This window comes from Suricata suricatta, chromosome X (assembly GCF_006229205.1).
Source record: "Suricata suricatta isolate VVHF042 chromosome X, meerkat_22Aug2017_6uvM2_HiC, whole genome shotgun sequence".
NCBI classification, from domain to species: domain Eukaryota; kingdom Metazoa; phylum Chordata; class Mammalia; order Carnivora; family Herpestidae; genus Suricata; species Suricata suricatta.
Window position 1 is genome coordinate 35,213,983 of NC_043717.1, and position 72,089 is coordinate 35,286,071.

At 41.5% G+C, this 72,089-nt stretch overlaps 1 pseudogene; it reads left to right on the forward strand.

Moving 5' to 3' along the window:
- Window positions 1–30,298: 30,298 nt before the first annotated feature.
- Window positions 30,299–53,426, forward strand: LOC115283382 (annotated as a pseudogene).
- The last annotated feature ends 18,663 nt before the right edge of the window (window positions 53,427–72,089 follow it).

Genomic DNA, 72,089 nt, shown 5'->3' on the forward strand with positions numbered 1-72,089 from the left:
CTTCATGGAGCGCATAACTCTGCATCTGATGGTGCATGTGTTAGCACACGCCGCCATGGCAAAATACCACAAACTGGGGCGCTTAAACAACAGAAATTTATTTCTCACCGTTCTGGAGACTGGAAGTTCAAGATCAAGGTATTAGCAGTTTGGTTTCTCCTGAGGTCTCCTTGGCCTGAGATGGTAACATTGGCTCGGTGTCCTCAAGTTGGTCTTTACTGCATGTGTGTGCACATTCTTGGTGTCTCTTCCCCTTGTAATAAAGATAGCAGTCCTATTCGATTAGGGCCCTACCCTTGTAACTTCATGTAACCTTAATTACCTCTTTAAAGGGCCTGTCTCCAAATACAGTCACATTGAGGGTCAGAGATTCAACATCTGAACTTTGACAGGACACAGTTCAGTCCATAATAGCACATTCCCCACTTTGCATACCATATCTCATTTAATCCTCTCAGGAACTCTAGGAAGTAGGTGGGTTCTCTTAGCATCACCATTTTACATAGGTGGAAACTGAGATTTACTTTGCATAAGCGGAAATCTTTACTTTTAGGTGCTTTTAGGCCTGAATTCCACGTCTGAGTGAAAGCACAGCTCATTCCCCTAATCCCTCTTGTAGACATCTTATCAAAAGTTACTTAACTCTTTTGTAGGATATATGTCAGGTTATTCTAATTCTACTATACAGTAGAGTCTTCTACTAATACTCTAATATGGGTCTTTTTCTCCACTGGCTGTGAGCTCTTTAGTGACTTCCAGAGCTATCTGGGGCCCACAATGATCTGTTCAGGTGTAAGGTCTGTACTGCCTCTGGTTGGTTGTGCAAGCTGGGAGACAGTGGGCATCAGTCCAATACAAGGGTGGAAATCATTGGGCTGTAGTTCATGCCAGGCTCTGCTGTCTGGTCTTACAGCATTCTGGGAGGACAGGTTGACAAGTCTCCATGAGTTGAAGTGAAAGTGAAAAAGTGTATGCATGCACCTCATTCTATTCAATTTCATCATATGCCAAGGTTTGTGTAGGCTCCCCCACAGTCAACACTATGAGCAAATAGTTCCATCAACATGAGGACACTTCACGTTCTCCTTTATATCCAGCTCCTTCCCTATCCCAAACCCTTGGCAAAAACTAATCTGACCTCCATTTTAAAATTCTGCTGTTACAAAAATGCTACATTAATGAAACCATGCATTATATAGCCTTTCAAGATTGCCTTTTTCACTTGGCGTCATTCTGGACATTCATTCAAATTATGGTATGTATCAACAGTTCATTCCTTTCTATTGCTGAGTGGTATTACATATATATATATATATATATATCACAGTCATTTTACCATTCTGTTGAAGGATATCTAGGTTGATTCCAGTCTTTGCCTATCAAGAATTAAAACTACTATTGGGGCTCCTGGGTGGCTCAGTTGGTTAAGCACCTGACTCGGTTTCAGATCAGGTCATGATCTGACAATTCGAGGGTTCTTGCCCCACAAGCTCCACACTGGCAGTGCAGAACGTGCTTGGGATTCTCTTTCTCTCTCCTTTCTCTTCCCCTCTCCCACCCACTCCCCCTCCCCATAAATAAACACACTTACAAAAACACCGTTGACATTTGTGTATAGGTTGTCATGTGAATATTTCTCTAGAATAAATGCCCGGGAGTGCAATTGCAGGCAGGGTCCTTCTGGGTGAGGGAAGAGAGTTTCAGGTCCAGGGGGACAAAGAAGCTTCCTGGATGGGGCCTCTGAGTTCCCTTTTGCTGTTTCTACCCATCTGCCCCAGTTACCTCTTGGCAGGGTAGGGGCATCTAAGGCACGACCTAGATGGAGAGCACTTCTATGGAATCTTGTCTGGAATTGGAAGTCTCAGCTGATTTTTAAGATAAGCAAAGAGGTGGCCATTTTAAATAAAAATTGCAGCCATAGGTAATGGCTGGTTTTTACTGTCATTTGTTATCTATTCAGAGCAATGCTACACAGTGGCCGCTCTAACCTTGACTGGTTGCAGCCTTTTTCATGTAAGACTTCCCCTAGTTTTCGCATATCTGAGCAGATTGCCATCCTCCCATCTTTTATTATGGGGTAAGAGTGGAGTGGGTGGATGGAAGTAGCAAGTTTCACCCTCATTCATCGTGGGCATTTGTTTCAAAGGATTCATGCCCCTTTTATAATTTCTTCTGGGGCAGAGATGATTGTCTATTGTGAAATTCAATGCATACTCCGTAGCCTTATTGAGGTGGATCAGTGGGCAGGCAGGTTCTTCCCTGTTCTTTAGAACCGACGTTGAACATCAAGCTGGCAGGAACTTTAGACAAAGACACCTGCCAGAGACTCAGCATTATATGTTCCATTTGTTCCAACAGCGTGAAATTTATCTTTCTGAGAAAGGAGCACTTCGAATTTTGTTGGACTAATTTAAGAAGAGCTAATAGACACGATATTTTATTTCCATCTTTTTCTTGTGAGACAGAAGACTAATAAATCCATGACAGGGGTCAGGGGCTTTAAGCTTCTGAAGTAGAATTTGCCCAAGAATCTCCTGAACAATGCCCATAAGAATCCTGTAAGAAAGGTATTATTTTCTCCATTTTATAGATGATGAAGGTCCATCTAGACAAGGGTTAGTAACTTAACCCCTGTCTAATGAGGGACAGGAGAATCCACCCAGCTTTGAATCCTAGTCATGACTCAAAAGCCCAAGTTGTTCCCTTAATTTAGTTAAACTTTTATTAAGTGTCAAGCTTTGTGTTAAGCTCTGTACACATCAAATGCTGTCTTAGCCTAGAAATGTTCTATTATAAATTTTTAAATTCTGTGAAATTGCTCTCCTTGGTTTTCCTTTAGGTGAAAGCTATGTGGACACAGGAGCAAGGTACAAATGTAATGGCCAACAAGGGACATGATCCATTTCCCAGACTACAACTGTAAGGAATCTGTGTGTCCTTTATGTCCGATGTCTTAACGATGATGATATTGATTGTATTCCCATCCAAAACATCAGTAGTACAAGATTTCCTGAATAAAGGATATAATTATTTAATGGGGAGATTTTTCTTAGGTTTATTTGTTTTTGGGAGAGAGAGAGAGAGACTGCATGTGCACAAGGGACAGAGAGAGAAAGGGACGGAGGATCCGAACTGCGCTCCGTGCTGACAGCAGAGAGCCTGATGTGGGGCTCAAACTCATAACTGCGAGATCATGACCTGAGCCAAAATTGAATGCTTAACTGACTGAGTCACTCAGGTGCCCCAATGGGGAGCTTTTATAATAGATTAGATGTTACAATGTTCAACAATGTAAATTTTACTCATATTAAGAAAAAAGCAATTTTTAAATTTTGCATCCTATTTCTCTTACCCTACTATGGTAAATAGTTTCTTTCTTTTAACTTCATTTGGCTGTGGCAACAGGTAGAGAAGGAAGACTACAACTGTAATCTCTTTGTAGCTAGGGGCATCTGATTGGAATTTCGGCTCTACCACTCACTTTCCCTGTGACCTTCGGCAAGAGACTTCAATTCACTGAACGTTAGTGCCTTCATTGAGAAAATGATAGCACCTCCCTCCTATGGCTGCTTAAAAGGTCGAATGTGGTAAAGTACTGGCATATAGGAGGGTCCCCCAAATGCTAGTTCTTTCCCTGTTTCCTCTGTCCATTCTCAGAATGACCTTTGATTAAAAGGATTTACATTAAGTTCTTAGAGAGGAACAAATCCAGTTTCCCACTGAGTTGGAATTCCTGAGTTGAATCCTTTGTTTGGTCAATGACACGTGTAGCAGGATCATCTCTTCAAGCATCCAACTTCAGCTCAGGTTGTGATCTCACAATTCTTGGGCTTGAGCCCCACGTCAGGCTCGCTGCTGTCAGCACAGAGCCTGCTTTAGATCCTCTGTCCCTCTCTGCCCCTTCCCCATTCACACTTGTGATCTGTCTCTCAATCTCTTTCTCAAAAATAAACATTAAAAAAAAGAATGGTCTCTTCCTAATGCTTTGAAAAGTGTGTGTGAGAGTCTCACCCCTACCATAAGCTCAAAAAGGTAGTCTGAGTCTTGGTTTCTGAGTTCAGAACTCTGAGTTTTTGAGGCATGGAAAAAGCCTCCCTACCCAGGTTTTTGTTCTTGAAATTCCAGGCCTCAGAGGCAGAGATGGGCCAACAGGGAGATAGGTATCTGGGAGGACAATTTTCCCCAAGGCCAGAGAGGGTTTATTTTAGAGAAGGAGTTTCTCAGATGTCCCAAGTAGTATCATGGATGTCTATGACCTTTTTATCATGAATTGCCAAGAGGCGCCTAGTGGACTGAAGTTTAAGAGATATGAACTTAAGAGCTCAGTCAGATACAGATCTGTGGGCCACTTTTAGGCTGGGACAATAAGCATCAGCTGAGACTACAGGGCCCTGCCAGCATGTCCTATAAGAACCTCTGTGATGCAGGTTAGGTCAAGTTTACTGTGGAAGCAAGGAACTCTTGAATCTCAGTGACCTCAAACGAAAAAGGTTTATTTCTTGCTCACAGCCTTCATGGTTAACTAGAGACTCTGTTCCACATTGTATTCATGCTCTGGGACCCACTCGGGGAGTAAACACTCTCTGAAAACATTGCCAAGGGTGCAATGGTTCTCGGGAAGCTTCTTCCTAGAGTAGCACACATCATTTCAGCCCCCTTTGCACTGGCCAAGGTGAGTTATATGGCTGCACCTAACTTCACGTGGATAGAAATACAATCCTACCGTGTCCCCGGGAGGAAAGAGAACAGAATATTGTGAACAACCCTAATGCTTTTAACAGTCTGCCTTTCTGGTCATGGAGTGCCTAGTTACTCTCCTTCTCTTATCCAGAAAACATTCAGACTTAATCCAAAGGAGGCAATCCAAAAGTCCCATGTAGTCTTGGCATCAAGTTCAAAGTCAATATCTCTCGGTCATGCATGGTAGTCTCTACCTCTAGGAGTGACATGCGATGATGACTACTTCAGGTCTAGATGGAACTTCTCTTGGTCCAGAGATGTATGGACACTGGAAAGTATCCCCACGTATACAGAATTCACAGTAGAACAGAGGCAAGCGAATGGCAATAACATTTCTATTTTGCAATTGGAAAACTGGAGAACGTTGGTCTGTAGAGGTTCTAGTGGGCAGACATTGGAGAAGTACTCTGTCAAGGGAATGGAGAACACTTAATTATTCAGCTCCAGTTCTATTCCTTAGCTCTTAGTCACTCTCTTGGACCTCATGTACAAGGGCATGGGAAAGCATGGTCTCTTTGTTTTGCTCAGTCACCTAATACCGTCACAGACTTTCTTTATCCAGGCCCATGGTTTGTCAGTACAGCTTCCTCAAAAAATTTGCCTTTTATCTATTTAATTCCACTTATGTGAATATTCCAGTAGCCACACACACACACACACACACACACACACACACACACACAGACACTTATTCTCTAGATATCTTTATTTTGACTTAAAGGAAGGAACTTTATTACTCTTTGGTGGGGAGAGCTATGTTCTCACGTCTATAATAATTATGGAAGGTTTGTTGTTTATGCTATGTTAACACACAAATGCAAAATTACAGTGGCTTAATAAAGCTCTGGTCTCTCGCTAGTGCTTTGAGACCACTGAGGGTCGGCTGAAAGGTCTGCTCTGTCCCCTCACTCTGGTGATCAGGCTGAAAGAAAAGAAAGCATAGTGAATCACATGGTGGCTCTTAGAAGTCCTTTCTTGAAGGTATGCATGATACGCACTCACACTTCCCTAGCCAGTGCAAGCCCAATGGGCAGAGCTAAGCTCAAATGGGAAGAAAGTAAGTCCTGCCAAGTGCACTGGAAGGAGAAAGATCTGGAATATTTATGAATAGCATTAATCACGATCACAAACCTCTTGAACTTCTGCACGGTCTATTGAAGAACCTCCGAAATATGGCTAAGGTACCATTTCCTACCAGCCAGACCCATGAAGCTTTGGGATCGATGATCTAATAGAGACAGAATTGTTATGAGGTGATATTTTACTATTAACTGATATGTTTTCCTTAGAACTTTGCCCCATGGCTCCTCTCTCACCTCATCTCCTCAGGCACCCAGGACTTACTGAATCAGTGAAGGAAGGACACGGCACAGTAAGAGAACGAACTCTCAGCTGGGGTGGAGATCTGTGGGAGATCTCAAAATAGATGGTTCAAGCTCCTAGCAAAACAGTGGGTTGAAAGAATGGGTTATGAATTTCAACAGCCTGTGTTTTGAGTACCAAAAATCAATATTTATGCCATAAACAGTAGATTGGTGATAGATAACACATGCGGAGAAGGTCGGATCTCCTTCCTTAGACTCGGCAAGCATTCTATTGCCGGGGTGGTACGGAGAAGGGACAAGCAGATAAAAGCTGCAGTGATCTGACCCTGTACTCTAAGCTCCCTCCCCAGGTTTTCTTGATCTCTTGTCATTTTTTTTCCCCGTAACCCATTTACAAAAGTAAACCAGGCATGGCTCTCTGTCTCACAGAGCTCAAAACCTTGGGGGAGGGAATAGATATATTAAGAAATAATTATAGAATATTCAGCAAAAATTTAAATAGCAGAAGTGCAATTGTTACGAGAGAAGAGGAAACTGATGTCTCTCTGGGAATCAGGGACAAGAAAACAGCTTCAAATTTCCCACCTCTTCTAGGGAAAAGCAGGGACAGAAGTCATGTAGCATATCTTAAGAACGCTATTATTACTCTTATTCCATTCCTTCTTCATCCTCTGCCACCCGCACCCCCACCTTAAACTGGGTAAGTGTCCAACTCTTGCTCATTGCTCAGACATTTCTGCTTTTTTTTCCAAATTGGCCCTTCCTTGCCATAAAAGCATAAAGTCTTCCATTTATGTATTTATTTATTTATTTCTAATATTTTTTAAAGATTTTTTAAATGTTTTTTTTTATTTTGAGAGAGAGAGAGAGAACACGTGTGTGAGTGGGGGAGGGGCAGAGAGAGAGAGAATCCCAAGCAGGCTCCGCACTGTCAGCTCGATGCAGGGCTCAATCTCATGACGTGTCGTAATTAAGAGTCAGACGCTTAGACCACTACTCCATCCAGGTGCCCTAAATCTTTTTTTTTTTTTTTTAGTTTACTTATTATGAGAGAGAAAGTGCATGCTCTACTCCACAAGAGTGGAGTAGGAAGAGAGAGAGAGAGGGAGAGAAAGAATCCCAAGCACATTCCTCACTGTCAGTGCAGAGGCCGACTCGGGGCTTGAATTCAGAAACCATGAGATCATGACCTGACCTGAAATCAAGAGTCAAATGCTTAACTAACCTAGACATGCAGATGCTCTTCCTCTTATTTATTTTTTAATGTGTATTTATTTTTGAAAGAAAGAGAGAGAGACAGAGAATCCCAAGCAGGTTCCTCACTGTCAGCGCAGAGCCTGGCACCATGCTCGAACTCACAGACTGGTGAGATCTTGTCCTGAGCAGAAATCAGGAGTCTGACCCTTAACTGATTGAACCACCCAGGTGCCCCAAGATCTTCCTTTTAGACCTTCCTCGACACAATCATCATGGCTGCCCTGTGTCAGAGGAAGATTTACCATGAAGCTAATGAGTCTTAAGCTTCAGGGCCCCTCACTTGCCTGGGCCCCTCCCAACACCATGGGAGGGGCCTAAGGGATTAGGGTCATATTGTCATAGGATTTTCTACAATTTACAAAAGTATTTCAACAGCAATCGGTAAGGATGACTGTCTCATTCCCCTCCAACGTCCCCTCTTTTACATTTCCCCTAAATGTGAAGTGGTCATGGAAAAGCTGTGGCCCTATGTGGAGTCTGACAGTAAGGACGTGGAACTAGTAGTCTATATTAGTTCCTTGGGGCTAGTGTAAGAAAGTATCACAAACCCAGTGGCTTAAAATAACAGGAATTTCTGGGCACCTGGCTGGCTCAGTCGGTTAAGCATCCGACTTCAGCTCAGGTCATGATCTCATGGTTCATGAGTCCGAGGCCCACATCAGGCTCTGTGCTGACAGCTCAGAGCCCGGAGCCTGCTTCAAATCCTGTATCTCCCTCTCTCTCTGCCCCTTCCCTGCTCGTGCTCTGTCTTCTTCTCTCTCCCTCTCTCAAAAGTAAACATTAAAATTTTAAAAAACAAAAACAAAAACCCCCAGAATTTTCTTCTCTCATAGTTCTAAAGGCCAGATGTCCAAAATTAAGGTGTCCGCAGGGCTCCCTTGGGGGACGCTGGAAGGCAGTCTGATTTTTGGCCTTGAATCTTGTAGCTGCCGGTGGCTGCCAGAATCCCTTGGTGTTCCTAGGCTTGACCGCCACATCATTCCAATCTCTAACTCTGTCTTCACATCCCCTTCTCCTCTGTGTGTGTAATCTCCCTTTGCCTGTCCCTTATAAGGATACCTGTTGACAGTATTTAGGTTCCACCTGGATATTCCAAAATAATCTCTTAATCCTCGAGATCTTCAAGATTCTTCTTTTTTTAATGTTCATTTATTTTTGAGAGAGAGAAAGTGCAAGCTGGGGATGGGCAAAGAGATAGAGGGAGACAGAATCTGAAGCAGGTTCCAGGCTCCAAGCGGTCAGCACAGAACCCAATGCAGGGCTCGAACCCAGGAACCATGAGATCATAACCTGAGCCAAAGTCGGATGCTTAACCGATAAGCCACCCTGGCGCCTCCAAGATTCTTAATTTTATCCCCAGACTCTCTCTCTCTCTTTTTTTTTTATAAGGTAACAAGTGCATGTTCGGAAGATTAATTTCTGATATCTTTGGGTTGCCATTATTCAACTTACTAGAAATGTAATTGTGTTTAGTGGGAGGGGCACCTGGGTGGCTCAATCGGTTAAGCATACGACTCTTGATTTTGGCTTAGGTCACGATCTCATGTTTTGTAAGTTCGAGCCCCACATCAGGCTCTGCACTGACAACACAGCTTGGGATTCTTTCCCTCCTCTCTTTCTCTGCCCCTCCCCTGCTCATGTGCACTCTGTCAAAATAAGTAAATAAATATTTTTTAAAAAGTTTTAAATGCACATGCTAGTATCCTTAACAGGTTGTAAAGTGGAAAGAAATTTTTCCTCACCTGTCAATAAGAAAAAAAAATTTCCGGGGCGCCTGGGTGGCTCAGTCGGTTGAGGCGTCGGGCTTCAGCTCAGGTTATGATCTCACAGTTCATGTGTTCAAGCCCCACGTCGGGCTGAGTGCTGACAGCTCAGAGTCTGGAGCCTGTCTTAGGATTCTGTGTCTTCCTCTCTCTCTGCTCTGCCCCGCCACGCATGCTCTCTCTTGCTCTCACTCTCAAAAATAAATAAGCATTAAAATTTAAAAAAAAAATAGCTTTTGTACCTGGTTTTGTATTCATCTCCTAAAGTGACTCTCAGAATTGTATAAGATTTCAGTGCAGTAAAATCTAGATGGTCCCCAAACTGAGAGCCCGTCCTCAGCCGGCTGTTAGGGTCAGGCTCGTTCCCGAGTGAGTGAAGCGGGCAGCCTCTCACATGCATAAGGGAAAACTGTCCTAGGAGCTGGTCTTCTCAACACACGGGAAGTTACCCTCATTCTTCCAGCTCACCGAAACGGGCAACACAAAGCAGTTCCTCTCCAGCTTTCTGTCCAGAGCATCAGCCTAAACGCAGTGCTTTTCTCAACCTTGGGTGAAAAAACAAATACTTGAGGGCGGTTGGTTAGTAAGTGATGTGCCTGCATTGATCCATTTCTTTGCGGGCACTGATACGCTCGCCTCGCGTGAGGCAGGCCGTCCGAAATGTGTGTAGATTCCCGCACTGAACTGCTTTTCCTGGATAATTTTTATGTGGTGGCACCAAGGGAAGTGTAAGAACCCGCTCTGTGAAGCTGCTGTCTGTGTTTACTGTAGGGATGCTGTTCAGGAAGTTGTCCATTATGCTCCTGCTTATGAGGACCCCGAGGAGACATTCTGCTCCGGCTCTCCTGAGCATCAGGCCTGATGTTTATCTCAGGGACATTGTAAATCATGTATCTGGTCTTGTCTCTCGCATCCCCGGCTCTTAGTGGAACTATGAGGACTTAGAACATACATTTCAGGGACCAATATTACCCTTGCCTCCACCTTATAAAACTACTTAAATTTTTCCTTTACCCCAATTTTCCTGTTTGCTTCTTATTGTTTTTTTTTAATTGTTTATTTATTTTTGAGAGACAGAGAGACAGAGTGTGAGCCGGGGAGGGGCAGAGAGAGGGAAACACAGAATCTGAAGCAGGCTCCAGGTTCTGAGCTGTCAGCACAGAGCCTGAGGTGGGGCTTGAACTCACAAACTGCGAGATCATGATGAGTCAGAGTCGGATGCTTAACCGACTGAGCCTCCCAGGCGCCCCCTTATTGTTTTTTTTTAATCTTATAATATTAAATGTAGTTACAGGGGCACCTGGGTGGCTCAGTCGGTTAAGCATCCGACTCTTGATTTCGGCCCAGGTCGTCATCTCACAGTTGGTGGGTTCAAGCCCCACATCAGGCTCTGTGCTGACAGAAAGGAACCTGCGTGGTATTTTCTCTCTCTCTCTCGCTTGCTCGCTCTCTCTCTCTCACCCCCATCTCAAAATAAACATTTTTTAAAAATAAAAATGAATGTATTTATGTAAGTCACCCTCAAATCAGACTGCAACAGGACTGTAACTCAGTCCACCTGAGTGGATCAGTTGGTTAATCCACAGACTACTGCTTAGGTCATGATGTTAGTTTGTGGGTTCAAGCTCCGCATCCAGCTCTATGCTGATAGCTCAGAACCTGGAGCCTGCTTTGGATTCTGTGTCTCCCCCTCTCCTTCTGCCCCTCCCCAACTTGTGCTCTGTCTCTGTCTCTCTCTCTCAAAAATAAATAAACATTAAAAAAATTTTTTATATCAGTCTACAACAACATGGGCATAAATAAATAATAACTTAAAAACCACACTCCGTGATTTAAAAAATAACAAAATACCTAAAGCATATTTCCCTTCAAGGCATTATAAATGATATGATATTTCGGCATGCCTTTTCCCAGCAAGTCAGAACCTCATTTAGAGAGAAAGGATCCAAATTTCATTAATGAAACCTTAGACATTCTCAGCTGAGGGAAAAAAAAAATCAGCTTCTTTTCTCTCCTCTCATTTTTTTCCCTTTTCCCTTTCTGCATTGTGATTATTGTTCACTTAAGAGTACAAAGTTTCTCTGAGGCCATCCGTTCTTTCTTCTTCAACTAGGTTTTGTCAAATTATACAGGACAAAGATGACAAAGGCCTTCCTGCTTTTTGCTCCCAAGAGAAATGGCCACGTGTTCTTTCCTTTACCCAAGTCAGCATTTGGCTCCTCCAAAGCTTTGGGGCGGCTGCTTAGAGTTACAAGAAAGAATAAGAACAGAGAGAGAACAACAGCCCATATTTTAAATTTGAAAAGGAACCCGGCTCTTTATTTTTTTTAATTTATTTAAAAATTTTTTTAACATTTATTTATTTTTAAGAGACAGAGGGAGAAGCGGAGAATGAGTTGGGGAGGGGCAGAGAGAGAGGGAAACACAGAATCGGAAGCAGGCTCCAGGCTGTGAGCTGTCAGCACAGAGCCCAGTGTGGAGCTCGAACTCATGAACTGCGAGATCATGACCTGAGCTGAAGTCGGACACTACACCCACTGAGCCACCCAGGCCCGCCAGAACCCTGCTCTTTGAAGGGCTGAACAGTTGTGTTGTTAATTACAGTTCAGAAGAGAGACTGCGGGATTCACTTCACTTAATTGTGACACTAAACTCCAGAGTGAGATCATGCTTTTTAGGCTAAAGAGACACCCAAGATATCCAGCACAGGTTATTTCACCTCCCGGGGGCTGAATCCCCATATTTTCTTGTTCTTCAAAGAAAGGTTCATCTGGTTGGTTGCTGCTTAATGATACAAGCTGGATAAGTCTATATGAATTTTGATAGTCTTTTGGTTTTTTTATATTTTCTCCAAGTCCTGTTAAACCAGCCTTTAGTCAGGGCACCTGGCTGGCTCAGTTGGTTAAGCGTCCGACTTTGACTCAAGTCGTGATCTCATGGTTTGTGAGTTTGAGCCCCATGGTGGGCTCTGAGCTGTCAGCACACTCCCTCTCTCTGCCCTTATCCCACTCCCACTCTGTCTCTCTCTCTCAAAAATAAATAAACATTTAAAAAAAGAAAAAAAAACAGTCTCTAGTCAACTCTTCACATGATTTTTAGACATTTCTAACTAGGATGTAATCTGGTGACTTTTTTAAAAATTAAGATTATTACTAAAATCTCTTGCCACACACCCGTCCCCCCAACATGGGCAATTTTTAACTGTATCTCTAAATTAGATTCCTCTTTACTTTTGACTGATACCCACTTGATCTCAAGTTCAAGTAGTTATGTTTTGTCTCAAAACGTATGAATCCATGTTCTGTTCTTCATCTCCCTGACTGTTAAGGTTATGACCTTGGTATGGCATTCCTTTATTTACTTCTCCCGGCCTTACACTCCATCTCATACATCATCCCCCACCTTACAATTGGCTGTTTCTATGTTCTGTCCACTGGCCATTCCGTAGGAACACTTCCGATTAATGTCTGCCATGTGGCCCTATGCAGACTATACTTCCATTTTCGTGACAATTTCTGTCACTCTGCGCCCATTCACCATGGCTCCTGGTCTGCGTTGTCCCGAGCTGCCTTAGACCTTTGCTGAGGTCACATCCTATTCTGACTGGTAAGGACATGAAATTGAGGCCCCCAAACAAATCATTTAAAGTAAACAAACAGCTCTACCCCAAAACACCCATCAGAGAAGAATGACATTTGTAGAGAAGAAAAGTTATTAAGATGGATTTTGAATGGCTCTCCAGACATGGTTGGGGTGTGTGCGTGTGTGCGTGTGTGTGTATGTGTGTGTATGTAGGTGAGTAGGAGAATATTTGTTGTCTGAAGAGAAATAGAGGCAGGACCTTACAATGTAGAGACTAACCTGGGACTCCTGGTGGCTCAGTTGGCTAAATATCCAACTCTTGACTTCGGCTCAGGTCATGATCTCATGATTTGTGTGTTCGAGCCCCACATTGGGCTCTGTGCTGACGATGCAGAGCCTGCTTGGGATTCTGTCTCCCTCTCTCTGCCCCTCCCCTGCTCTATCTCTCTCTCAAAATAAATAAAAACAGACCTACAAAAACCCAACAATGTAGAAGCTAACCTGAACCCCTAATGGGAAGAGATGTGAATGACATTACCAGGGCCCTCTTTACTTTGCCTCCATACTTGGTGCCCTGGATGGTGGCTTGCTGTGAAAAGGATGGAATGCCAGGGAGTCCTTTTACTTGACTCTCCACACTCCTTAGTACATAACAAGGAAACTTACACATCTTGCCACCATGCCATGTCCCAGAGGGGATCCACCTGTCAACCCCTCGACTATCTTATGTCAACCTTTCCGAGTACCAGCAAATCAAGTGCTCCCTGAACGCATAATTACAATGACCTGGCAAGTTATTCGTTTTACTTCAAGTGCTCCATTTTTGCTCCATGTTTGACCCATTGAATATGCTTATGTGACAATTGCTATCTGCATGAATCCTTTCCATTTGTTACCTTGTCATAGGGCTTTAGAAGTTTTGTGTAGCATGTGTAAATCATGCTTCACCTACGTTCTCATTTTTATCCCAACCCCCATAATCTCCATGTTACACACATTAACAAAAGCATCCCAAAAAGGAGTCCAGGAAAAATATTACACATCATTTAATTGGTAAAGACCATATCATACAGTCAAAGGAACATTAAGCACAATAATAGCAATTCTTAACATGTTGAGAATTTACAAGATGGCAGATACAAAGGTACAAAGCACCTTGCGCGCAGTTTATCTAATCCTAACAGCAGCCCTGAAGAGTGGGTATTGTAGAAACACAGAAAAGTACAATTCTTGTTCTCCAGTCCAGAAGGGAAAAGGCCAGCCGGCTGGTTCCTAGAGGAATTTATTACCTTTGTGAATTTCAGCCTGACTCTCAGCCTCATGGGCCTAAAAACTCAACTATGTTTGCGCAGTGAATGTGGAGCCATCTCTCGAGGGTAAATCATAAGCCAAAGAGAAACCACCATCAGACAAACCAGATTCTCAAACCCACATGCTGAGCATATGTATCAGTCAGGGGCTCAACAGGAGACAGATGGCATGCTGATCAAATCAGGATAATTGGGAAAAGGCTTAATAAGAGCGTTATTTACAAAAGTGTGGGCAGAAGTAGGGAAACCAGATAGGACAGTGCAGAACTGGAGTAAAAATTGCTCCGTTTTTACCTCCAGGCCTGAAAAGATAAGGGAAAGGATTGGTTTCAAAGAGAGAGTCTTAGAGAAGGGATGATCTTTACAGGGCTAAGAATCCTTGGGGCTCGTGTGGTCTTTCCATTGTCCACTGTAGGCAAACCATGGGACAGGCCAGATCATGATTAGACATTTGTTGGCAAGCATGGACTCAGGGTAAGAGAAGTGAGGAGAATGCAGTCTTTGATGATGTCAACGTAAGATTGCCTGATACATCCATGTACAGCTCTACAGAGTGAATGACCTCACCCTTGGGACTGGAATACTGAAAGCTAAAAAGTCTTCTGGTGTCTGATGCTGTGTAACAAACTACCCCAAATCTCAGTGACTTAAAACAACAAGCAGTCATCTTTCATACTGCTGTGGGTTCGCTGTGGTTCTGTGGTTATCCTAAACTAGCAATTTGTTTGGGGCCAGATGGTCTGGGACAGCCTCCCTTGTATGTACAAGGCCTCAGCTGTGATGGTTTGGATGGCTAAAGAGCTGAGGCCTCCCTACAGGTGGGCTCTCACAGGAGGCGAGCCCCACCTTGTTCACATGATGGGAAAAGATAGCAGCAGCAAGAGAAGGCAAGCCTCACTATGTGAGCCCTGTTCAAACCATTGCTTGTGCCATTATTTGCCAGTCTCCCATTGGCCAAAGCAGGTCACACAGACAAACCCATATTCAAGGATGGAGGAACACATTCTACCTTCTGATGCGAGGAGCTGTCAATCTACTGCATTTTATTTCTATGTTAGGCATAGTCTATCCTCTTGGACAAGAAACATCCAAAATGTGTTGGCTCACACTCTGTCTCCCCTTTCCAATATTTAGATGATTGTGTTTGTAATCTTCTGCTCTGTTTCTGTGGCTAACTGCAGCCCCTCTTCTGATTGCATTTGTTATGGGGTCTCTCCGCCATTTTGTACTTTTAGAACTATTGGGCAATGAGTCATGGTGTTGATGTTTAAGGTTAATTCTCAAGCACAATTTTATTTTCCTTATTTTCAATTTTTTAATGGGGGATCTCTTAAATTTAGTCCCTAACATTTATAATATGTATTACCATTCTCATTTTTCAGATGATAGCATTGAGAACATAGTCAGTAGAGGTTGGATTTGAACCCCAGATCTAACAGAATCCACAGCCCTCTCTCTTTCCTTTGTATTCAGTTACTTTTCCAAATTTACATGGTTTGGAAACCACAAAGTACAACTGAAAAATAAAGGAGCAGCAGCAGCATTTTTATTATTAGAATTGTCCACATTATTCAGGGTAGAGTCTGAGTTCACAGTGAGGTAACAAGCACTCCAACGGCAATATTTCACTCTTCCTTTTTCTCAGGAGCCAGTAATTAACATTTCATAAGACTTACATAAGAATCAGTCTTTATTAGAAGGTTCTGGGTTTAATGGTTTTCCATTCTATTAAATAGCCATTTATTCTTTTAAATTAGCTGTCATTTCAATACGGAAGCCAATTGGTTGAGCAACTGGGCTACCAGGTGTACAAATTAAACCATTTGTGGAGCAAGCATGGCCCCTGCTCCCATTATTCTCCACATCAGGGGCAAGGACAAGCCCCCAGGTTGATGGCTCCCTGCCTTTGGGAAAATTGCTTTCCAATTTAGGGCCATCAACTAATGTCTAATTATGATTTAGCTAAGTCAATGTCCCCCTATAGTCAAATAGATTGCAGTGGCAAGAATTGGGATCTGTACTTCTTTTGCGTAGGACCTAGCACGCAACACACATAATAAAGGTCAGAGAATATTTTCATTGATGAATTGGTTGAGAATCAAGAGAGGTGAATGAGCAGGGGTTACGGGGAAATAGTGGCTTCTTCCATAAACTGCTATTAAGCAAATATTAATAGTTTGGATCAGTAAAGAATTCAGATTGGCTGCAATGATAGACACCCAAATAAGAATAGCTTAGCAAAGATAAGGTGTTTCTTTTTATTTCAGGTAACATTAAATTTAGAGATAGGAAAAAATAGGTATGGTGGGTTTGTGGATGTCACAAATGACAATATCGTCTTGGGTTTTCTTGCTGCATTAACTCGAGCACAAGCATTTATAATATGCCTTATCAATTTATCAGCATCTCACAACACAAACTTTGGAAAATGCTAATCTAAATGAAACCTTTCATTTTATAGATCTGACAGATTTTTATTTAACAAATACTTATTCATCAGACATTATATGCCAAAAACTGGTCTTTAAGCTCTGTAAAAGGATAGATAAGGAAATTAAGACCCAAAGGGGTGAAGCAACTTGAGAGTTGATACATCAAGTGAATGGACTGAGTCAAGCCCAAAGTCTGAGCTCTTCAATTGTCTTTCTTTGCTCCACGTTCCTTTTGCCCTACTTGCCCTTTACATCCCATCGGCCACCAAATACTTCCCAATGTTTCTTCCTTGGATAAGTCTTTTGGAGCATTTCATTTATCTGTTCCACTGTTGGTCTTCACTGCTGCACACCTATTGTCATGGAGAGACCAAATAGGAGACTGTCACCAGCCTCTCCCACTCTACAATCTATGGTTCTCCACTTCCAGAAAAATCTTCTGTAAACCTTATGTCATGTCCATGTTCAAAATGCCTTCATAATACCTAACCTGTCATTAAGATCCACTGTCAAATTTGGCAGGCACTCCTAATGACTTATCCATGTCCCTTTTCTCTTTATGGCTTAACAACAGAACTCAGAACTCTAGTTTTATTCAGGGCAATAAGATGCCTAATGAAAAGATTACATTTGTAGGCCATTTCTTGAAGATATGGTTGGCCTATCAATCACGGAATAGGCCCCTAGAGAAACCTGATAAAAGTGGGATGACTTAGCTAAGAACTGGTGGAATGCAACATGATTATTCATTTATTTTTCAGAGACAGAGAGAGACAACATGAACAGGAGAAGGTCGGAGAGAGAGGGAGACACAGAATCCGAAGCGGGCTCCAGGCTCTGAGCTAGCTGTCAGCACAGAGCCCGACACAGGGCTCGAACCCACAAACCATGAGTTCATGACCTGAGCTGAAGTCGGATGCTGAACCAACCGAGCCACCCAGGCGCCTCTATTTCCCATTATTTTAAATGAGAAAAAAACGGGTTAAATGTCAACCAAAAGCAGGTCACCAATTTCTTAAAACATAACTCGACCACAGTCAAATGCCAGCAAGTAAGTCACGATAAGTGGTGCTGAGATGTCAAATGTGCAAACCATCACTTTCTGACATGTAAACAATCCATGAGGCTAGCAACAATTAGGTAGACTTCCAATTCCAGCCCAAATGGAGTAATAGGCATCAGATTTATTCACCCAACAGAAACAACCAAATATTGGACAAAACCTATGAAACAATGGTTTTTAAGACATTGGCTATCATATGGCAAGACAGTGATTCCTGAGAAACGAAAAACAGAGGCAGTAAGCCCAATGACTAGCCCTGTTTATTGATTTGGAAGAATTTCCAGGCTTAAGTGCAGAGAAGGGGAAGTGAGGCAGAGCCAGAAGGCCTCCGTGAGTTAAGAAAATGTGCATGAGAGTCTAGAAAAAATATTGCTAGAATTTGCAAGACAGACTATCAGAGAAGAGATAGCTTCACACAGAGAGAACTTTGGTGATTTGTGGGGGGATCATCCTTGAGTATTTAGCAGAATATTGATCAGTGTATGCAAGTGTGAAAAATCCCAAGGTTGGGGAAAAAGCCACCAAAAAGGATTATAAGTGATAGCACATAATGCTCACAGTGAGTTGGGAATAATCCCAGTAGCTATACTGGAAAACCTCATGATTCACGAAGCATCAAACAGAGTACACAGAAGGGCTTTACCTCAGAAAAAGGGATAATTCGTGTCAGACAACATTGTTCCAGTCCCACTCCTAATATATCTTTAAAGCACAACTCAGAATATCTAACATTTAATAAAAAAAAAAATTACCAGGCTTGCAACAACAAAAAAAACCTCCAAGAAAACATGACCTATAATGACATAATCACACAATCAAAACTGACCCAGAACAAGTAAACTGATTAGAATAAGTAAACAACGACCTTAAAACTGTTATTATAACTGCCTTTCATATGTTCAAAAACTTAAGGAGAGATAGAGAAGATATAATAGAAGTCCAAATCAAAATTCTAGAAATAAAAAAAGCAATGTTGAGATGCAAAATAGGATTAATGGCAGATTAGTCATTGTAGAGGAAACTATTTACAGAATTCAAAGACATAGCAAAATAAAACACACATAGTAAAAAAAAATTTTTAAGTAAGGGGTGCCTGGGTGGCTTGGTTGGCTAAGCACCCGACTTGAGCTAAGGTCATGATCTCACGCTTCATGTGTTCAGGGGGTCGCATCGGGTTGTCTGCTGCCTATGCAGAGCCTGCTTCAGATCCTCTGTCTCATCCTTTCTCTGCCCCTCCCTCCCTCCCTCCCTCTCTCCTTCAAAATAATAATAATAATAGACATCAAAAAAAGTAAAAAGAGCACCCATTTGTTGTGAGCAACAGCAAGCATATTAACCCACATGTAACTGAAATAATTCCTGAAAGGGAAGTAGGAGAATAAAGGTAATTTGGAAAAAAATAATGGCCTCCAAATTCAAGTTTTATGAAAAATATTGACCCAGAGATTGAAGAAACTTACCATGCCCCAAATATAAGAAAGAGGAAAGCAAATACTGCAAACCATATTAAAATAAATTTGCAAGATCAGTGATAGAGAAAATCTTAAAAACAGTGAGGAAAACACATATTATATACAGAGAAGCAAAAATCAAGAAGACAGCAAATTTCTTGTGGGAAAAACCAAGTGAGAAAATGAAGCAATACTTTATTAGAAGTAAAAAAGGTCAATTTAGAATTCTACAGCCAATGAAAATATCTTTCAAAAATGAAGGCAAAATAAAAACCTTTCAGATACACAAGCTGAGAGAATTTATCACCAGTACCCATGTACTATAAAAAATATTAAAGGAAGTCATTCTGGCAGAAGGTAAATGATACCAGATGAAATAGAAATCTATACAGAGAGAGGCATCTGGCTGGCTCGGTTGGAGGAGCATGCAACCCTTGATCCTGGGGTTATTGAGTTCAAGACCCATGTTAGGTGTAGAGATTACTTAAATAAATAAAGCTTAAAAAACTTAGAGAAGAGAATTCTTAAAAAACAAAAATCTATATAAGGAAATGATGAGACCTAGAAACTGTAACTACATGGGTAAATTGATAAGATCTTTATCTTGTCATTTAATGATTTTTAACTCATGACCCATAATATCAAGATCAAGAGTTGAATGCTTAACCTACTGAGCCACCCAGGTGCCCCTAAAACCAAATTATTTTAAAGTAATTATTTTATTTGCAGCTACTTAGCTTTGCTTAGTACCGGCAGCATGCTACTTTTACATCCCCTCTATTGCTCCTTTTCAAAATGTCTTCTCCATGTATTATAACGTTCTACCAGTTGTATTGAGAATGTTACTCAAGATTTCTCTCACCCAGTATTATGCTTTAAAATGTCCTAAGTGCTTAAATGTGAAAACAAAGTTTTAAATATAATTTTTTTTGCCACAGAAATGTAAGTTCAAAAATGATCTAGTGCAAGGTACCTACATTTGTGACTTGGGGTCAGGAGAAAGGAGAGCCTGTGGTTCCTGATGCTTATGTGCTTCTATTTTATCGGGGACGCTATTCCAGGAAGCAGGAGAGGAACAGACAGTGGGGCAGCTGAAGCAGAAACAACATAAAATTGTGCTATTAAGTTCACTGTTGTTACGTGCAACAGAATGCTAGATCTGTGGTGCTCGACTACCAAGAAAATATCACTATAAAATGCACTCAAGGATTCCATTGGGTACAGAGTGTGGATAAAGAGGCCATTCGCCAAAGGTTTACTCCACAGGATGTTAACTTGTCTAAACTTCAGGTTTATGCAGGCCAGCGTGAAGGTACAGGCCAGAGCACCAAGGAGAGAATCCAGGAGGACAAGCACTCTGATTGGGAGAGTAGGAAGAAAGCCCTCATGGCATAGCTTGTCACACAGCAGCTGAAAACAAAACAAAATAAAACAGATGAGGGCAGGGTGGTCTGAAATGGGCATCAGAAATGTCTGACACATCTATGTTCTGGAGTTATTAAGAACTAGGGTGAGTGCAAAACAGTTTTTTGTTCGGGATGTCTGGGTGGCTCTGTCAGTTGAGTGTCCGACTCTTGATTTCGGCTCGGGCCATGATCCCGGGGTCACGAGATCGAGCCTCGCATTGAGCTCTGCACTAAGCGTGAAGCCTGCTTTAGATTCTCTCCCTCTCTTCTATTCCTCTACCCTACTTGTGCTCTCTCTCTAAAAGAAAAACTAAATAAAAAATAAAATAGTTTTTTTTTCTATGTCCTAGATGATATATGTAACCTACAGTTAATCCTACTGGACATAATGTAACCTACTGCTTTGTTCCACATGAGTATGCTCTTTTAATCAGTCTTGTGGCACTCAGCCCTGATCCACACTAAATGTACCTCGAGCACTCTTATAAACCACTGACCTCTGGGCTTCATCTCCTACCAGTTGAAACATAACATCTGGGATAGGCCTGGAATCAGTATTTTTGTAAGTTTCCAGATGATTCTAATGTGTAGCCACACTAGTGAACTATTGAATGACTTTAGTCTCCTAGCTGTCCCTTCAATGTTCCATGCTGGTTACCAACTCCAACTAGTCTTCATGCCTTCACTACGTGATGAAATACTATCTTCATCTCTAAATACTATCCATCATCCAAGTACATTTTAAGTCCTGCCTCACCTCTATATCTTTCCCTAACCAGTTTATCCTCTATGACATTTCCCTTCTTTCTACATCATCTTTATTAGCAAGGCATACTCCACACCTCTCTTAGTAATCTATAGTGAAGATTAAAAAAAAAAATTTCTTCCCAGGGGCACCTGGATGGCTCAGTTGGTTGAGCGTCCAACTCTAGACTTTAGCTTGGATCATGATCTCATGGTTTGTGGGTTCGAGTCCCGCATCAGGCTCTGCACTGACAGTGTGGTGCCTGCTTGGTTTCTCTCTCTCTCTCCCTCTCTCTGTCCCTCCCCAGCTCGCTCTCTCTCTCTCTCTCTCAGTCTTTCTCTCTCTTTCAAAGTAAATAAGTAAACTTGAAAAAATTTCCTTCCAAAGTTAATTGCTTTTCTCATTCCATACACCCTTGAGCTCCTGGGTTTTAATTTACACATGTTCTTAACGTGAAGAGATTTTCCCCCTGAAAATTCTGTTTGGTCTGTTTATTTTGAAAAAGGTCAGTGTGGCAAACAGATTTTAAGGTGACTCCAATAATCTCTACATCCTTGTGTTCATTTCCTTATATAATCTTCTCCTTTGGAATGTGTGTAAAACCTATGACTTGCTTCTGATCAATAAAATATGGAAAATGTGATGGATGTCATCACAGTATTTATGTTACATTATATAAGACTCCATCATGCTTCTCATTCTGTCTCTGTCTCTTCATTGCTGGCTTTGAAGAAGCAAGCTTCTATTAATCCTACAGCTCCCAGAAAATGAGTTCTTCCAGTAGCCTGAGGGAGCTAAGAATCAAATTATTCCCCATTCAAACTTCTGATTCCTGGAAAATCCTTTGATTTCAGCCTTGTGAGACCCTAAACAGAGGACCAGACGAAGCAATATTCTAACTTCTAACCTACAGAAACTGAGATAACAACTGAATCTTGTTCTAAGTTGCTAATTTCATGGTAATTTGTTACTCAGTGATCAAAAGCTAATACATATTTTGGTACAAGAAGGAGGCTTTGTCACTTAGCAGTAGACTCTGGAAGAATCTGGAGAAACATTACAGAGAAAGCCTAAATTGCCTTGAGGAGACTGCTAGACTGCTAGTAGATTTTTCCAGTAGAAATTCAGGAGTTGGAAGATGCTGTTGGTGAGGGCTCAGATGAGGTAAGAAATATGTTTTAGGAAATGAAAGGAAGGAGAATCTTTGTTACGTAGGGGCTGAAGGGTCAGAAAAATGATTTCCTGTTGTTATGAGCAAAGCACAACTTCTAAGTGGTGAGCTTGGTTATCTACCTAAGGGGAATCACCAGTAAAGCATTAAAGGTATTGCCTAGTTTCTTCTTGCTTGCAGTAAAATGTGAGAGGAGAGAAATAAATTGAGGGAAGAACAAAAAAGAATGAGGGCTTGATGATCTTGCAAATCCAGTCTTTTCAGATGGCAAAAAGATGCTAATATTAAGACAGCTTCATCTAGAGAAAAGGTTGAAGAGCAGAACCCTATAAGCTTTTGCTAGAACATCAGAAAAGTTAAAAAGTCAGAGTGTTGCATCATACAAAGGATTGTTTCAAGAAGCAGAGGGAACATAGATCCTCTCAATCAAACTGTAGGCTTTCTCAAAAGCTTCTGTGCCCTCTCAACCAGAGGTCCAAATAGAGAAGGGATTGTTTTGGGGAAAAATGTGGGCATGGTACTAATGGAGTAAACCCCCTTTGAAATCCATGGGACACCCACAAAGTTTCTGAGAGAACTGTTTCATAATAAACACTGCCAGCTTGAACTGAAAAGACAAAGAGAGTACAAAATAGAGAGGTCGTTGGATCCCCAAAACTACATTGGCAGGAAGCAGGCTGATAAAACTAATAAGCTGCAAACACATGCTAGTTTTCATAAAAAAAGGAAAGGCGATTAATACAGAACCAAGGGCCCAGAGGGTGGAGCTGAGAGCCATGAAGTATGATTCCCAGACTGAAATCTAATCAAGTAACTTGCATTATTTGCCTGGCTGGATTTCAAAATGGCTGTGGACCATTGACTCCTTTTAACTTTACATTTTGTCCTTTTTAAATTATCATTATTATTTTAGAGAGTGGAGAGAGGGGTAGAGAGAGAACCTGTGCTGAGCGTGGAGCCTGATGTAGGGCATGATCCCACGACTCTGGGATCATGACCTGAGCCCAAATCAAGAGTTAGATGCTCAACTGACTGAGCCACCCAGATGTCGCCATTTTGTCCATTTTTGAACTTCAACATCTACAGCTGTTATGCTGTGCGTGTCTCACCATTGTCCGTTGGATATGCTGGGAGCAGATAATGTGTCTCTTTAGTTTCACAGATCTGCAGATAGAAAGCACTTGTAGCCCCAGGGCTGTGCTTAAGTCATGACACCCAGGGACCTCCTCCAGATTCGGACCTGATTTAAATTAGGAGATTTTGGACCTTAGGCTGATGCTTTAATGCTAGACTTTTGGGAAACTTTGGGCATGGGTAAATGTATTTTCCATGTGAGAGAGACATGAATAATCACTGGGGGCCAGAAAGAAGACCACAGAAGACTTTAAAATGGCTCTTATGATCCCACTTCCCTCTGTTCACCCCCTTGTATAATCCCCATTTTCTCCTTGTGTGTGGGTGAAACCGCCGACTTATTTCTAAACCAACAGAATGTGTCAAGGTGATAGGCTGTCACTCCCATGATTGTGTGACATTATCTAAGGCTCCATTTAGCTGGAAGTTTTTCTCTCCACTGCTGACTTTGAAGAAGCAAACTTCCATGAATGCTATAGCCACAAGGAAATGAATTCTGGTGAGAATGTGAGGGAACTTGATAGCAAATCCTTCTTCAGTCAAGCCTCTGATGGGAACCCAGTCCTGGCCAATACCTTAATTGCAAGCTTGTGAGAGACTACAGTAGACGATCTAGTTAAGTCCTGCCGAGTCTTGTGACCCACAGAAACTGTGAGATCATGAACGTGTGTTGTTTTAAGCTAGTACCTTTGTGGTCATTTGTCATGCAGAAACGGAAAACGATTATGGTCAGACTTTCCACTGCTGTATTTTAGTCCCTATTCCTACTCAGATAAACCACAGGGAAATGATGAGATGATATTGGCCTTCCATTTTCAAACATTAATTGTAGTCTCTTTATCATTCATACCTTTGCATGTTTGGACCGTGGGAATTGAAGCTACATTATGAGCAGTGGTTCTCAAATTTTAGCATGCACCAAAATCACTTCGAAGGATTATGAAAACAGAGTATTGGGCCCCACCCCTAGAGCTTCTGATTCAGCGGGTCTTGCCTGGGGCTTAAGACACTGCGTGTCTAATAAGTTCCCTGACTGGTGGACCAAGACCAATATTTTGAGAACTTCTACAGACTGTCTCTACCGCAGTTCTTCTTTCTCTGGCCTCCATGACATACACTTTTTGCAGTTTGCTCTGACCCCTTTTCTCCTGATGATTGATATTGTAAGCTGCTGGAATTTCCAGATTCTGGCTGGCAGTTGCTATGGCAACACACACACACAGGGTTGCCCTGTGCTTGAGGCCCTGAGTGAGGACGGCACCAGAGGAATCGGCACGAGTGACTTCTACGTGGCACGAATGTTTCTCTCGAGGTGTCCATTTCCTTCTGTGACCTCATTCCTGGGGTTTTTTTCCCCCGGTTCTGGTAATGTGTTTTTTGAGTCTCACTCAAGATTCTTCTCTATAATGTGGTAATAACAAACTCTTAGGTTTATGTGGTTCTTCACCATTTATGAAACAATATCTGTTGTGGCACAAAACTAAATTGTATTAACATCACAACCCTATGAGGCATGCTGCATAGGCCTTATTATTCCCATTAACAGATAATGAAGAGAAGGCTCCAAGACACTCAGATAACTAAGACTGCTAGTTAGATTATGTCTTGTCTGTCACACAAGATAGACAGCGACAGAGGCAAGTCTGGAACCCAGAACTGCTGATTTCGCCATTAGTGCTGGGATTGCCCAGGGCTCTGGCAGAAAACAGATAGTACAGGCAAAAGGGTAACTAAAGACAGCTTACCAGAGACAGTAACAAGTGATGGTGAGGGACCCCGGATGAGAACATAGCCTGGAGAGTCAAGAGGACAAAGTGGGTAAGTAATCTTAAGGGAGAGCTATAGTTCCAGCCATAGCTATAATAGGTTATCTAACAGGAGCTGTGGCCTTCGGTGGAGGAATGCAGAGCCTGTCGACCCGCGGGTCAGCAGGAAGTGGGCTGGGATGATAAACAGCCAACTTCTCTTCCTTGCATATGAGGGAGGCCAAGGATGAGGCAGACATTTTGCCTTGTTGCTGTCCCATTGGGAGGTCGTTGCAGATTTCTGAACAGGGAGCAATATCTGAAGATTGAGTTGTAAGAGAACTAGCCAGATCGTGTGTGACCCAGGGCAGATGGGAGGGAGGTGACACTGGGGGCACAGAGGTGAGTTAAAAGGAAGGTTTAGAACTTACAGCATCTTCCATTTCTTTTTTTTTCTAACTTTTTAATTTTTTTTAATTTATTTTTGAGAAAGAGAGAGAGACAGCGTGAGCACGGGAGGTTCAGAGAGAGAGAGGGAGATACAGAATCCGTAAACAGGTTACAGGCTCTGAGCTAGCTGTCAGCACAGAGCCAGACATGGGGCTTGATCCCACGAACCGTGAGACCATGACCTGAGCTGAAGTCGGACGCTTAACCGACTGAGCCACCCAGGCGCCCCACATCTTCCATTTCTGGCAAGGAAAGACACATGAGAGTTGTATGGGGGGGGGTCACTCCTCCATCCCCAGGACACGTTTGTTTAAAAGAATTATCCTCAGGACACCTGGTGGCTCAGTCGGTTAAGGGTCTGACTTCAGCTCAGGTCATGATCTCGCAGTGTTTGTGTTCAAGCCCCCCACAGGCTCTCTGCTGTTGGTGCAGAGCCCCCTTCGGATCCTCTGTCTCCTTCTCTCTCTGTCCCTCCCCTGCTCACTCTCTCGGTCTTTCTCAAAATAAACAAGCTTAAAAAATAAAAATAAACTCATATACTTGGAGTTTGAGGTCCTTTTTGGGTTTTTAAGTGGGTATGACTTGCCTTTCGGTTTTTGTTTGGGTTCCCGAAAAGCAAACTCAGGAAGATAAGAATTTGAGTCTTAGTAGATCGTGGAGGTCCAAGATGCACCAGCAAGGAAGTAGTGAAGCAAGAGAGAAAAACCAAGGAAGGAGGTATTATCAATCCAGCTACCACTGTGAGTGACTGGCACTTAATCACATTGGTAAATTCCAGCAGCTAGTGTAATATGCACACCTCAGGAGCATCCCATTCGAGAGGCAAAGGACTTGGAACGTTTGTATATCGACTCCTGGGTATCACTGGTTGAGAGGTGCTCTTGGGGAGTGTTAATTCCTGACACAGCCAGCCAGCCACGTGCACAGGCAGAGTGACCATCCGTGGTTTGGGACATGGCCCCCTGACCCGGAGATGTGGATGTTGGCAGTGGGAAGTCCTTTTGAGTGCAATGAACTGGGTGCGGGCAGGGCATCGACACCACCTGCTACATTGTCATGTGCAGGATGGTACTCATCAGCTCTGTGGTCTCAACCCACTTAATACAGTGCCCTAAGCTGTTATTTCCAAACAGGATTCTAATCGATCACGCACAAAATGAAGCCAGCATGGTGGTTTTGAAGGTTATAGCACTGTTGGACAAATACCATACTGGGCAGTGGAATGCAGGAGGTAAATTTTGATAATTTTTTAAGGTTCTAAGGAAGGGGGGTGGAAAAGCTATAATGCCAAATTAGTAGGGGAATCAGCACAGCTAACATATCAGTTGGAAGTTAGCCAACGATTTGTACCCAGGACTCTGAACTGTCGATCCAAAAGCAAAAAAGGCACATGATCTGCATGGAAAGAACAGAAAGCAATCACCCCATTTTGCATAATATGTCCGTAGATAGCTCTGACCTGGTTGCAAAAGACACCTAATAGCTCTTACTGCACCGGAAAACAAAAGCTTCAAAGTGGTGTCATTTTCCATCAAGTTTTGAGAACAGCCAATTGTCCCATGACTTACACTTCACTGAGTTTGGATCTCTCGATTCAGCCAGGACATCTGTCCTGCTCTATATCAGAGCACTCAGCATGATCTTGAATCCACACAGACACAAGTTTTAAAAAAATGAGGCAGAGGGAAGCATTTTCTGTGCCACACTGTGCTTAGCCTTGAATTTTACTGCAACACAAAGAAAGAAAATAAGGAAATCAGGAGAGAGGGGAAATAAATCCCTTGGAGACCTACCGGCATATGAAGTATCTTTTGAAATGGAGCCTGATGCCAAAATAATTGTGTCATTTCAGAGTGCAGTACTAATACGCTCACAACTATGGCTAAATGCAGGAGCAAAGCACGATTTGGAAGCAATAGATTTGTGGCCATTTGTCTAAGCAGAAAAAAAATGATCTTAAAATTTGCGTGCACTTATTTAACTAAGCATCTTAACATTTAGAAATTGACTCCAAAAGAATGCCTTTAAGCATCGTGGGCAAAACAATAATAAGTGCAGGTAATGGAAATGAGGGCGTCTCCATTTCCTCTGAGATCAGGGTGAGGAAAAGAGATACAATACACATTGGGCGGTATTTATACATCTGTAAAAGAAAGCAAGCTGCCTCCTTCCAAGGTATGTACTGTGCAGACGGATCACGAGCATTCCCAGTGTATTCCAAAGGGGCTGTAACCACGTAGTCACATCAATTGAAGGTAACTTTATTTTTTGTCTCCTCCTGTTCCCTTACATTTATTCAGAAGGATAATTCCTTCCCAGCCCGTAGAAAAAAATACTGGGGAGCCCCATTTCTTTTCCGGAGTGATTAGGTAATACAAACGGGTATGGTCACTTTAAGTCCAAAACACATTCTCTTTTTAGTCCTTATCAGTAACCAAAATTTCCAGGTCCATGCGGCGATTAAAATTTGGAACATGACTGGCTGCTGGTAGGAAGCCTGGAGCAGGGGGTAGGGTGGAGAGAGACAGTGTCAGCTTTTTATCTGGAGAAGAAATAGTGCTGCTTTGTTTTCTTTCCCCGGCTGTTCTCCTGGTCCTTCACGCCCCCTGCGCTCCGTGTGAGGAGGGGAAAGTATACAGTTGGGGGTGGCGGTAGATAGGACTTTGGCACCTGGGATGTCTCCCCCCACCAAATGCTTGGTGGTTCTTTTGCCCCAGATAATGGGCTCTCTCCTGTCTCATGTCTTCTGTTTTCTCAGTCTCTGGTGTCCCCTTGGGTTTATTAATTTTATTCTCCAAAGATGCTTTTGCTGTTTTAAGTGGGCCCTGCTAGATCGTTCCTAAATTGATCCTATTGCTGCTTCTCTCACACTCTTGCTCTAACACACACACGCACACGCACACACACACACACACACACACACACACACACACGTCTGTTTCACAGTAAACACTTCTGCATCCTTTTCTCCAGTAAGTTCCAGAACTGTTGGCCGTTGTTCCACCCAAGGCAGCTACCCCCCAGAGCAGGTAGTCTATCCATTCCAGGTATGAAGTAGACATTAATCTATTGTGTCTCCCCTTGAATGATGGGCAACACGTATGACCCCACCAAGTGGTTTCCAGAAAGCCCCTCTCTCGTGATCTGAGGTAAAGAAGGAAGTATTTCCTGGCCTTCTCAACAGAACTTTCTCAAATAAATCATGTCAAAAAAGACTCCCTCTCCACTCTAAACCTCGACCCTTTCTCCCCATGTTGTGAGTGAGTCACAAAACTCATCATTTTGGGTTTTTGCCACTTCTTTCCGAAAATCCTCTAGGAAAGTTTATTTCGCAAGTCGTTTTGGTATCTGGTATCTATTAGTGTCTCGGCAGAAATGTCTATTTTAACATCCATTTACAAAGTAAAACATGTGAGAAGGCTATTTTTTGGCCCTCCGCCAAAACATGGAAGTGTCCACAGACTCAGCAGTAAGGAACCTTTCGCTGCCACTTTTGGATTTGCAGAGGACCTCAGAATCACTTTTAACTGAAAGCTAGTATGTCGACAGGATTTATTGGGAAACCACTGTGGGTCCTGAAGATAGTTGTGACGTGTAAAATGTCATGTCCCTTTTTTTTTCCCCTCCTAGAAGAAGAACTAGAGATACAGAAACATGAAGTGGTTTTCCTGGGGACAGTAATGAGTTGCTAGAACTTCAGAAAGAACTCTATTATTGTGTGATCAACCAACTGACTAAGACTGTTAACAAACATATGACAAATTCAATTTAATAATTTCTTTCTGTCCCATAGGCTTAGATTGATCTCAAGGATAAGAGTGCATGTGATCTAAGATCAGAAGAGTCAAGGAAAGTCTTTTCTGTAAAAGCCTTCAGGAGCCAGACATAGTACCAAAGCTGGAGGGCAGGAGATCATCGGATTAATCATAGGGGCAGACAGGACTTCAGAGGAATAAATCCACCAGAGACAAGAAGAACTTGAAGTTAAAGCAAAGTTCCCCCATCTTGTGGAATTCCTTCACACCCCTAGCTCAAATCACCCTCACGAAGAAGAGATACGCCTTGGAAATGACCATAAGTCATCTCTTTTTTTTATTAATAGTTTATTGTCAAATTGGTTTCCATATAACACCCAGTGCTCTTCCCCACAAGTGCCCCCCTCCATGACCATCATCCCCCTTCCCCTATCCCCATCGCTCTTCAACCCTCGGTTCATTTTCAGTATTCAATAGTCTCTCATGATTTGTGCCCTGTCTCTCCCCAACTCTCTTTCTCCCTTTCCTCCCCATGGTCCTCCATTAGGATTCTCCTGTTAGACCTATGGGTGCAAACATATGGTATCTGTCCTTCTCATCTCTTTCAGCACACCTCAGAAGTTTACTGGGGAGGGTACTGGCCTAGCTTTCTCTTCCCTTACTTATATCCATCTTGCTCCTGATAAGCACTCCTACCACCTGCCCCCCCCACACACACAATGGCAGAGAATCACAGCTGCTTGTCAAAGCTTTTTTCTAATCTTCCTGAGTACACAGTTAGATCACATTTTCGAGCCTATCTTGAGGTTAGTTGTGGCCATGTGACTAAGTCTTAGACCTTAGAATGAACTGGGAACTCTGGTGTTCCACTTTCATATCTGGCCCATAAAAACCTCCCACATGTTGTTTCTGAGATGCTACTGACTTGACGCAAATGAGCTCAAGAAGCTGGGGAGCTACATGCCGAAGATGCGTCTAACGTTATGGAAGAAGCCTGGCTCCCTGAATCGCTACTTGGAAGACTGCTGCCCACCAGTTGGACCACCCATTTTGGACTTCACATGAGCAAGAAATACATTTCTGTGGTGTCTGAAGCATTATATATGTTTGGATTTGTATGTTGCAGCATCTTAAGGTTACCTTAAGCAATACAGATACAAGAAAAATTGTTGGATTAATACACATCTCAGCTTGGGTTTCAGCTAAGAATTTCAGAACGAATATTGTAAATGTGAATTTGAGCTCCCTTAGAGTAGAGTCCATATTCTAGCTATCTTTGTATCCTAAAAAATATTTCTTGAAGGAGTATCACATATAGTAAGAATTGAGTAGTTATTTGTTTAAAATGTTCAAATCTTGGGGCACCTGGGTGACTCAGTCGGTTAAGCGTCCGGCTTAGGCTCAGGTCATGATCTCACGGTTCATGGGTTCGAGCCCTAAGTCGGGCTCTGTGCTGACAGCTCAGAGCCTGGAGCCTGCTTCGCATTCTGTATCTCCCTCTCTCTCTCTGACCCTCCCCTGCTCGAGCTGTCTCTCTCTGTCTCTCAAAAAGAAATAAAAAACATTAAAAAGTATATTTTTTAAAAAATTTTTTAAATGTTCAAATCTTAAACAGATGTATTGGCTGTGAAAATATCGAAGAGCTCTTTACCCGGGCAAAATAAGGGTGTATTGAAGAAATGAATGAATTAATGAATAAATGTTATAGTTTGGTGAAAATAAATCCCACCTTAGGAGTTATAGAGAAATTTGCTCATCTGGAAAATGAAGACTATAATATCTTGCCCTTATAATCAAATCATAAAATATACTTCCAGACCTTTAATCGCTAAATTGGTAAGTGATGGACACACATAAGCTCTCTATCTAATTTGGACAAGTTACTTTGTGTGTTGGGAGGTTGGCAGTATGTTGATGATGGGGTAGAAGCTCGAGGAAGGTGAAACGGGTGCAAAGCAGTTTGGAACATCTTGAGAAATCACACAAAAAGCTGTATAAGTGCCCTCAAGACTTGAGACCTCTCAAAATTCCTCGTCTCTTCTGATTTTCAGGCAGAATAATGCCTACCACTTGCCACCGGACTTAAGAGAACCGCTTTGCATCAACGGTGCTCTGCAATCACAACCAGACATATGTCTTCTGTTTCTCCCTAGAGAGTACCTGACACTTCTTGGGTTCCTGCTTGGCAATCACAGTCAGAAAAGAATTAAGCAACACCGCTGTGCCAAATACTATGGAAGTTCATTCAGCCGTATTACATGATTGAAATGTCAGAATGTTTAAACACTTCCAGACACATGAAAATACATTTGGACACATTTGGAACAAAGCTGGCAGAGAACAACCACAGGAAATGTGCCTATAAAATAGAGATGATCCAGTGATGGAGAGAATGCTTCTGTGTTGACTTTCCGCCACAGAGGCCTGGGGGTGGGGATGGGGAAGAGTGGCTGTCCAGGGTGCTAAACTAGGGAGGTGTATGTCAGAGGCTGCCATGGCTGCACTTATCCCTGCAAGTATGTTTCTTGTATTGGCAAGCGACCATCACCAGGGGTCAAGAGATTCCCTATGAGTTCAATGTAAGGTCACCCCTCCTTGAGTCTCTCGCCTTCCACCAGGAAGGGGAAGCCCACATGCTAGGGGCAAGGTTTCCTTTGTGCAGGCTTCGTCCTCCTCCCGTAGAAGTCAAGCAGTAGCTCCCCAATTCTATATATTGCCAGCACTCCTCTGAAGCTGCCTGACACTTACTAGCACAGTCGGCTTCAGAACATCGTGTTCTGTATCAGTCACTGGAGGAAATCTAGTGCTCCCAAACATCCCCTATTGCCTGGCCTCTGGTCTTCTTATGGTTCAAGACACTGTCTTTTCTGTAATTGTCTCCACTTCTACAGTCCCATCTCCTGAAAGAACTGGAACTTTCTGCCAAGCATCTATCAATCATCAGCCAAATGCTTCATATCCCCTTACACTTCCTTGACTATTCCCTTCACCTGTTTACTCCAAGTGAAACTTACCTTTCCTCAGATGCCCATGCTTCCCTGGCAGCCTCCTCAAACAGTAGCCGTTTCTTCTCCCAGACCCTTCATATCACTGGGTTGTGAGGTCGTGTCTTCCTCCTCTTCATTGTCTCTTCCAGATCATTCTTCACTCCTCCCTGAAACTCCACAGCTTGGATGACCTCCATATTGCTAGATCCAGTGGTGCATTCTACATTTGCATTTTACTTGATAGATCAGCAACATTTTACTGAATTGACGACTTTTCCTGAGACACTTCCTTCACTTGGCTTCCAGGACACCATACTCTCCTGCTTGCTTCCTACCATACCGGTTGCTTCTTTTCCATCCCTTGCTCCTTCCTTCTCGTCCCACTGACCTCTAAGTGAAGCCACAGGACTTCATCTTTGAGCACCCTTTGTTCTGGATATGCTCACTATCTTCATGATCTCATTCAATCTCCTAGATTTCTCTTCTCTCAATAGGTTCATGACTCCCTAAATTTTATCTCCATCTCAGACCTTCTTCTGAGCTTCAGATGTACACACCCAAGGGCTTTCCTGACATCTCCATCTGGATGTTAATGGGCATTTCCTGTGCAAATTGAACAAGCTGCTGGTCTTCTTCTCCAAACCTCTTCCTCTTGAGGACTCCCTCACACCACTAAAATAGTAAATGACAATTCTATTCTTCTGGCAGTTTAGGCCAGAAACCTTGAAGGCATCCTTGCCTCCTCTCATCCTCACACTATAAAGCTTTAAAATCATGATGGACGGTCTTTCAAAATAGATCTGGAATCTGACCAGTTCTTACCAGCTTTCCTACTACCACTCCAACCCAAGCAATGGTTATGTGTCACTTGGATTGCTGCAGTAGCCTCCTCACTGGTCTACTTCTGTTCTTGCCTTCTTCATTTTGACTCTAAACACAGTATCCAAAGTAATCCCATCAAACATAGGCGGAACATACCATTCCTTCACTTATAACCCTACAATGGCTTCCTAACTCATATTGTAAAAGCCAAAGTCTTCACAATAATGTGCAAGGCCCTATGTGATTTGGTCAGTCACTACATATCTAACCTCATCCCCTACTACTCAAGACCCCAAAGCTTTCTTGCCATTCTCTGACCACCCCAGTGACAATTCTGCCTTGGGGCCTTTGCATCTGCTCTTTTCTCTGCATAGAATATTTCTTCTGTAAATATCCATATGGCATACTCCCTTACCTTCTTCAGTTCTATCTAAAAAGCAACCATTACTCCATCTCGGACCCTCTCTATCTCCATTCCCTGCCTCATTTGTTTTTTTTTACTTCAGCACTTATTGCCATCTATCATACTAGATATGTTGGTTATTTACCTTATTGGTAGTCTGTCTCTTCCACTAAAATATAACTTGCATTTGGGTAGGGACTTTGGCCTATTTTACTCACCGTTGTACACCTAGAACTTAGAAGTATGCTGGTGCATAGTAGGTCCTCAGTAAATATTTGTGGAAATAATTGTCTTACAACATACTCAGTGCATACTAGGTGTTTAGGAAGTGTTTATCAGATACTGTGTGACTTCTCTTTAATGACCAGAAATACAATGCAGGACAACTTCTGCCCCCAGAATCTTAGTTAGAACCATGACCGGCAACCCACATCCAACATCTATATCTTCCTCAAGTGCAACTTCCATTAGCATTACCTGGGTTGTATCACCACCCTGCTTAACAGTCAGCTAACATTTTACCCACACTTACCATGTGGTTTGAATTACAGTGACACATCATGTTACAGCATTTCTTTTTGTAGTGTGCATGTTTAGAGTCTGAAATAGTATCAGAAGACTCTACAGTGATCCTGGAGGAATAGAGTAGAGACCACACCAGTAGTCATAATGGGTCAGACCGTTCTTTTTTTAATTTTTTTTTAACATTTATTTATTTTTGAAAGACAGAGAAACAGAGAGTGAGCAAGGGAAAGCAGAGAGAGAGGGAGACACAGAATCTGAAGCAGGCTCCAGGCTCTGAGCTGTCAGCACAGAGCCCGATGCAGAGCTCGAACTCACCAACTCCAAGATCATGACTTGAGCTGAAGTCAGCCACTCGACTGACTGAGCCACCCAAGTGCCCAGGTCAGACCATTCTTGCATTCCTCTGAAGGGCCAGTGTATTTGTGAACTAGCCCCGCCATGATTTGGAGAGTGCCTGGGAGACAAAATCATGTCTAGAGCTCTAGAGCCTTAGGATTCTTTTGGGTCCCCAGAGACTCTTAGGAACTGATTACTAAAGTTTTAATACCATTAACTTTTACTGAGTTCTTACAACGAGATAGGCCTGGTTCTAAGCACTTCACATGCTTAACTCATTGAATACTCAACAACCTAATGAGGTTGGAACTATTATTATTTTCATTTTCCATGTAAGAAAACTAAAGCACAGAGAGATTAAGTAGATCCAGAAGTCACACAGTTTGAAAGTGGCAGAGACTATATTCAAAGTCAAACAGTAACCACTGCCAGAGCACCATGGGAAGCTGTGGTCCAGGCACTAGCAAGCTGCAATCAAGGAGTTTTAATCTTGTGACTTCCTTCTCCACTGGATGAGAGAGAAGAAGCAGGAACTAAGCCTTCCCCCCTGGCCGTGTGGGAATTCACTTTTCCTGCTCTATATTCCCCCCTCCCTACCCTCCTATACATTGAAATGGTGGGTGAGGGAACATTCTCACCCTTCTGTTGTCAGACAAGCAAAAATGAGATGCGCTTTTCCACCTTTTGAGCCAGCTCATACTTTAATGGTTGGAGTTTCAAATCACAACCCAAGTTTCTTGGAACTCAAAATTGAGTTATCTGATTCAGTAAAATGTAGCTTTCTCACTTAAAAGGATTTGCCCAAGGGACCTCTGGGATTTCAAATATACTTAAAAGCAACAACTGTGTTGAATCACAGAGGCATAAGGGATTGCATCTCCCCTGGAGAACACACAGGATGTATTAAACAGAGGGGGGAATAAATGTTTGAAGTCCAACAAGCTTTGAGCTTCATCCCACCTACCACATCTGAAAACGATCTGAGTCATTTGATAGAGGCACACTACAGCTGGGATCCCTCATTCGTAGTGCTATTGTGGCTCTCCTGTCTTGACATTGAGATGCTAGCTCTACAGGAATATTTTTACCTCCATCTGCTAACCCCTTTTTACAGGAATCAGGAAGAGCCCATTTTTTAAAGCCTGCCTGGAGGAGGGTGGAGTGGGGGTTTTTGGAAGCAACCATCCCATCAACAGAAGGCAAGGGTTCTCACAGCAGCAAATACAGCTCTGGAGAAAACTGCGATGGGGAATGCAGATTCATTCATGCTTAGCTGCTACCCAAGAAGTTCCAATAATAGATTAATAACTACATAATTAGACTTTGGGATAATTACTTAACCTCTCTAATTAGGTGTTACTTTAATTCCTATTAAATGGGGATAATACTAGTTACCAACTAGGGTTGTTGTGAGGGTTAAGTGAGAAAATATTTGTAAGGTGCTTGGGACTGTGCTGAACACATAGCGATGATTCAATAAACATAAGGTATTGTAATTGTTGTTTTTGTTGTTACTGTCCATCGCTCAAGTGTCCATGGCTCTTTACTCTTTACTAAAACCTGCTTCCAGATGTTTCATTCACCTATGGAATGGATGAAAATAATTCAAAGTCTTACCTTCCTTCCTAAATTCTTGATTCCAGATCAACACCTAACATGAAACTCAGAGGGCAAAAAAATAAATAAAATAAAATAGAACAGAATAGAATAAATAAAACAACCCAAAACAAAAGTAAAATAAAATAAAATAAAATAAAATAAAATAAATAAAATAAAAGTGGGGTTCTCCCAAGGAGCAAATTTGTTACAGGACTGTCCAGACCTCCACAATGAGGCCATATAGAGGAAAGAGTACTACTGGCTTTGGGGCCAGATTTGCAGGTCAAACCCAAGGAAATCCATATAAATTTGGAACCATGGACAAGTCGCTTCAACATCTTGGGTCTCTTTATAATATGAAAATACTTAGGGCTCTTAGATCAATGTTTTTCAAATGTGTTTTGACATGGAACTATTGATTTAAATAAATGGTCACAGGGAAATACTATATGTAGATCAAATTCAACAGATTTGGGAGGTAAATTGCAGAAGCCCCTCTCCCCAGGCTTCTGGAGGGTTCTATGAACCCCTCGGCCATGCAGAGTCACACTGCATACTACTTAGCTATGTGATCACCAAAATCCCTTCTGGGTCTAATGCCCTAGGCATGCTACCTTCTCTCTTTAAAGGCCAGGCTAGATTGCTATGATCCTCTCAACATGCTCTGCTTAATTATAAGTAGACTTTTCACCTTGAGATTCGCCTGCTTGAAAGGTGTTCTGGTTTCTCGTCCCAACAGGATCACCATCACTAGGCATAGTCTCTTACCCTTAGACCATTCTAAATGGCAGACTTCTTTCACTTGATCAGTAAAGTGTTAAAAATTCTATACTGAACTAGCTCTAGGTGAACGTGAATTTTCCAGTTCCTAGTAGACCTCATTCAAACATGCATGTTACCTGCCTGGTCCCCTAAGCCGTCTGAGTTTATGATGTCAGGTCCTCCCTGTCGTTCAAGGTTCTGCTCAAGTTTACCTTTCAGAGTCCTCTGGTTGCTCTCATCTCAAGAATCTTATTGTACTTATAATATGGCTGGAAAGATAAAAATAACAAACATAGAAAAAAGTGGAGACCAATTTAGAGTTTAATTTTGGAGAACCAATTACAAAAAGAGAGCAGCTGGTCAACTTTTTCTGGATCTCTTACAACAACTTACAACAAATATGCAATCTCTTCTTGACTGAGTGGTCAAATATGTGTTCATGGAATAGAATTAATTTGAAAGGATTGTGCTTAATAATTATGATCAACAGTACATTAGGATGACACTAATTTCAATTAAGAAAAATTTCCAAATTTCAAAGGTTTAACACAAGAGAATTTAATTTCTTATATAGAAGGCCAGTGTGGGTGTACTTGGTATATGGACAACTTAAAAATCTTTTATTTTGAAATAATTGTAGGTTTATAGAAGAATTGCAAAGATAGTACAGGGAGTTCTCAGCTACTCTTTCCCTAGCTATTCCTAATGTGAGCGTCTTATATAATCACGGTGCGTTTATTAAAACGATGGAATTAACATGGGTACAACCATATTAACCAAAGTACAGACTTGACTCAGATTCTACCAGTTTTCCCACTAATAACCTTTTTCTGTCCCAGTGTCTAACTCAGAATACCAGCATGCATTCAGTTGTCATGTCTCTTTAGTTTCCCCTAATCAGTGACCGTTTCTCAGTCTTCACTGGTTCTTCATGACCTTGACACTTTTGAAGACAGGTGGTTTGTAGAATTCCACCAAAGGGGTCTGTCTGATGCACTCCTGTGATTAGATTGGAGTTATGGATTTTGAAGAATACCTTCTTCCTGCATCATATTAGGGGGTACATGATACCCACCTGACTTATCCCTGATTATGTTAGCCTTGATCCTCTTGGTTAAGGCAATGTCTGCCAGTTTCTCCACTGTCAGGTTATTATTTTTTCCATTCCATACTCTATTCTTTGGAAGCAAGTCATCAAGACCAGCCCATAGTCAATGGGAGGAGAATTATGCTCAATTTTCTGGAGGAAGGAGTAGCCAGGACTTTGTGGGCATATGCTAAACCACCACAATAATTGATAAGTATTTAAAGGTAGATACTTTTGAGGCCATGCAAATATTTTGTTTCTCCTGAAGGTGTTTTCCATTAAGTTTTGCATTCATCAGGGGTCTGCTATGGAAATTATGATGATAGTGCTCTGATTTTCTAATTCTCTCATTCCTTCTACATGTATTATTTGGAATTGCATTATAACAGGTTTTTCCTTTCTCACCACTTACTTTTTATTCAATTATTTATATCAGTGTGAAATCATGGATATTTATTTGCTCTCTAGGCTTATACTCCAAAATTAATGTTATTTATTTTGTTGTTCAAATTGTTCCAGCTTTGGTCACTGGGAACTCTCTCAGGTTGGCTCCTGTATCTTTTTGGCATGCCTCCAACTCTTAAAATGTATTTCCTATTTAATTTTATTTATTAATTAATTTATGTTTTAGAACTTCCTTACTTTCTGTTACTACAAGATGCTTTGAGGTGATTTTCTGTCTGAGCCTTACAATCAGCCAAATTTTGAAAGGCTGTATTTTCCTTTTCATTTAAGCTAGAATACTTTTAACTTCCATTGAGACTTCTTTTCTGACCCATAACTCATTTTAAAATGTGTTGTTTAATTTCCCAATATTTGACAATTTTATAAATACCTTTTTTGTTATTGATTTCTAGTTTAATTCTGGCACAGGCTAAGAACATACTTTGTATGGCTTCTATTTAAAATATCATAAGGCTTCTGTTATGACCCAGAATGGGGTCTGTCTTGGTAAATGTGCCATGTGCGCTTAGAAAGAATGTATTCTGCTGTTGTCGTTCAGCACATTTTATAAATGTCAATGAGATCAAGGTGTTTAATAGTGTTGTCCAGATCATCTATATCTATACTGATATTGTGTAGGCAAAATATCAATCAGTATATTCCAACTGGAATTGTAGATTTGTCTATTTGTCCTTTCAGACTTATCCTTTTTTATTCCTCATATATTTTTGAAAGTTTATTTGTTTATTTAGAGAGAGAGAGTATGAGCAGGGGAGAGAGGGAGAGAGAATCCAGAGAGAATCCCAAGCAGAGAGAATCCCATACATTGTCAGTATGGAGCCCAATGAGGGGCTCAAACTCACAAACCATGAGACCTGAGCTGAGCTGAAACCAAGAGTCAGACAGACACTTAACCGATGGAGCCACCCAGGTGCCCCTATTCCTCATATATTTTGAAGCTTTATTGTTAGGCACACGTAGGATTATTTAAATACTGACTTCTTTATCATTATGTGATGTTCCTCTCTATCCCGACAATCTTCCTTGTTCTAAAGTTTACTTTTGCTGTAATCAGTATAGCTACTCTAGTTTTCTTTTGTGTAGTGTTTGCATGGTATGCATTGCTCTATCCATTTATTTTTAACCCACCTGTGTCTTTATATTTAAAGTGGGGTTCTTAGAGACAGTACGTGATTGAGTCCTGATTTTTTTTTTTAAATCCAATATGAATATCTCTGCCTTTAACCTGGTATGTTTAGACCATTCATACTGAATGGGATTGTATGTGGTTGGGTTAAAATCTACTATCATGTTAGCTGATTTGGTCCTGGCCCATGATACTGATTTCAGACTTCTGGCTTTCAGAACTGTGATTGACCAAATCACTGTTGTTGTAAGCCACCAAGTTTGTGGTAGCAGCCACTGGAAACCGATGCACCTAGGTTTTGTTTTTTCCTTCCTTAACGTTTTCGAAGCCTCTTGGATCTATAATTTGGCGTCTGTCACAAATTTTTGGACATTCTCAGCCATTATTTTATTATTTCATCAAATATTTCTTCTGCCTTGTTCCCTCTTTCTTCTCCTGAAATTTCATGACAAATGTGTTATATCATTTAGTATTGTCCCATGTCTCTTTGATTTTCTGGTTTTCTTCCCACTCTTTTTTCTCTCTTTTCTTATTTAAATTAAGGTAATCTCTGCTGATCAAAATCACTGCTTGTATCCTTGGCTGTGTTGAGTTTACCGATGTGCCCTTTGAAAACATTGTTCATTTTTGTTACTTTGCTTTTCATTTCTAGCATTTCCATTTTGTTTCTTCTTATTGTCTCCATCTTTCTGATGAAATCGACTATCTTTGCATGCAATCTACCTTTTCAATTAGAGACTTTAATGTATTAATCATAGTAAATTCCATACTAGTGCCAATATCTGTGTCATAACTGAAACTCTTTCTGATCATTGTTTTGTTTGTTTAGACTGTGTTTTTTCTGGACTTTTTGTATGCCTCTTTTTTTTTTATGCAAGTTGGACGTGTTATGTAGGATAGTAGATACATTTTTTTAATGCTTGGAGATGAGCAGGCTATTCCCTCTGCTACGCCTTTAGTATGAAAGCTTGTAGTAACATGATCCGGAGATGGGTTGATTTTGAAGTTTACTTTCCACTTGGCTTTGGGTCTTCTTATTGTCATGCTCCTCAAAGACAATTCATACTGTGCAGCTTTCCCAGCTCTATTCCACTATTATTTTCACTTGACATTTGTTAGCATGGAGGTGGCAGTATGGTGTTGGGGGGTGGATTCTCTGATGTTCTGCTTTATCTTCAGTCTTAGGCAGGTGCTATAAATCTGGGTTGGGAGTTGTAGCCTTCACAAGTATCCCTGTCCCTATTCCAGACATAATGCTGGGCCAAGCATACATTCCTGTCATATTCCAGAGACAGAAATTTGTTGTTTTTTTTCTCTGTTTCTTTTTCTTAGATGAATTCTGGTTTCCACCAGTGCCACAAGGCTACAGTTTTTGTCGCCCCCGCAGACTGTTTTTGTTTCTTGTGGGAGAGAGGTATGGAGACTAGGTTTCTGCCATAGCTGAGGTTTCCCTCCACCAGTCAGCATCATAGAGAAGGGGAAAGCTTTCTTAGAATTCTCCCCATCCATACCTGGGTGGCTCAACCGGGTAAGCATCCAGCTTCAGCGCAGGTCATGATCTTGGGGTTCGGGTTCGATCTCCCATATCAGGCTCTGTGCTGACAGCTCGGAGCCTGCTTTGGATTCTCTGTGTGTGTGTGCCTCTCTCTGCCCCTCCCCCACTTGCACTCTGTACCTCTCTCTCTAAAAATAAATAAGTAAATAAACTTAAAAAAAAAAAGAGTTCTCCCCATCCACCTCCCTTCCTGCCCTCCATGAGCACCTGTGGGTCCCAAAGGGAAAATCCTACAAGAAGTTGTGAATGTTTCTATGCCTGCAGCTAAGGGCCTTTATTCTCTCATACTAGCCCACACTCAGCCTTCAGCAACTTGACATTTAAAATTCTAGCTCAATCTTTTTCTGGGCTTATGTGGCTTTTGGCAGTCCCTGTGTCAGGTAAGTAAATGCTAATATCCTGTTTTTCCCTGCAGTCACCGATCTCTCTCTAGATTTCAGGTTAGTTGTTTGCCCTATGACCTCCATTGTTTCATGTGTTCAATAAAAAGCCATTACTTTGAAGCCCGTTCACCTTTTTTGTTATTGTTGTTGAAAGGATAAGAGCAAAGCTTTTTCCAGCTGTCTATGGCTTGGAGATCCAAGATGAAATTTTTCACACATTGATTCAGGGACCTACGTTCCCTCTTCTTGTGGTTTGGCCGTCCACAAGGGCTCATACATAACTACCTACGTTCACAGAAGGCTTTCCTTCAGATGTATTCTTAGATGTTAAACTACCAGGTGTTGTCATGTGTGTTCTCTGGGAAGCAGACTCTAAGATGGCGATTACCTTGCCAAAGTTTGGTAGGAAGTACTCTTAGAATCAAAACCTCTGGAAGGGAGGGGGAGGCAAAGCAGGATTGGGCAGAGGGAGAAGTTGAGTTGTGATAGAACCACAGCAAAGATTCAGTTGGCCCCGTGGGAAGCTCTGCGGCAGAGACAGCCCTATACGCAATGAGGGAGCTAGGCCTTTATATTTCTGTGTCATCTGGTCATTGCACATGGGCTAGTCCAAAGCCATATGTTGCCAAGGCAGATGTCTCCAGCTGAGGACAAGAAAGGGGTGAGAGCTGAGGACCATCAGCTGGCAGCAGCTGAAAGAATAATTTCTGAAGAAGATCTGGGCAATGCATCACAGCTCGAACTATACTGAGTCAAAGCATATGCATATTTTAAGGTTCTTAATGGATACCATCAAAAATGTCACAATTTCCCCCAAATTGCTCCAGAAATGGTATACTTAATCTTTTGTACTTAGTCTTCTCATCCATAAAGTAGAAATTTAAAAAAAAAAGGAGGGGGTGAGATGTGCCTGGGTGGCTCAGTCAGTTAAGCATCTGACTTCAGCTCAGCTGGAGATCTCATGGTTTGTGAGTTCGAGCCCCACGTATGGCTCCATGCTGACAGCTCAGTGTCTGGAGCCTGCTTTGGATTCTGTACCTCCCCCCTCTCTGCCCCTCTCCCACTCATGGTCAGTCTCTCTGTCTCTCAATAATAAATAAGTGTTTAAAAAATTTTTTTAAAGAAATAATAAAAAATCTACCTCACAGTTTTCATGGTGAGAAATAAATGAGTAAATATTTACACTATACTTAGGACAGTGGCCACTACTGCTACTAAATGCTAAATTTTTGTTAGTTATTATTATTGTTTTTATTGTTGTTGTCACTTTTCCCTGGCATCAGCAGTGAATCCTTTTCATTAAGAACAAAAATTTCCAACTTAAGACCTCTTACATTGCTTCCATTGTCAACTACCTGCTCATGTCCTTTATTTTCTGTTAGGACGTTATTTTTTTCTTATTGAGTTCTGAGAATTTTTCTCATTTATTTAGAACATTCACCATTTATCAGTCACATAAGTTGCATGAACTAGAAACAGATTTCTAGCTTCTTGCATATCTTTTCACTTGTTTAGACTATTATCTTTTGAGCTAATTGTTGTAGGGAACCTAACTAGTGGATCAATGTCAGAATAACATTAATGATAATGATAATTATAAAGATATTGTGTCATGTTGGCTAACATCTAGTGAGTATTTATTATCCTAGTGTGGTAAGAGGTACTTACTCATTCACACCTTATCTTATTTCATTCTCATCACAAATATATGAGGTAAGATCTTTGTTTATGCCCACTTCATAGATAAGAAAATGGAGGATTAGAGAGATTAACTATCTTTTTCCAAACTGGTACGTGGTAGAACTGGGAGTGACACTCAAATCTGTTCTATTTCATAGTTAACACTTCCCAAGTTGCACTCAGTGAAACCCAATCCTGTGCAATACTACATGTACACACATGTACAAATATGCACACACACACAAACATGTGTGAGTGTTCCGTAGTCAAATCAATGTGGTAGTCGTGAATATCTGGTTCCAGAGAGAGCCCATAGACATTAGCATGTTAATAGCTCTAAGGGATACTTTAAGAAAGAAACTTGTTTAATTTGTGCAACCCAGGGTTTCCCCCAAAGCTATTTCATCCTGACCTTTTGCCTTCCAACCTTCTAATACCAACCCACTGTAGAAATGGTGTTCTATTTCCCACACTTGATAAAAATGCCACACCATACTACTCAGTCTCTCCACCAGAGGAGGTGGTCCATGCCCAGCCGTCTGGGATTGTGTTCAGTCACCATCAATACACGGGCACCTCAGTGGCTCAATTGGTTAAGTGTCTGACTTTGGCTCAGGTCATAATCTCATGGTTTGTGGGTTTGAGCCCCACATCGGGCTCTGTGCTGACAGCTCAGAGCATGGAGCCTGCTTTGTCTCCCTCTCTCTCTGCCTTTCCCCTGTTTGCACTCCATCTCCTTGTCTCTGTCTCTGTCTCTCTTTCAAAAATAAATAAAATGTTAAAAAGAATGTTTTAAATCATTAAATCTGTTTCAATACAGATGAAACCAAAGAGAACGACCTAATGCAATTAGCTAGTGACTCAAAGTGGAGAGGAAAAGGTGCGACGCTAGATAACAAAATAAGGATTTAATAATCTGGAACAATGGACAGAAGTAAATAAGATAGAATCTGACAAGGATAAATGTAAAATCTTGCAGTTAGGTTAAAACAGAAATCGATGACATGAGTACAATTTAAGAGGAAGCTTGATTTCACAGTAGTTTGTGTGAGGAAGCCTGGGGGATTTAATTGATCATAAACCCAATTAAAAAACAATTGAAATGCATTCAACAGGCAAGGAACTACAGTGGTAAACCTGCATGAAATACAGAGGTAGCGTTCAGATAGGCAGAGATTGGTATGCATTACCTTCGCTGCTGTGCGACTCAGAGGGTGTCGGGAGCATCGGGATATTCCTGGCAACATGCTTCAGGACAGGTCCTGAATGGCAGTCCAGAGCCTATCCAGATGGCGTGGACTTAGACAATAAGGAGTCCAGCAGACCCCACTTTTTGAGCAATAACAGAAACAACTCAAGCTGTTTAGTCTGGCAGGAATAGATTTGGGGTAGCTGTTGGGATTGGAGGATTGTACTGGATATATTTTATTTATTTCCCCCCATTCCTTTATTCCCTGTCTTTTGCCACTGGGCTTTGTATCCTAGGAGGCTCTCTGCTCTTTATCAGCCAGTGAGAGGCATGGGGGGAGGGGGCAAAATTAAAGGGTGGGAAGAATGTGAGATGGGTATTTATTCCCTTGCTTGGCTGCCTTCCTACTGGCATGGTGGTTGGTCCTCTCCTTCAGCTTCGACTACTCTCTCTGGCCTCAGGTAACCTTCCGTTTCCCTGGACCCTTCGGGTTTAAGATCCTGCTCTTGCTAGCTCTGGGGTGCGCCCATCTTTGTAAATACCCTTTTATCACACTGTCCTCAATTATCCTGCCCTGAGTGTGTGATTTGTTTCCTGCTGGGACCAGATTTGTGCTGATGCCCGACTGATTAGGATGAATATTTCAAGGGCTGTCATAAGGAAGAGGGTGGAATTAAGGCAAGAGAGTAGAAGTTACAGCAAGATTGGGTTCATGTACTCATTTATTCATTCAACTAATCTTATTAAGCCTCTACAGCATGCCAAGCATTGTGCTAACCCAGCAGCAATGATCAAGAGCTCAGGGCAAAGGGAGTTCGTCTGGGTTAGAAGTTGGAGAGGCCTCCTAGAAAATTTTCCTGGGGGGTGTCTGGGTGGCTCAGTCGATTGAGCCACTGACTCTTAATCTTGGCCCAGTTCATGATCTCCCAGTTACGTGGGCTGGAGCTCCACATTGGGCCTGGGACTGATAGCGCGGAGCTTGCTTGGGATTCTGTCTCTCTCTACGGCTCACCTGCTGCTGTTCTTTCTCTCAACATCAATAAATTAACTTAAAAATAATATTTTTTTTAAAAAGAGGAATATTCCCAGAAGAGAAATTTATAGATGATAGGGCTGGAGGGCTAAGAGTGAAAGAGGCTCATTCTAGAAAATGAAAGAAAGCCGTATGTTGAGCATCTCTCTCTTTCGGGAGCCAGGAGGATATTATCAAGGATGAGGCTGCGAGTGGGGAGGGCCAACCACGAAGAGCTGCTGTGAACACGGACTTGATCTTAAGGGCCCTGGGAGCCCCTTGATAGGTTTAAAGCCATGGAGACACCTAGTATGATTTTCTCTTTCCATTGCAGAGTGAAGAGAGCAAGAATGTCCAAGGATCAGAGCTGTTCAGATATAAATCCAGCCCCCTCGCTAAGGAAGGAGCAACCAGTTCCCAGAAGCAGCCAAGAAGAGGTGTCTTCTTCTTGGACAACAGTCTTTGGGTATTTCTGCACTGAGTGCGAAACGGGACTCGCAAACATCTATGGCCCTTTCTAATTCGGCGACGCTTCTGGTCTGGACCCCATGCTTCACAGTGGGATAGAAGGCACCAAAGTTTGAGATTCTGTTCACTTTCTTCCAAAACTGGCAACGAAAAGCTGTTCTCTTCCTTCCCAGCCTCTCCGCTTGGGCCTGGAAAGCAGGATCCAGGTCCAGACCGGAGCCTCCGGGAACACACAGGGCCCTAGTGTTTGTGTTCTTGTCTCATTGCAGCGGACACGGGAGGGGCACTGGCCACGGCAAGTTCCAGAGAAGAGCTCTGCCAGCATCTGACCTTCAGTCCTGCTAACAGTTGGCTCTATAGTCTAGGATATTAGACAATTTCACTGGTTTTTTTGTTTTGTTTTGTTTTAAAATCAAATCTTTCAGAAAGTAAAAAAAAAAAAAAGCAAACCCCTCAGGCCCCTGGGTCAGAATCCTGGTGGGGACTGGGCAAGGTCTGAGGGCGCTGAAGGCAGCGGCAGCGTCAAGCACAGCAGCCCTCTTGTTCTGGAACTCCTTCTCGGGGACTGGGCAGATCTGTGTGTGATAAGGCAGCTGTGTGCAAATGCCAAGGCTGGGGTGATAATTATAGAAACGTTCTCATTATGCTTGAATGAGGGCCAAGGCATGGCCCTGGCAGCGAGGGGGGTGTGAGGCTGCAAAATTGGCACTCCTTAGAGCGAGTTGGCTTTTGCAGCCTGCATGGGCATGTGAGGTGTGCCCGAGAGCCCAAGTTAGCACATCCTGTTGTCGAGCGCCCCTAGCGCCTGCTTCTGATCTGTTACCTCGACCAGGCTCTTTGTTCCTAACCAGACAGCAGCCAACATGGCCCTCTGGCAGTCAGGCTCAGTTTTCAGGTCTCCATTCCACTCAGCTGTTCCAGTGACTCCTCTTCAGCCCTGTGCCATACCTCTCTCTTTCTCCTAGACCCTGGAATGGACTCCTGTTCCTTAGCATTCCAGGTATAGAATAGGTTGGATCAGAGGTGTCTTGATCAGCCCTGATCAACAGAGTCCCTGCTCTCTGCCTACAATGACACCAGAAGCAGCTTAGCTTTCCAGGTGCTTCTAATGGCCTTTGATGAAGACAGACTTATCTTGGCTCAAATATCCAATAGCGAAAGATGATTAGAAAATTATCAATTTGTCCTTCAGGTCCTAGCGTTAACAAGAGCACTAGAGAAGTCCCCCTAGTCCGGTCACATCGGGGCCACAGGAGGGACCGTGGAGAGCAGGGGTGAGCTGAGGGAGAAGGAAAGACAGAGCTATGTGAGAGCAACAGCCATGAAGGAGGGAGCCAAGCATAATGAAGTGAATTTGCAAGGGTTTCATTTACTTGATGAAAAATATGACATTATCAAAAAGCAACTTCCTCTATAGGCATTTTTGCTTTTTTTCCAATGGAGATGAAGAAGTACAGTTTTATGTAACGCATATAACAGGGAAAAGTAGAACGGTGACCCTGGGAAAATTACAGCATTAAAAGTAATAAGCCTGCCATTGCCGATAGACCACACAGACACCATGCCGTGCTACCTTGAGTATAAAGGTGACACTTTTACAGTTATCCCTACAGTAGCTTCTTCAACAGCAACTGCACTTTGAATAGCATGCGGTCACACAGAGACTCTTTCCAGCGTCTGAGGATTTTTGAGGCTTCGTCCTTTAAGGTCCAGGTCAGGCATCCCGTTCCTAAAAATGCACTCCCCGCCCCCCAACCTGGGTTTTCTGCTCCCACAGTAGCTCCCTCTCTTGCAAACAATTTCCATCATTAGTAACTGTTTACTTCTCTTTTCCACCCACTAGATTATGGGCTTCCTGAAGACAAGATCCACATATTCATTTCTGAATCCCTTGCGTCTGCCAGTGCCTAGCTTTATAAATGTTTGGAGAGTTTAACGACTAATGAGCCCTATTTCTTGTCTTATCCTTTAAACCAATGAGAATACAGCTGGGAGCCAACTAAGTTAAATTAGATACATTGACTAATCCCTTCTATGCCCAAGATGCTGTAATTTTAGAACGTGCTGTTTTCTGCCTAAATCAGGAAGTGAATGAGGTTCTAAAGCAAGATAATTGTTTGGTTACATGAGAATGTAAAAAGAGAAAGAGAAGGATATCTTCTAAGCAGAATCCTTCATTTAAAAGAGTGAGGTAAAATGTGCCAAGGGTGGCCTGGAATTTAAGCCGGGCATATACAATGATATATGCACAAAATTATAGAGACATAGAAACATGAATTTTTTGTTGTTGTTGTTAACAGAAAAGAGTCCAGAATTGAAGTTCAGAAGCAGTGACAACTGAAATTCTGACTGAACGGAAAAATGAGAAGCCCTCCCTCTTTTTTTTTTCTGGAAAGGAAAGCTTTGACTTCATAAAAATAAGTTAAGAACCAGGGGAAGATTGCTTCTTTTCAGGATCAGTGGCTCAAGGGAGGTAGAAACCATTGGTAATCAATACAGAAAAGGCAATTTAATTGGATCTTTATTGTTTTTAAAAGAGAAATGGATGGCATTAGACTTTTCTCAGTTATACAAAAGGAAGAGGGGACATAAAAATTTCAATAAATAGAACAACTAAAATATATATGCACCTCCCTTCTCTCTTGTCCGTAGTTACTGGAATATGTAAGAAAGAGGATTAGAGAGAGAGAGAGAGAGATGGGTTGGGAGAGGCTTCAGATGCACAAACAGAAGACACGGAAGCACACCAGTGAATCCACATAAACACACAAACATAACTAGAAGAAGACACACTCAAATAAAGACCCAGATAAAAGTCTCCATGGCTTAGAACCTCCATTTTGTGTTTTGGAATAAGCTAGCAAAGCCTTTTAAAATCATGTTTCATTTTTGACCTCGGAGATCTCCATTTCTGGTGTATGAGTTTATGAGACTGATGTTTGTGGTGTGTGCATATGTGTATGGGGGAGGGTGAGAGACAGATAGAGACAGAGAAAACGACTCTCTAAAGGAATTGGCATAAAAGGCATGATGAGAACCTTTGTTCAGAGTAAGGACTATTTTAGGAAGGGAATATTTTGAGATTTCGAGTGGATTCTTTTGCAAACGTATTTTGGTTGCTGAGAGAGACAACATAGCATTGTCTGGGGGAGGGTCAGAAAATAGGTTTCATTGGCTGCCATTGCTCTGGATATGCACGTCATCTATTTGTCCTCAGCTCACACTAGTCAGAATCCTGGAGTGGGATGGGGCTTGCGGTGTTTGCCCTACTATTAACACACTGTTTCCTGCATGACCCGGTAGAATGGGGGAAATGAACCCAGCATCTAAGATTGTCCATCTTAGATAACAGGTGCTTAACCAAAGAACCATGCATTGACACAATACGATTAATCTCGCTCCACCAATGTGTCTACTAAGTTTGCTACGGGGAACATGTCTGGGTTTATCCCATGCTGAACCTCTTAATTTTTTATTCTTATGTAGCTAGATTCTGGAAATATCCTCCAGGTAAGCAACTTCGCACAGCTTTGTTGCACTTATTATTGCACCTTTAAAAGCATTTCCACTTTCTGATTCAATTCCATAGCTATTGATTCAGAAAAAGATAGTATGTAACAGCACAGACTTATTATTTTGTGAACTTAATGTGCTCATGAATCATTGAACGTCTTCTGTCACTGAATGCTTCCCGTGTCTGTGTTATTATGTATTATTGATCCACAATGACTTTGTAATAAAATCAGTTTTCTTTTTATTCTTTCTATTGATGTTCTATTCAATACCACTTAAAACCCTGTTAACTCAATTGTATCCATTTTGTTCTGCAGACAGAAATCTTTTTGGAGTTTATTCTATGGGCACGACATTATGCTAGCCACTGGAATGGAATGTCTTATGGCCAGGATTCCATACTGCAAGATGGCTTCTAGCTTTACTTGTTGATTCATAAGCCTATTTCACTTCTCAGCTCACAAACATGTTTCAGTTAAATAGACCATTATTATAAAAGGTTCTTGGGGCACCTGGGAGGTTCAGTCCATTAAGCATCCGACTTCAGCTCAGGTCATGATCTCACGGTTCATGGGTTCAAGCCCCATGTCAGGCCCTATGGTGACAGCTTAGAGCCTGGAGCCTGCTTCAGAATCTGTGTCTCCCTCGCTCGCACTCTGTGTCTCTCTCAAAAATAAATAAACATTAAAAAAAATTTTTTAAGTTTTTTAATAAGGAAAGAGAAACTTACTTACATGTGTGTTTTAAACAAACCACCATCCAACAGCCACCCTATAACTTTTCCCTGTTAGCCATATGGTAAAATATGACCAATAATAATGCTAATAAACCGTAGCCTTTTCCTCTGAGGGTGGGAATAGTTTGTAGAAAAGGAGATATTCAAGTCTTATGTGAGATAAAGGCTCAACTGTGCTGCTCATACATGAAAGGGAGTCAGGGACTTGAGTTTTGGTACCTTAACAAGGTGGAGGAATCCTGGCTGTAACGTTCAGAACACTGATGAGATTCTCCACTGATTACTCCTCTTGACCTGAACTGGGCCAGACCTTTCTTCTTTCTCTCTCTTTCCTGTTTCTGTCTCTGTAGTAGAAGTCTGCTCCATTTTACTTCTTAAAAAAAATAGAATTCAATAGAAAAAATAAGAACAGTGGTTTGGCTATGGTATAATGACCAGTAGAAAGTTAATTCTGATTCCACGGTATTCTTTAAGCCAAGATACCCTCGCTTTCTGAACACTAAACATGGCTAAAATGACTTTTGCTTCTTTTTTCCCCCCAAAGCAGAAAATCATAATCATAATCTATAAGAAGATACCTAAATCACTATCTGAAACTTACTTATTTTTTTCTTAGCCTTTTAGATTGGATAATACTGGAAGAGTTTTAGATCTTTAACTATAAGTCAACCTGAAGCACACATTACAAAATAAGTATTAAAATAAACAGAGAAGAAAGAATAATTTATTATACTGCAGGATGAAGGCCTGTGATTAAGAATGTTTCACGGAGAAGAGAAACTTGAAGGAAATCAGCTGGTCGTAGACTACCCAAAATATTTCGATGAAGAGAGAAGGAAGGAAAGACTATTGGGTTTAAGTGAAGGCATGCCAAAGTTACTGTGTTTGAGGTGTGTTTGGGGAACAAGGAATGGTTTAATGTGGTCCTAACATATGATCGGAAGTAGCTGGACACCACGCCGGTGAAGTATTTTTAAACTTAGTCTTAAGCATTACTAGTGGGAATCAGAAAGAGTATCAGGAGGTAAATCATAAGTTATATAAATACAGCCAGAGCACTTCATTGATCTATATCTACAAAACCTGCCAAATCAGAAACAAAATCTTTTCTCTCCCAGACTTATTTCATTTTGAATCCTAGGCAGGGGAATGGTACATAATCATCATTGGCTCAATTGCCTTAGACCTAAAGTATCAGCCATCTATTGTCAAAAATAATGACACCTAACAAATTTCCCCCTTTCCCCTTCCCCAAAAAATAAAACCAGAGGTCATGGATCTGTGGATCTTCTGGTCTGGGTGGTTCTTCTGGTCTGGGCCAAGCTAAGATGATCACATTTGGAAACTCTCATGTGTCAGTAGTTAGTTGGCAGATCAGCTAGGCACTGGCTGGTCTGTGATGGCCTTGCTTGAGATGGCTCTCCTCCTTGTGATTGCTCATGTCCCCAGAGGCTGGTCTGGCATTGTTCATGTAGATCTCCAGCGTCCAAGAGAATAAGCAGAAGTCCACAAGACCTTATGAGGCCTAAGCTTGGAACTGCAACACCACTGCATTCTATTGGCAAACCAAATCACAGGGCCAGCCCAGTTTTGTGGGACAAATACATAAACTTCACCTTTGATGGGAGAAGTTTCAAAGTCAGGTTGCAAAGGCCATGAATTCAGAGGGGCACGGCCAATTGTACCCTTTTTGCAATCAATGTACTTGGGAATAGGAGGCCTAAACATTGAAAAGCACATATCAGGTTAAGGAAATGTCTCCTAGGTTGGAAAGAACTAACGTATTGTTTGACAGTGAAGAACTGCATCTGGCTATATCTTTCTTTGGTTGGTTGGTTCTTTTTCTTTCACATTGGCATCCTGGAAAATTAAACATCACAAAATTAACTAGATCAAGAGTGACAAGATATATTGGAGTTAGAATCTTGTCTATTTTTTCTTTTTAAATTTTTATTTAAATTCTAGTCAGTTAACATACACTGCAATATTAGTTTCAGGAGTAGACTTCAGTGATTCATCACTTACATACAACACCCAGTGCTCATCATAACAAGGACCCTCCTTAATGCCCATCAACCATCTTGCCCATTCCCCACCCACCACCTTCCATCAACTCTGTTTGTTTTCTATCTTTAAGAGTCTCTTATGGTTTGTTTCCCTCTCTCTTTTTTCTTCCCCGCCCTGCCCCCACTGCCAGAATCTTGTTTTAAAAATGAAATCCAGGGGTGCCTGGCTGGTTCAGTCCATGGAGCATGGAACTCTTGACCTTGAGGTTGTGAGTCCCAGTCCCACATTTGGCATGGAGCCTACTTAAAAAAATATATTTTTTAAGAAATTCACTTTATGAGTAGCTCAAAGCACATAGTAAGATAATCCCTTATAAGTTAAAAGAAAAGTTATAAGAAGAGCTGAGATTCATGAAGAAATATACAAAACTTAAGACACCTGGGTGGCTCAGTCAGTAGAGCATCTGACTTGACTTTGGCTCAGGTTGCAATCTCATGGTTTTGGAATACAGCCCCACATCCGGCTCCATGCTGAACATGAAGCCTGCTTGGGATTCTCTCTGTCCTTCTGTCTCTGGCCCTCTCCTCCCCATGCTGGCTCTCTCTCTCTCTCAAAATAAATAGACTTAAAAAAAAAAAGAAAGAAACATACCGAACTTATTTTCACTCTTGATTTGAACCAAAGTGGAAGACCTAATTTCGTAAATTTCAGTTTGGATACAAAGCAAAATTCTGTAGCTTGGGATTATGCAACAAGTAGCAAGGTAGAAAAGGGACTATCTTCTCTTTTCCTTCCATACCACTGAAGATCCTGGTGTCACCATGGGCGAGGGCTGCCCAGTGTAACCGCTATTCTAAGAACAAGCCACTTCCAAAGCCTTGCTTCTGCAGAGCTGTGTTTCCCTGATGCCAAGATCTACATATGTGACCTGGGGCAGAAAAAGGCAAAAGCGGATGAGTCCCCACCATGTGGCTACATGATGTCAGATGAATGAGCAGCTCTCTTCTGCAGCCCTGGAGGGTGCCTGTATTTATGGGCACAAGTACAGAGTGAAAATCTGTGGCAAAGAAGGTTTTCACTTCCGAGTGCAGCTCCACCCCTGCACGTCATGCTCATCAACAAGACGTTGTCCTGTGCTGGATGAAGCTGACAGGCTCCAGACAGCTATGTGGGGTGCCTTTGGAAAAGCACAGGGCACAGTGGCTAGGGTCCACATTGGCCACATCATCATGTCCATCCACACTAAGCTGTAGAACAAGGAGCCTGTGACTCACGTCCTATGGGGCCAAGATCAAGTTCCTCACCACCAGAAGATCCACATATCCAAGAAGTGGAGCTTTAATAAGTGTAATGTGAATGAATTTGAAGGCATGGTGGCTGAAAAGTGGTTCGTCCCCAATGGCTGTGGGGTCAAATACATCCCTAATTGTGTCCCTCTGTAAAATGGTGGGCTCTGCATTCATGAGAACCTCAACATTGCCCCCTCCTTATTCAAGCCCACCAAAAAATCCTACTTCCTGTGTAAAACAGAAAGACAGAGAGAGAGAGAGAGAGAGAGAGAGAGAGAGAGAGAGGGACTGTCTTCTCAGAAAAACCATACTTTATTCTTGGGGAGGTGAAAAGAGACTTTCTGCTGCCTCCTGACGGCAAATAACTCCTGACGGCCTAAAGGTAGGACTCATCGTATCACCATCATAGGCTTTGTAGCCTGTTTGACTTTGTTTTCAATAAGTGTTTGACTACTAAATCCTAATTATGATAAGGGGAGTTACCAGACTCAGTTTTCCAAATACCACTTGTATAGATCCAATGGACACCATTCCAAGAGTGTAAGGAATGGAGAAAGCAGGCTCATAGCTCTGCTGTTAATGCTCTATGCCTTTTATGCTCTAGAAATCTGCACCCTGATTTCCTTAACTACTAAGTATTGATGCCTTAAAATTTTCCTACATAAAGGTTTTAAGTATGAATGAAAGCACATTAAAGAAGTGTTTCATGCATGGTTAGGAAATTAAATTGGAATGAAGGTAGTTTTTTATTATTAAAACTTTTTAATGTTTATTTTTGAGACAGAGAAAGAGAGTGAGAAGGAGAGGGGCAGAGAGAAAGGGAGACACAGAATCCCAAGCAGGCTCCAGGCTCTGAGCTGTCAGCACAGAGCCTGATGCGGGACTTGAACTCACAAACCGTGAGATCATGACCTGAGCTAAAGTCAGACGCTTAGCCCACTGAGCCACTCAGGTGCCCCAGAATGAAGGTAGTTTTGATGTCAAAAGCCTTTGAATTTTGCACACTTCTTGACCCAAGAATTCCACTTTCAGGGAATTATTTTAGGCAAAGAATCCAGGATGTACACAAAGGTTTAGTTGTACACTTATTCCTTTGATTTCATGACAGCAAAAATACTAAAAATGACAAAAAAATGATCCAGATTAGGGATTTAGATAAATAAGTTGTAGTAGCTCCATATATGGAAATGTCAAGCAGCAGTGAGAAATGAGAGTCTGGAGAAATTTTTATAATTTTTTAATGTTTATTTATTATTAAGACTGAGAGAAACAGAGCATGAGTGGAGGAGGGGCATAGAGAAAGGGAGACACAGAATCCGAAACAGTCTCCAGGCTCTGAGCTTCAGCACTGAGCCCAATGTGGGGCTCGAACCCCTGAACTGTGAAATCATGACCTGAGCCGAAGTCAGACAGTTAACTGACTGAGCCACCCAGGTGCCCCCAAGAATCTGGAGAATTTTTATGAATATATACTGAATAGTCTCCATGTCACTAAATGAAAAAGCATGCAAAAATAATCTGTTCAGTACAATTACATTTTTGAATTAAATATGTGTATGTATAAAAAGATGGAGAGAATGTGCTCTAAAATGTTATCAGCGGTTATCTATGCTGAGGAAAGGAATGGATCTTATTTTCTTATTTTTGCTTAACACTATTTTCTCCATGTATTACTTTAATATGATAATGTGTATTGTTTTTCTTCTTACAAAGGTTTATGGAATAAAATTTACAAGTATACAGCGTCTTCTATACTTACTTCTTGAATCAGAACACCGTAATAATGAGAACTCAAATTCAAAAGTCTGCATCTTTAAGGGCTTTGCCAACTGACATTTGTCCTTGTCACAGACAAAACACTTTTCTATTTATGTTTACAGCATTGAAAAATGCACAGTATCCTACAGCACAAGGAGGGAGATTTATAATAAAGCCCTTCATCTCGGTGCATGAAGATACCTGTAAATCATTCAACAGACTCACATTAAGGATAAGCCTCAAAGCAGCAGATGTATCAAACAAACAATAAAATTTGAGTGTGTCTGCACTCTCTGCACCTTTGTTTCTCTGTGTAAGTATGAGCGTCTTGCTAAACTCTCTATTGCAGAGCCATCACGTGGTTCATTCAACATATATTTACTTGGGGACTGTGTTATCCCCTAAGCCTGGTACCATGATTCTGGACAATCAGGTTGCCGGTGGTTTCTTGAAATCAGAATCCTTTCTAGCATAGGGTAGGTCTTATATGTAATGTCAAATAACCAAATTACATGAGCACTGCCCTCGGGAAACTTGTTTACTGGTTAAAAAAAAAAAAACAAAACACATACATTGTGTGACCAGGGGGAAAATGGCATTCATGCCTTCTCTCAACAACATTTATTTGGAACTTATTGATGGGCACTTTGCCAAAGTGCAGAAGATAGATGGCACAAATTTAGAATATAGTTCAGAGTCAATTTTTGCCAAATGGTGTAATTTAGGAGGGGGGGGGAATAATATTAACCCACACAAAACTCGTTTCAGAGCTGGAGCACCTTGTCCACACAAACCTAGCATGATTTTATAGAGGTAGGCATTGCATACGTGGGGAGGTTTTCCTAGAAGAAATAGGACTTGGGATGGGGTTGAAACGAGGGATAGAATTTGAAGGAGAGAATGACAGAAGAGTACTCTACCAGAGGAAGCAACAAACAAAAGGTTCTGAACTAGGCAAGGATGTGACCCATTCGTGAGCCTAAGAAATAAGAACAGAAGCTGAATGAGCATTCACACAAGGTTCAAACACAGACAGAAAGGTTCTCTATGGATTCACCACAAACACCAGGCATTAGAGAATGGAGCTCTTTAAAGACATTATTCTCCCTGAAAAGAGAGATGGAGAGTAGATAAACGGTCCCCAAGGCTGCTCACCTTTACTCCTAAAAACAAACAAGGAAACAAACAAAAATGAAAACAAACCAACAAAAACTAAGGATTGAACATAAAATGAACTATTATTAAAAGTCATAAGCCGGGGAGGGGAAGGGGAAAGCCCTGCGGCCTCTCCAGCCATACAGATATTCCGAGGATGCTGTTTTGGAAGCAGGAGTGAAAAGAATGGGGCATGAATTCCAGCGCTACCACTTACTACAGCACTAAGTCCTCTTGAGATCATCTCTTCATGTTAAAATGGAATAATTAGAGCACCTGGGTGGCTCCGTCGGTTAAGCATTCAACTCAACTTATGACTTATGCTTCGTGAGTTCAAGCCATGCCTCGGGCTCTGTGCTGGTTCAGCATGGAGCCTGAGAATACTCTCTCACTCTCTCTCTCTGCTCCTAAGTCCACTCATTCTCTCTATCTCTCTCTCAAAATAAATAAATAAACTTAAAATTTTTAATTGAATCATCATATTTCCACGTCTAGCCAGGGTAGAGCAAGAGGGACCAGATTTATATTCCTTCCTGAAACAACCACAGAAGCCAGACAAAATATTTGAAAGAACAGTGTTCAAGTCACTGAAAATCAGACAGTGAAAGACAATGATCCCTGATATAAGGAAAGATATGAGATGAAACCTACGATTACCCCACCTTGCTGTTTGGGTTTCCAGGCTGTGGTGCAGAAAGGGGAGAACTATGCAGATCTTCATGGTCTCCCTGAGTTGGAGAGACAGATCTGAGAGTCTGGGGGCGGGGGGGGGGGGAAGGGGCAAGGCAACTAACTAGTAATAGCTGGTCAGAGTACCAGAGAGGAGAGAAGTGCACAAAAAGAAGGTTCCGTAAAGATCTGCAAAGGGTTCCACACAACTACTTAGGAGGGTATTGATCAAATCATTTGTGTGAATAACCCGTCTTAGGATGGGGAATGAGCCATCAGAGAGAACAAGAGATAACTGTGCCTAACTCTCACACTGAGCGAGGATAATATGTTATCGCCAGCTTTGCTGGAAAACGTCATGATTTATGGGCATTAGGTAGAATACACAGGAAGTTCTTGCCTTACTAGTAGGAATAATTAGCTCTAGATTTATGTGACAAATTATAAAAATGCTATCTGAAATGACTGAACTGTTTTCAAATAATGTAACTACATCCCTGAGCAAAACTCAAGAATACTTAGAGGAATATAAAAATATCCAGAACCCAACAAGTTAAAATTCACAATGGCTGGCACCAAATCAAAGATTGCAAGGCAAGAAAACAAACAAACAAAAACTGGAAAGAACGATAATGAGAAGAATGATCAATCCCTCAATCTATCAACCAAATACAACTCAGTGTTGGCATAGATGTTAGAATTATCAGGAAAAACTCTAAAATAGTTATTATTACTATATTTTATATCTAGAAACATGAAAAATTTTTAAAAATCAAACTTCAATACCTGAGAAAAATGCAAAATACCATGAAAACCATCAGGTCTGAGACAAAAAATAAAAAACAAACAAACAAAAACACTAAATGTTATTAACAGGAGATTAGAAATAGCAGGAGTAAAGACCAGTGAATATTAGGACATAGCAGTAGAAATTATCCAAAATGAAAAACATAGAATAAAAAGACTCAAAAAATAAAGGAAAGAAAGAATGAGAGAAAAAAGGAATAAGAAGAAAAATAAAGGAAGGAAGGGAGGAAAGAAAAGAGAATTAATGGGCTGTGGGATAACTTCAAACAACATAAGGGCTATGTAATTGGAATCCTTGAAGGAGATGGGGAGGAGAGAATAAAAGTCTTGAAGAAACAATAGATATAAGTTTTCCAAATGTGATGAAAACTCTAAAGCCAGAGATCCAAGAATCTCAATGAACGGCAACCACACGCAAAACAATAAGGAAACTATTCCAAAGTGCATTATAATCAAATTGATCGAAGTCAATGATAAAGAGAGAATAAGTTGTGTTATGTACAGAGGAATAAATGTAAGGATGCCATCATATTTCTTGTCATAAAAAGTATAAACTCAAAGGCAGTGGAAAAAATCTTTCAAGTACTAAAAAAAAACCCTGTCAACTTATAATTCTTTCTTTAAAATTTTGTTAACATACACTACAATATTGGTTTCAGGAGTAGAATTCAGTGATTCATCACTTACATACAACACCCAGTGCTCATCACAACAAGCACCAACCTACAATTCTATGTTTAGTGAAAACCATCTTTCAAAAAATGAAGGCAAAATAACAACTCTTTAAGATATACCACTGAAAGGATTAAACACCAGTATACAGGCAGTATAAGAAATATGAAAGGAAGTCTTCAGGCAGAAGGAAAATGATACCAGAAAGAAATGTGGATCTATACAAAGGACTGAAAAGCAGTGGAAAATGGTAACTACTGGGGTAAATTTATAAGAATTTTATTTATGAGAAGGGCCTGGGTGGCTCAGTTGGTTAAGTGTTCAACTCTTGATTTCATCTTACGTCATGATCTCACAGTTCGTGGGTTTGAGTGACAAGGAGCCTGCTTGGGATTCACTCTATTCCTCTCTTTCTGCCCCTCCCCTGCTCATGCACATGCATACGCTCTCTGCTTCCCTCTCTAAAATAAATAAATAAGCATTAAGAAAAGAATTTTATTTAAGATTTAAGTCTTGAAAAGATAATTGCTTAAAAAACAACAAAAACAAATTTTAAAACTCCAGTGTATAATAGAGTTTTAAACATTTGCATAAATAAAACTTGTGACAATAATAACATAAAAGCTGGGTGGAAAGAATTAGAACTACGCTATTGAAGATTTTTATACTATGTGTGAAGTGATATAGCATCACCTGAAGGTAGACTGTGATGAGTGAAATTTGCATAGTATAAACCCTAAAGCAACTACTAATACAATAAACCAAAGGTATAGCTAATAAGTCAACAAAAGATAGAAAATAAAGTTTAAAAACACTCAATATAAAAAAGGCAGAAATCGAGGGAAAATAGGAAGAAAAAGCAGATGGGGCAAATAGAAAACAAATAGCAAGATGATAGATGTAAACCAGAGAATGCCAATAATCCCATTAAATGTAAATGATCTAACAATCCAGTTAAAAGGCAGGCTATCAGACTGACAAAGAAAAACAAGACTCGCTTATATGCTACCAAAAGAAATACAATTTAAATATTATAATACCAGTAGGTTAAAAGTAAAAGAATAATGAAATATAATCACACTAACATTGGTCAAAATAAAACTTTAGTAGCTATATTCATAACAAAGTAGCTTTTGGAGCAAGGGATATTATCAGGGATAGAAAAGGGCATTTCATAATGAAAACAGGATTACTGCATCAGAAGGACATAAGAGTCATAATCATTTATTAACCTAATAAAAGTTTTAAAGTACATGAAGCAAAATTTGATAGAGCTGTAAGGAGAAATAAACAAATATACAGTTATAGTTGATTTTAATACTACCCTTTCAATAATTGATAAACGTAGAAGGAAAATAAGCAATAATGTAGAAGAGTCAAACAACACTAACAAACAACTTTACCTGATCGACAATTACAGAGCCACCCACTCAAAAAAAACCATCAAACCATTTGCCATTCAAGTACACAAGGAATATTTATCAAGATAGACCATATTCTGGGCCATAACACAAGTGTCAGTAATTTTGAAAGTCTGTAAGTCATGCAAATTAGATTCTCTAGCCATGATGAAATGAAAATTAAAAATCAATAACAGAAATATTTGTAACATTCCCAAATATTTTGAAACTAAACAACATAGCACACTTTTAAATAACCCATGCATCAAAGAAGAAATCAAAAGAGAAAGTACAAAGTATTTTGCACTAAATGAAAATGAAAATCAAAAAGCATAGGCTGCTGCAACAGCAGTGCCCAGGAAGTAATTTATAGCACTAAAAGCTTATGTTAGAAAAGCTAGTCTCAATCAAAGACCTAAACTTCTACCTTAAGAAACTAGAAAATAAAAGCACAGTAAGCAGAAGAAAGGAGTTAGTTGAAGTCAAAGATGAAATCAACGAAATAGAAAACAAACAAGCACAAAACCCCAGAAAAGCAAACCAGAGAGACCAACAATTCTTTATTTGAAAAATAAAACAACAAAACTGATAAACATCTCACCAGAAAAAGAGAGACAAGACACAAATGACCAATATTGGGAATGAGAGAGGTGACATTACAAATCCTACATATATTAGAAGAGTAAAAAGGAAATGTTATGGACAACTTGATGCTAATAAATTTGACAATTTATATGAAATGGAAAAACTCCTTGAATGACACAAACTACCAAGCTTACTTAAAAAGACATAGATAATCTGAATAAGTCTGTAGAAAAGACCTAGAAATAGAATAGAAAAATTGAATTTGTAGTTAAACACTTTCCTACAAAGCTGTTGCTGGGCCCAAATAGTTTCACTGATAAATTCTACCAAATATATAAAGAAGAAATAATACCAATATTATACAAATTCCTCCCCAAAACCGAAGAGGAGGGACTAATTTCCAACTGGTTCTATGAGGCCAACACTATCACTCTGTCACCTAAGCCAGGGAAATACATAATGAGAAAACAGACAGACAGACAAAACCTTATAGACCACATTCAGGTCTTTCATCCATTTTGAATTTATTTTTGTGTAAGATGTAAGAAAGTGGTCTAGTTTCATTCTTCTGCATGTTGCTGTCCAGTTCTCCCAGCACCACCTGCTAAAGAAGCTGTCTTTTTTCCATAGGATACTCTTTCCTGCTTTGTCAAAGATTAATTGGCCATATACTTGTGGGTCCAGCTCTGGATTCTCTATTCTATTTCATTGGTCTGTGTGTCTGTTTTTGTGCCATTACCATACTGTCTTGATGATGACAGCTTTGTAGTAGAGGCTAAAGTCTGGGATTGTGATGCCTCCCGTTTTGGTTTTCTTCTTCAATATGACTTTGGCTATTTGGAGTCTTTTGTGGTTCCGTACGAATTTTAGGATAGTTCGTTCTAGCTTTGAGAAGAATGCTGGTGCAATTTTGATTGTGATTGCACTGAATGTGTAGATTGCTTTGGGTAATAATGACATTTTCACACTGTTTATTCTTCTGATCGATTCGTGGCAATGTGGATGGACCTCGAGGGTGTCATGCTAAGTGAAATAAGTCAGGCAGTGAAGGATAGATACCATATGTTTTCACTCACAAGTCTAAGAGGAAAAACTTAGCAGAGGACCATGGGGAGGGGAAGGGGGGGAAAAAGAGTTAGGGAGAGGAAGGGAGGCAAATAGCGAGAGACTTGAATACTGACAACAAACTGAGGGCTGAAAGGGGAGGGGGAAAGGGGATGGGAGGTGATGGGCATGGAAAAGTGCACCTGTGAGGAAGAGCAATGGGTGTTATGTAGAACCCAACTTGACAATAAACTATAAAAAAAACAACAAAAACTTATAGACCAATATTTCTTATATTGCTTTAACATAGGTATAAGAATTATAAACAGTTTTATCAAGCAAAATCAAACAATATGTAAAAAGGGTAATGCATCATGAAAGAGTGATATTTATCTCAGGAATTCGGTTTTGGTTTAACATTTGAAAATACACTCAGTGTAAACAAGCTTTAAAAAGTCACCAGATAAACAAACAGAGAAAGAAACCACATGAAGTACCATTCACTTGACATTGCCCAACATCCGTTTCTGATACAAAACTCTCAGTAAACTAAGAACTTGACAGAGGCATTGTGGTAGGCTGACTAGAAGATGGCTTCCGATGTTGCCTTTTTCCTAGATAAGCCCTTCCCCTGAGTGTGGGTCTGACCAACTGATAACTCACTTTTTTACAAGCAGAAATCTGCAAAAGTGGTAAGATGTCCCTTCTGGGATTTATTTACAAAACGAATGTGACTTTCCCCTGGCTGGTCCTCTCACCCTCTCTCATTAACTCGTTCTGAGAGAAGGTGAGCTGCCTACGGAGAGCCCCATGTGGCAAAGGATTGATGGAGTCCCTGGGTCAATAGCTATGGAGGAACTGACACCCGCAATCAAATGAATCCTGTGAACAACCACATGAGTAAACTTGGAAGTGAATCTCCCCTGAACTCAGACTTCAGACGGAACAATGGCCACAGCTAACGCCTTGATCACAGTTTTTAAGAAAATCTTTTTATGTTTTTATTTATTATTGAGATAGAGAGAAACAGAGCGTGAGTGGGGGATGGGCAGAGAGAGAGGGAGACACAGAATCAGAAGCAGGCTCCAGGCTCTGAGCTGTCAGCACAGGGCCCGAGGCGGGGCTTTAACCCACAAACTGAGAGATCATGACCTGAGCCAAAGTTGGAGGCTTAACCGACTGAGCCACCGAGGTGCCCCTTGATCACACTCTTGTGAGAAACCTGAAGGCAGAGGCATCCAGCTACACCACGTCTGGATTCCTGACCCCTGGAAACTTTGAGACAATAACTGCTTGCTGCTCTCAGTTGCTAAATTTTGGGGTGATGCATTATGAGCAACAGAAAATGAACATTAGCATGCATGAGCAATCTACTACTAACATGATCCTTGAGAGTGAAAGACGAAACGCTTTCCCCCTGAGATCAGGAACAAGACAAGGATGCTTGCTCTCACCACTTCTATCCAGCACTGGATTGGAGTTCTAGTCGGTACAATCCAATGAGGAAAACAAATAAAAGGTATTCAGATCAGAAAGAAAGATGTGAAACTCTCTTTTTTCTTAGCATGATCGTCTCTGTAAAAAATCTGATTACATCTACCAAAAAAAAAAAAAACCCTGCTAGAACTAAAACACAAGTTTAGTGAAATTGCAGGATGCAAAATTAATATATAAAAATCAATTATATGCTTAAATACCAGTAACAATTAGAAACTGAATGAAGCAGTACATTTAATAACATCAAAGAGAGGCGCCCAGGTGGCTCAGTTGGTTAAGCATCAGACTCTTGATTTTGGCTCAGGTCATGATCTTGTGGTTTGTGAGATCGAGCCCCACATTGGGCCCTGCACTGAGAGTGTGGAGCCGGTTTGGGATTCTCTTTCTTTCCCTCTCTCTGTGCCCCTCCTTGTTCATCCCTCTCTCTCAAAATAAATTTTAGAAAAGGAACTTAAAAAAATTTAAAAATACAATAGCATCAATTATATGAAATACTCAGGGATAAACCTGACAAAAGACAAGAAAGACTTGTACACCAAAGATTATAAAACATTGCTGAGGGAAGTTAAATAAGACCTAAGTAAATGGAGAGATACACTTTTTTCATGGGTCAGAAGACTTAATATAATTAAGGTATGAATCCTCCTTAAATTGATATATTGCGTTAATGTAATTCCAATCAAATCCTCAACAAGATTTTGTTGAGGAAATGAAAATCAAATTCTAAAATTCATATGGAAATGCAAAAGACCTAGAATGGCCAAAACAACTTGGAAGAACAATAATTTTGGAGGACAGATACTACCTGATTTCAAGACTTATTTTCAAGCCATTGTAATCAAGACAATATTAAATATATAGTAATCCAGACAATATATGATTACACCAAGATAGACAAATAGGTCAATAAAACATAAGAGAGAGTTCAAAAACGGACTCATATATATGGTCATCTGATTTTAAACACAGGTATACTGGTAAATTCAGTGGAGAAAGTCTTTGCAACAAACAGTGCTGCAATAACTGAAAATCTGTGTGCCCTCAAAATGCCTTCAGGCCATATCTCATATTATACACAAAATTTACCTCAGTACGGTTCGTAGACTTGAATCTAATAACTAAAAGTAAAAACTTCTAGAGGAAACAGAGGAGAAAATCTTTGTGATCTTGGATAATACAAAGATTTATCATATAAAATTCAAAAGCCTGATCTATTAAAAATTGGTAAATTGGACTTCAACAAAGTCAGAAACATCTGTTCTTCAAAAGACATTGTTAAGAGAATGAAAACACAAATCCTGGACTGGGAGAAAATATTTGCAAAGCACATGTCTGATGCAGGACTTGTTTCAGAATATATTAAAAAAAAAAACCTTTCCAGGGGCGTCTGGGCATCTGACTTTGGCCAAGTCATGATTTCATGGTTTGTGGGTTTGAGCCCCACGTCAGGCTCTGTGTTGACAGCTAGCTCAGAGCCTGGAGCCTGTCTTCAGATTCTGGGTCTCCCTCTCTCTCTGACCCTCCCCTGCTCTCTCTCTCTCTCTCTCAAAAATAAATAAAACATTAAAAAATTTAAAAAAAACTTTCCAAACTCAATAATAACAAAACACACCACCCAATAAAAAAAAATGAGCAAAAGATTTTAAGAGACACTTCACCAAATGTATACTGATGGCAAATAAGCACAGGAAAAGATGTTCAACATAATTAGTCAGTAAGGAAATGCAAATTAAAACCGCAGGAGATGCCGCTATGCATCTATTACATTAAATTAAAATTAAATTGAAATGATAAAGACTGACCATACCAAGATTTGGTGTGAATAGTGGGAACTGAAACTTTCTTATGCTGCTGCTGAGAATACAAATGATATGAACAAGTTGCAAAACAGTTTTGCAGCTTTTTAAGAAATTGAACTTGTACCTACTATATGATCCAAGCAATTCATGTGGAAGCATTTACCGAAAAGAAAAGAAAGAATGCATTCATACAAAGACTTGTGCCTGAATGTTCACAGCCACTTTATTTGTAATAACCCCATACTGGAAACAACCCGAGGGTCCTCAACAGGTGAATGTTATCAACCTGGTGTTACATGTGTACAATGGGACGCTAGTCAACAATGAAAAGGAATGAACTTTGACATATGCAGCCATGTGGATGAAACTCAAAATAATCATGAGAACTGGAAGGCCCCAACAGCAACAAAAATGAGTGCATAGTGTGCGATTCTATTCAGAGAAAATTTGAGACTATGAAAACTCATCTATGGTGACAGAAAGCAGATACTAATCTGCCCCCAGGTTGCGAGGGAGAGGGGTGGGAGAGAGAGGATAAAGGGGCACCAGGAAACCTTGGGGGGTGATGCGTAGGTTTACCATCTTGATTGTGGTACTGCTTTCATGGGTGTATGCATATAGCAAAACTTAGAAAAGTATATATTTTGGGGCACCTGAGTGGCTCAGTTGGTTAAGCCTCCAACTTCAAATCAGGTCATGATCTCACGGTTGGTGGGCTCAAGCCCCACATCGGGCTCTGTGCTGACAGCTCAGAGCCAAGAGCCTGCTTCAAATTTTGTGTCTCCCTCTCCCTCTGCCCCTCCTCCGCTGGCACTCTGTCTCTCTCTCTCTCTCTCAAAAGTAAATAAACATTAAAAAAATTTTTTTAAAAGAAAAGCATATACTTCAAATACATGCAGCTTACTGTATGTCAATTATGCGTCAACAAAACTGTTGAAGAAGAAAAAGCAAAAGGAGGGTAACTCTTAGGGGAAAGGACTCTAATGATACTGAACTGAGACACAGCATATGCGTGGGCTTCGGAGACAGTCTACAACACGAGCCACTGTTAGGACCTGTGCCTGTGTCTTACCAACTTTGTTATGTATCGATGATGTTTACTTACACCAATTTTCACAAGACCCTTCTTGGTGTGTGAGGAGTATGTCCCCAGTGCTTTTACCATATATGGTTTTGGGTTTCCTAAGCCTCGTTTGGCATCAATCAACAGTTCTTCCCTCGTCACAAACATGACATATATTAAATCTTTCTCCCTCCCTATCCTTCTGTCTCTCAGTCTTGACCCTGATTACCTTCCAGATGCTGTATAAGATGGCTAAAAGCACAATTGGGTTCATCATTTATTCAGCATATATAACACAGCTATTTAAAAATTTACTGCTGAGATGTATATCATCATTGAGGTTCAAATAAAACACACTAAGTACAAGTTCCATTTTTCAAAAGGCTTATCCAATAAGTCAAACCAGAGCATGCAGAAAGCCAGGCTCTTAACTGCAGTATCAGAAAAAATATTTGTGCCTTGTCCAATCAAACATCTGAGGCCAAGCAAACTCCTTGGGAAAGCTTAATTTTTTTTATTACCAATTTATGAGTTTAGGGATGAAATGTTTTAGGAGCCTCATTGCTAAGCCAGAGGAATCAATATTTTTCCGTTAACAGGCAAGCTGTCACATAAAGAAATCAGCGGAAACACCTTCCTTTACAACTCAGGGAAGATGCCTGTTCCTGAGGCATACTGACACCAGCAATCTGCTGTATTCTGATCTCTCCTTTTAAAAAATTTTTAATGTTTTATTTATTTTTGAGAGAGAGAGACAGACAGAGACAGAGACAGAGTATGAGTGAGGGAGGGGCAGAGAGGGAGAGGGAGACAGAATCCATGAAGCAGGCTCTAGGTTCTAAGCTGTCAGCACAGAGCCAAATGCAGGGCTCGAACCCGTAAACCACGATATCATGACCTGAGTTGAAGTCAGACACTCAACCGACTGAGCCACCCAGGCACCCATATTTCGATCTCTTTTTAAAGTTTATTTTTGACAGAGAGAGAGAGAGAGAGCGCACAAGCAGGAAGGCAGCAGAGAGAGGGAGACACAGAATCTGAAGCAGGCTCCAGGTTCCAAGCTGTCAGCACAGAGCCCAACGCAGGACTCGAACTCAAAGAGAGAAGTCCGACGCTTAACTGACTGAGCCACCCATGCACCCCTATTTTGAGCTCTTAATTCAGGCCAGCCACACCCTCACCAGCTCCTGTTCTAGTGAGTACATGTACCTCTGTTTCATACCTACTTAGGAGATTCTAATTCACTTTGCTAAATAATATGTCGTAATTTGTTGACTCACGAACAAAGTTTGTCTTCTCTGATTTGGGAAAGGGGAATTAGATGCTTTGTGTTGGTCCCCATTTATCACATCCCTTCTTCTCTTGGAGTTACAAATCTAACAGATCATAAAGTCTCCTGACAAAGCTGAGGTTATAACTTTTTAGGTTAGAGACGAAAAGAAAGACCCTGAGACTAAGGTAACCACTTTTCTAGAGGCTTCTCATTCAGAGAGCTAGTTCAGTTTCCATCTTATATTTGTCTTTTACCCTTCAGGATCATCATGCTTCATAATCATTACATGGAGATGAGAGCGAATGATGTTAAGATATACTGCTGTAGGGGCGCCTGGGTGCCTCAGTCAGTTAAGCGTCCGGCTTCAGCTCAGGTCATGATCTCACAGTTTGTGGGTTCAAGCCCCGCGTCAGCCTCTGTGCTGACAGCTAGCTCAGAGTCTGGAGTCTGTCTTCAGATCCTGTGACTCCTTCTCTCTCTGACCCTCCGCTGCTCACGCTCTCTCTCTCTCTCAAAAACAGATAAAAACATTTAAAAAATTTTTAAAAAAAGATATACTGCTGCATGCTAAATGAGTCTTTGATTAGTCATCAAGCTACTCTCAGACCTATCCCTACCCCCTCTTCGAACAGGCTGAATAGTCATTCATTCAAACAAGATTCAATTCAACCAAAATTAGGCACCAGGCATTGTGCTCAGGTGCTGAGGAGTAAACAACCTTTAAGATGCAGCCCTTACCCTGAAGAAAAATACTATGCGTGTCAAGTCTTCCGCATGTGAAGGGATCTAAAAAATGTGAAACAATGCAGCCTTTAAGAAAACAATTTACTACCTAACACAAGATATTTTTCTGTGGGCGTATTCACGTGTGTGCTCGTGTGTGTCTTTTAGCTCTTTGTTACAGCACAGCACTGGTAAGGGGGAGCATTTATTGAAGTTGGCTGAGGGGCGCCTGGGTGACTCAGTCAATTCAGCGTGAGACTTCGGCTCAGGTCATGATCTCACGTTCCGTGAGTTGGAGCCCCGCGTTGGGTTCTGTGCTGACAGTTCAGAGCCTGGAGCCTGCTTTGAATTCTGTGTCTCCCTCTCTCTCTGCACCTCCCCTGCTCACACACTCTCTCTCTCTCTCAAAAATAAACACTAAAAAAAAAAGTTGGCTGTGTATCACCTCCATCAGAATCACATGAAGGTACTTGGAAAAAATACAGTCTTGGGCCCCTTTCCAGTTCTCATTAATCGGAATCTCTGGGAAGTAGGGCTTGTGAAGCTGCACGTTAACCCAGTTCCTAGACGGCTCTGTGCATATCAGGTTTGTGAAAGCAGTGCTATATGAACAAGTCACAAGAACGACCTCAATGTTTAAAATGTGAGGGCACAGACGGCCTCCCACGACTCCAGGGAAAGACCTAGCAGCTGCTCTATTCCCAGAACGGAAAAGAGGGGTTTGCGAGGGAGAATGTCTGACCAGCAGAGAGAGGGCAGGGGAAAGAAAGGGCTCGGCACTGGGGAAATGACCACATGGTCACCCTGCTCCTGCTGCCTGGTGGTTTTGTGATACCAGAAGAGTCGCTTCTCTGATAGTTCCTCACGCAGCATTTTTTTAAATACAAGGCAAGAATCACAAAAATACACATTTACTCTGCTGAATGTAGATCAATGCCTTCTCTGTCCATCTGATCAGGTCACTGTGAGGCGCCCATTGAGATAACATCATGGCAGCGGCTTGAAAAGAAGAGAGCGGTTAACAAAACCTAAGTAGGGGCGCCTGGGTGGCTCAGTCAGTTAAGCGTCCGGCTTTGGCTCAGGTCATGATCTCACGGTTCATGGATTCGAGCCCATGGACAAAGGCTAAGTATTCAGTTTGTGTTGTTACTATTTCTCCTTCTGGACGTATTTGAAAGCTAAGCTATGTCCTTTCCATTTCGCTGGAAGTGGGGTATCTAGCTGGCCAACTTTTACGACCATATTTCTTGCCAAAGACTCCCCCTACTGTCCCTTCCACTCAGTCCTGAAGCGACCACTGGCGTGCCAAAAGGCCACTGTGGTGTGATTCTGGGACCAACGGCCATGCTAGAAGCCCACTACCCATGTCTCCCTCAACATTTAAATCCTCTTTTAATTGGGGAAATTTGTGGGCTCAGAACCATCGGGATTGGTAGCCAGGGTTTACACTGGACATAAGAAAACAATAACCCGTTGCCATGGCAACAAGATTTCCTGTGAGATTTTTTTTTCCCCCTGACTGGACTTTCTCAAATGGAAATATCTACACACTACCACCCTTTGTGTGTCACAAAAATAGAGGGATGCTGTATTAGTTATCTATGGCTGTGTAACAAATTTCTCTCATAATTTAGTGGCTTAAACCATGAGCATTTATTATGGGCCATTTTCTGTGGGTCAGGAATCAGGGAGCAGCTAGACTGGGTCCTCCGACTCCAAGGCTCTCACAAAGCTGCAGTGAAGGTACCAGCTGGGGCTGCAGGCTCCTCTCAGGGAGGATCAGCCTGCGGGGTCACTCACCTAGTTACCGGCAGCATTCAGTTTTGGCGGGACTCTTGGACCGAGCGCCTCAGGTTCTCACTGGCTGTTGGCCAGAGGCCCCCTTCAATTAATTCTCTGTTATACGGACATAGCCATTGGGAAGTTCACAACATGACAGTTGGCCTTCCCCACAGCGAAGACTCTCTGAGATAACGAAAGAAAGGGCTTGGGGCGCCTGGGTGGCTCAGTCAGCTGAGCCTCCGACTTCAGCTCAGATCATGATCTCGCAGTTCGTGGGTTCAAGCCCTGCATCAGGCTCTGTGCGGACAGCTCAGAGCCTGGAGCCTGCTTTGGATTCTGTGTCTCCCTCTTTTTCTCTGCCCCTCCCCTGCTTGCACTTTGTCAAAAAAAGAGAGAAAGAGAGAAGGAGAGAGAGAGAGAGAGAGAGAGAGAGAGAGAGAGAGCGCTTTCCGTAACCTAACCTGAGAGGGAACACATGCGATCTTTGCCATAGCCTATTGATTCGAATCAAGCCTCTAGGTCCAGCCTACACTCAAGGGAAGGGGATTACACCAAGGGCATGAATACTAGGAGGCAGGGACCACCGGCGACTCTTTTAGGGGCTGTCCACCACAGGCACTTAACTCACTGTGTTTAGAAGCCTAGCAAAACAAACAAACAAACAAATGAACCAAAAAAAAAAACCCACTTCTCCCAAGGTCAGTTAGTGGTTTGTCAGTCAATGAACAATAGTTATTGTGTATCTTCTCTATGTAGGAGGTAATGAGTCAGGTGCTCAAACAGGACAAAATACGCTTGAATCTTTCCTAAAATATTTGCTTGCCCTAGCTGCTCCTTCTCCAACACATGGGGCTTAGGCTTATTTCTTTGTTTTATTGACTCTATAGTTACAGAATACAGAAAGTAGAAGTTACCTGGGGACCTGGGATAATATATTCTGGGTAACCCCACGGGGGAAGTATTCAGGAGCACATAAATATTATCTGAGTTAATAGAGGTAATATAGCATAGAGCTTGGGGGTTTTGACTCTGTAATCAAGGAGTTTTCACTTCAAATATTGACTCAACCACTTAGGAGTGGTGTGACTTTAGGGAAGTAAGTTAATTTCTCTGTCTCAATTTATTTACCTACATAATGAGGTTTAAAAAATAGTTCTTACATCATAGGGTTGTTATATGGATTAAGTAAAGCCAAGCATTTGAAAAGAGGATCAGAGCCTAGTTCCATGTTATTATATGATTTATTGGGATCTTGATGTAGAATAGAAGTTACCAGATCACTTCTAAATGAGAAATCTGGAATTCAGGGCTCATTCTACCCATTAATTAGAACCCCACACTATACCAGTACATTTGCCTTTATGAAATCTCGCCCTTTTTAAAATTTATTTATTTATTTATTTATTTATTTATTTATTTATTTAGAGAGAGATGGTGGAGCAGAGAGAGAGGGAGAAAGAGAATCCCAAGCAGGTTCTGCACTGTCAGAGCAGAGCCCGATGCTGGGCTTGACTTGGGGCTCAAACTCACAAACCATGAGATCATGACCTGAGTTGAAATCAAGAGTCAGATGCTTAACCAACTGAGCCACCCAGGTGCCCCTTTATACCAAGAATTTGATCATGCTTTTATGTCCTTTAATAATACATTTCACACTTTCCCTGCACGCCTTCTTGGCAAGGTGGGGGCGGGGGTCAATCCTTACAGTTTTGACATATTCTTTAGCAAAATCCACCATTATAGTTTTATGGCAGCCCAGTTGCAGGTAAACATGATGTATTAGAAGAAGAATTTCTGCCTTCACCAAGCTTGAAGAGTGATTTATGTACAATGACAGATTAAAATGAGCTACTTTCCTACGCTGATATAAAACAGGTACTGGGAATTTTGTCCTTCCTGGTGCCTGACTCTGCTCACTTAAAGAGTGATTTATTCTGATCTACTTTTCTATTTTTCCTGACTTTGCCATTATTTTCTCATGAGCACACATCACTCTAAGTTTTCTTACTGCTTTTTGTCTGGGGGGCAGGTCTCCAGGAATCACTGACCAAGCCCTCTTGCGTTTATTATTTTTTTAATGTTTATTTATTTTTGAGAGAGAGAGGCAGGGGAGGAGCAGAGAGGGAGAGAGAGAGGATCTGAAGGGTCCTCTGCACTGACAGCAGAGATCCTGATGCTGGGCTCGAACTCAGGAACCAGTGAAAGAAATCATGACCTGAGCTGAAGTCCAGTGTTTCACTGACTGAGCCAGCCCAGGCGCCCCTTGCCTTTATTTTGATGAGGCTTTGTTTACTCCCTGCAGCAGAGTCAGGGCTTACATTCTCTTTGGAGTTTATATCAGCCCCAATCTTGGGATTTGGGGGACCCCATTCCCCACCCCCCACCACCACCTCTGTGTTTCCGGCTCTCTCTGGTACCAGCCAGAGCGAGCTGATAGGACTAGGGACCGTTATTGTTCTGTGTGGTCCTGGGAACGTTGTAGCTCAACATTCATGTTTATCTGCTCCTCTGAGTTCTTGTTAGTTTGATGCCTTTCATCGCCTGGGGCATAGGAAATAACATGTGTTTTGACTGATAGCTTTGAGTTGT